At 43.7% G+C, this 55,950-nt stretch overlaps 1 protein-coding gene and 1 long non-coding RNA gene across 3 annotated transcripts; one reads left to right on the forward strand and one right to left on the reverse strand.

The window, feature by feature from the left end:
• Window positions 1–6,920: 6,920 nt before the first annotated feature.
• On the forward strand, window positions 6,921–19,189 carry LOC129345580 (uncharacterized). Its single transcript, XR_008598571.1, has 3 exons — window positions 6,921–7,064; window positions 7,284–7,409; window positions 18,877–19,189. It is a non-coding gene; the product is annotated as an uncharacterized LOC129345580 (long non-coding RNA).
• ICE2 (interactor of little elongation complex ELL subunit 2) lies at window positions 17,934–41,999 on the reverse strand. 2 transcript variants are annotated; one of them, XM_055002789.1, is made up of 15 exons: window positions 41,951–41,999; window positions 40,460–40,564; window positions 37,977–38,232; window positions 36,682–36,795; window positions 35,776–35,910; window positions 34,139–34,255; window positions 33,690–33,849; window positions 32,281–32,456; window positions 29,613–30,510; window positions 29,175–29,338; window positions 25,271–25,400; window positions 23,018–23,102; window positions 22,094–22,144; window positions 19,985–20,240; window positions 17,934–18,419 (listed from the first exon to the last, which is right to left on the reverse strand). In XM_055002789.1, exons 1-15 carry the CDS (start codon window positions 41,977–41,979, stop codon window positions 18,204–18,206), a joined length of 2,892 nt encoding a protein of 963 aa, XP_054858764.1. In that variant the 5' UTR covers window positions 41,980–41,999; the 3' UTR covers window positions 17,934–18,203. The 2 variants fall into 2 exon arrangements, with proteins under 2 accessions (XP_054858764.1, XP_054858765.1); XM_055002790.1 differs by lacking the exon at window positions 19,985–20,240 and having other exon boundaries at window positions 18,315–18,419.
• Window positions 42,000–55,950: the final 13,951 nt, after the last annotated feature.

Below are 55,950 nucleotides of genomic sequence, written 5' to 3' on the forward strand. Positions count from 1 at the left end.
CTCTGCCTTCCCACTCTTTGTTCCTGCCAGGCGGTGGCTGGGGGCTCCCGGAATTACAGCTGATCTCCTGGCTAGGGATCAGTTCCCCGGGAGAAAACGCTTGCTTAGGAGGGGGGTGCTCTGTGCCATTACACCCCCCCGAGGTCCCTTCATTTCCCAAGCCCCGTCCTCCCCAGGCTCCACCCCCCAAATCTCCGGGAATTTCCTAATCTGGAGCCCCCAACCCTAACAACAGCCCTGTAAGGTAGACTGCCTTGATAGCAGAAGGGGTCCCAGGCCCATATAGTCTTCTTCTGGAATGTGTGAGTTTTATTTGGTTTTATTCACATCATTAATCGTTCACCTTTCTTTCTGATACTCAGGGCAGATTACACCGTGTGAGAGAGGGCAGGCAGTTTCAAGAACATTTCAGTAAACAAATAGAATATATAAATGCAAATTTGCGGCGATTTAAAACCATCCAATTGAAGCTTAGTAGCCACTAGGCCAGGTCTATTCAAAATACAGCTGCTATCTACTGCTTACATTTTCTGCCCCCTTTTCCTCCTTTTCCATGCAAACTATCCAGCTGGGATAAAGGGGTCCCCCCCAGCTGCACTGGCTTTCTAGTTGCAGGGAATATAGGGAAGGCTTTCCACATGTGGCCCTGCCCCACACAGTGTAGCCCTCAGCAATTCTGACGCTTCATTTTCCTGCATGCCTGAGTCATTAATCCATTTATTGCTAGGATTATGTATGACTGAAAGGCAGGAACTTCACAGATTCTCAGAGTCCTGCTTCTTGGTTACAGGCTCAGGCCTGCCTTAGGAACAGGTTCTGAGGCTCAAGTTTCCTAACTTGTGTGAGCAACCAGCAGCTGATTTGGAAAAATCACACATTTTAAACACGGGTTCTTCAGAAGCTTCGGGCTGCAGCTGGTGCCCACTGATACGGCGGCAGCCCCACAGAGCTCCCCCAGTCTTAGTTTTGCACAAATGTGCTTAAGATTGCCCTGTGCGTCCCTGTATGCTGAATTATGTATGCTTGGACAGACAGTACAAGACTGTTTACATGTCAAGATTGACACTGTATACATTTACACAAGAGTAAAGCCCAGGTGACTCAGTTGGGACTTTTTTGGAATCAGCACAGAGAGGATCAGCACCCCCCCCGTTTATCATTCAAACATCGCTTGGTTACACTGTGCCAGGTGCGGGTGGGGTTTGCGGCAGCAGCTGGCCACAAACTGCCCCCAGCGTAGAGTGGCTTGTAAACCTGCACAACTCAGCAGCGCCCTTGGCCTCTGCCCCCAGTTCCATCTGTGACACTAACAGAAGAAAAGTTTCTTTCAAATCAGAGACTTTTAAAAAAAATCTGAATTTGCAGAGTGACCAAAAAAAAGAAAGATTGGGAGAACCGTATTTAAAACTGCTTAGCACAGAACAGGCCCGCTTCAAGCCAGGGGATGACTAAGCAGGAACTTGGGCCCGAGTCGCCTTCTGCGGCTCCAAGGGGGATGGTTGGAACTTGGCCTGTTGTGTCCACAGCAATTAGTCAAGCTAACCATTGTTGAAATATCAAGGTGTGGCCTGCGCCACATGGGATGACTCAGCAGCCAGGGAGTGTGGTCTCCAATAACCACTCCCCCCTGCAGCTTTGGGCTGGGGGGGGGGGGTCACATTATGCAGGCAAACATCAGCTGGTGGGTTTGTGGGAGGGATTTTGACCAGGGAAGTGGCGGCGGTGGGGAGGGGGCAGGGGAAGAACACTCTGGCTCTTTGAACACCCTTCCCCATCGTCAGTCCAAACAAACGGGCCATTTCCCTGTACCGCCAGGTTGCATTTCCATTAAAAAATAACGCGGAGAGCAGTCTTGGATCTCCCTTGTAACATACAGGTCTGCTCCTAGTTTGGATTGCTTTGGGTATACCTGCCCTCCAAAAAAAAAATGTGAGTCTTCTTGAGACGTTATCTGGGTTGCTTGCTGCAGCACTTCTAAAGCGGGAGCCACCACTGCAAGCCCATGTTTTCTCGTGCCTGGGGCTGGGAGCACACCAAGTCCCTGGAACTGAAGGAGGCTGCGTTCCCGCCGCTGGGAGGAGGGGTGGGTGGGTGGGGTGTAGAGGCGCCGCTCCCAGCGTAGCAGTTTGAATCTCATGACACACCTTAGAGAGAGCCACAACCTACCTTTGGGTGATGGTGACCCCTGGCTTGAAAGCTGCCTGGTTACAGCAGCTTCTCCCTCCCCTCTCTGGAAAACGATCAGTGGTGGGGGAAGAGGCCTGGAAGGAGTCATGACTCAGATGCCAAAAGTCTTACAACATCAGTACCATGATGAGCTTGTGAACCAGAGGACGGGGGGAAGTAACCCAAGCCAGTTTTTCAGCCTGTGCTTAGAGCAAAACTCCCAATCTTGTTAGATGCTCCGCCTAGCAAACTAATCCCTGGGATCAAAGATTTCTTTGCAGCGAGATTCTCAGGCACACATGTGGATTCCAGCACCCGACATGCACCATTTGAGAGAGCTGACGGTTTTGCGTAATCCTTTTCAAAGGACCACCTATTATCCCCGCAGGAGAAAAGCCCTTTAAAAGGGGTTGTTTTCAAAGTAAAGCATGTTTGCGAGTGGGTGGAAATGCGGACAGAGTTGTACACAGAACTTAAGCGTAAGCACATTTGAACGTAAGACGGGCCCTGCTGGATCAGGCGGATGGTCGATCAAGTCCAGCATCCTGTCTCACAGAGGGACCAAATATTTATTCTGGAGGGCCAACAGCAGGGCACGGGGGCCGAGGCTTCCCCCTGATGCTGCCCTCTGGCAGTGGGATTCAAAGGATGACTGCCTCTGGATGTGGAGGCTCCCTGCTAGCAGCCACTCAGACCTCTCTGCCATGAATCTAGTCCCATTTTAAATCTCTGCCATGAATCTAGTCCCCTAGTCTAGTCCCATTTTAAAGCAGTCTAGGCAGTGAATTCCACATCTCAATCACTCATCATGTAAAGAAGTAGTCCCTTTTGTACATCCCGGATCTATTGGCCACCAGCTTCACCGGATGCCCTCCAATGGAGGGATGCATTGAAGCACACCCTTTAATACTTGACAGACGAACATAAGAATATTTGGAAGTCTCAGAGTCTCTCAACATGAGACGTTTGACATGTGAAGAACACGAGTCGGGAGATGCAATGGTAGCCAAGAAGGGTAGTTTAAAAAGACAGAGCTGGTGGCAGGGCAAAGGCTTTGCTATACACTGGAACTGTGTGAAGGAGCTTGGAAATGCCAGAAGGGAAACTTCATCCCATTAGAACCTCTCCAGGTCCAAGCCCGGCTCTGGAAGGCAGCTCTAGGCCATTTCCATTCCTCGCTGCCCTCTGGTTGCCATCCTACACAGTTTTAGATTGAAGAGGTAAAATTGAGGTGAAAATGAAATAAACAAACCCTCTAAGGAGCGAGCTCTGCCGGCTCTGTCTTTTAAAACTACGCTTCCCAGCTAACATTGCCTGTCCCTACACTTGACGAACACGCACCGAGGTGTGTCGTGTAGAAAGACTCTCAGTCCAACCTGCAGTAGGTAAAGATCGGGAGTTACTTGGAAACAGGGAACAGAAAACTGGGACTGCATGTGTGTCTGATAATAGTGTTTAGAACTGCAGCCTTAAAAAATGTTTCCTATGCATTTGGAGGAGTTAGGGAAGATCTCTGGAAGATTACTGGTATTGCCACGGTGCTGCAGGTGGTTATGCAACTCCTGCACTTTTGTACATTTAAACTTACAAACATCGCTTAAGGGGAGAAATGACAGAAATTCTGTTTTACACACGGACACCCTGACAGAAGGGAGAGGTTAGCAAAAGCAAAGGTTGGGACAAAATTAACTTCTTTTTTCTTAGCTTGGCATAATTGAATGTTTGTACACAAGGAGAAGGGAAATGTTTTGACTTGCATTTTCCAACTGTCTTCTGAAGGAAAAGATGAAATAGCATCTCACAATCTAGATTCATCAGTTTAACTTTTAAAAATTATTAACAATACAGGACAAACACTGTTCGTAACTGCTTACGCAAAACAAGTCCCTGCTTATTTCCAAGTAACGTGCCAATGTCAGACATACAGTAATCCAAGCAAGCATATTTTTTCACACAGGCATAAGAACTTTTTGTTCTTAAAAAACTTTTGCCTTTAATGTGTGAAAAGATCCTGGCTTAGATTATGCAGCCCTCCTGGGCTCTAGCAACGCTCTGTTTCACCACATTTCCTGTGCCTCAGTGGCAAACCAAATGCTCTGGGTGGACCCCGAGCAGGGCTTGAAGGTCAGACACCTTCCCCTCCTGGCAGCTGGTATTCAGAGGTATACTGCTGCTAACCATGGAGGTTCCATTTAGCCAACACAGCCAATAGCCACTGACGGCCTGGCTCTCTGACAATTCCTTCTGTTGTTCCAAACCAAGAAAAGAAATCCATAGTCCATTTACCAATATAAGATAGTAAGAACAGCCACGCTAGACCAGGCCAGAGGCCTATCTGCTCCAGCAACCCTTTTTTACACAGATGTGGTTGGAAGGCCCAAATGAAGGAAACAGCAAGGCTTATTACTCCCCACCCCCCGCCTGCTAATCCACTCTCAGAACTACAGTGTGATTTTATGCAGCATTACTCTAGTGTAACCCCCCTGATTTCAATGAACTTAGACTGGAGTAACGCTGCCTCGGAGAGCGGTGTTAAAAAAAATGCCTTGATGAAAGAGCTCGAGTTTGCTTCTAATTCCTCTTCCCTCCCCTGTGACATTTTCCTCTTGTATTATGTCCTGCAGCCACTATTTTAAATTGTAAAATGCCTCAAGTGCTTGGGCAAAAACAGGAGGTAACTGAAGGAAATCACTGGGGAAGAGGGAAGTGCAGAAGCAGTCACTGGGAAACACAGGAACATGAATCACAGGGCAGACGTGGCGACCTGTGTCTTCCCAGACTGATTAGAGCAATGACAAGACTACGCGAGCACAACGAGCAGAGTTAGCGCCACTCAGTAGACTGTGTTTGTCGGGGCCAACAGATTAGATCATTTTAATTAAGGAGCTGATTCATCCATTCCAGTGTGCATACTGCCAATATATCTCCATTGCTGCATCTCTAAAAAGGATATTGGAAGATATTTCCCCTCTCCAGTCTAAAACTGTGTGGGATGGCAACCAGAGGGCAGCGAGGAATGGAAATGGGCTGGAGCTGCCTTCCGGAGCCGGGCCTGGACCTGGAGAGGTTGTAATGGGCTGAAGTTTCCCTTCTGGCATTTCCCAGCCCCTTCACACAGTGCAAAACCTTCACACAGCTCCAGGGCAAAGCCTTTGCCCTGCTGCCGGCTCTATCTTTTTAAACTACCCTTCCTGGCTACCATTGCATCTCCCAACATGTGTTCTTCCGGTGTCAGATGTCTCATGTAGAGAGACTCTAAACTGTGCCAGTGCAGGCTTCTCTTGCCACTGGTGCTGACTGCTCTTCTGTTGGAAGCGTGAGTTGCAGTTCCATTGTTCCAGGGCCACTCAACCAGCAGGAAACAACCATAAGCAATTTGTAAGCAACTAAAAAAACAATCTTCCACCCAAGCCTTCTCAGAATGTGCTCAAGGGTGTAAATTATTTCCACTGAGGTTGTGGAATGAAGGTACGCCCTTGCAGGTTGTTTCAGCTGCACCCACACTGTTCCCATTACATACAATCAACAGCTTCCAAGCTCCAGAGCTCCCTGCCTCCTATTCTAAGTTCTACGTACCTTTTGACCACACTCTAATAGAGCTGTTTTCTTGCTCCCTCAGGTCAGAATTCCCTGCAAATTAAAAATATATATATTGCACATCAGGGAGAAAGTTTCCAATCTAGCCCTTCATACGCTATGCTAGTTTTTTCCCCCCAAAACTCTTAGCATTTCTTCTCTGTATTGCTAGAATTGCTTATGTTCTGTTTCAGTGTTTCTTCAACTCTGTATTGGATTCTGGCTAATGTTATGTCTTTGTAAACTTGTGTTAATTTGCCCTGTGGCATTGTTTATGAAATTGTCCTTGATACTGACTATAGTAATCTCACCCTGGTAATCCGCCTTGAGTCTTCGTGAGAGAGGCGGACTATAAACGACATAAATAAATAAAATATGAACAGAAATTTACTAATCTAGGGGAAAGATGAATGAGGTAACCCTTCCCCTGACTTCTGAAGTAGTAAAGTCCAGTTTCTTCCCTCTGCTCTGCCATGGTGCAGCCTCATTCCATTGCATGCCTTACGAAGCCCGTATCTGGATCTGCTAGAATTCTCACATTTCACAGTATCCTTTGGGCTGTTTCAGGGTACAGTTCTAGGCTTCTGTTATTTGTTTGTCCCATTAACTTCAGTGTGGCTAAAAGTTTATTTATGTCATTTATAGTCCACCTTTCTCACTGAGACTCAAGGCAGATTACATAGTGTGAGATCAGCACAGTCAGTATCAAAGATATTTCCATAAACAATGCCACGGGGTAAATAAATGCAAGTTTACAAAGACATAACATTAGCAAAAATCTAATACAGAGTTGAAGAAATGCTGAAACAGAACATAAGCAATTCTAGGACTGAACAAACATGCTTTGGCTTTGATACAACTCTGAACTTTAATGGCAGAAGGGTCAGAGTGGTTAATTCCCATCATTATGGTAAAGAATGTACAAAAGCACATTTTTAAAAGAAAGAATATGCATTATCTCTAATAAGGATGCAAAAATATAGGGCTTGAGTGGAAGAGAACTCTCTGCGTGAGGCACAGAGATGCTTGCGAGAGGCCCTGTTCCTCCTATTTTGCCATCCATGTTAGAGGTTGCCTGGAAACGCCCAGGCAAAAGAGAAATAAACACACCTGCTGACTGCTCGGCCTTGATTGCATGAATGAAATATGCACCCAAAACAATGAGGCAGGCACAGGATACAGACATTTGCACTGGAATGCGGACGGTTCCGATCTCCTGATACGTTCCAAAAGCAAGCAAAAACAGTCCAAATCATTTTCTAGTCATCTGGGGCTCGTTCCATCAGTCACCTTCAGTTATTTTTGGATCCAGAACCCTTAAGGTAACTTAACTGCTTTTTTGTAAATTTTAAGGAGATATAAATGGAGGGAGAACCAGTTATGCCACTTTCAGCCGCTTGGACAAAGGGCCAGATAAAGCGAAATTTTGTTGTTGTTAATGTGACTCCCATATTTTAACTCAACCTTTAAAAGGACCTGACGGTTCCATTTGGTGTTGAGCGATATATTCAATGAACAACTGATTTTTATATTTTCTACAGGGGACTGCCCTTCTCCTTTCTTCCAAGAAAACCAAAGACTCAAATCCTGAAGCTCGCACTCATGACCCACCAGTTAAGCACCATGCTTGTATCCAGACGTTACAAACCAACCACAGTTTCTTCATGGTAAGCATGAACCTCGGTTATCCTTGAGGCCTCATTCTTGTTCTTCTTGTGCATGGGGGGAGGGGGGTCAAAGCTTGAAAACGCAGGCAATCTACCCTTGAATTTATTGTGACATTTCAATGACCTGGTCCTTTCATGCGCGTGAAGGTGGATTTGCAAGGCAGGGTTTCATTGCAGTCTGTGGGCAAGTGGCACCAGAATTCAGACGTCAAAGCAAATGGACTGGACAACAACAACAACAACAACAACGTGCTTATATACCTCTCTTCTAGATGGACAGTGCCCCATTCAGATCGATGAACAGAGTCAATGATGTTATTGCCCCCACAATACAGCTGGGGAGCTGGAGCTCAGAGGAGTGTCTCACTCAAGGCCACCTGCTAAGTTCACAGCAGTAGTGGGATGCAAACTAGCAAAGTGCTGGTTCACAACCTGATCACTTAACCACTATGCTACAGCAGCTCTCTTTCACTATGACTCAATTGCCAGTTTGTTTGTGATGCCTGAACAGAACCCAAGGCAATAAAATTCAGGTGGAAAAGGCAAACGGGGTCATGAAAGGGAACATTCCCTAAGAACCCTCCACAGCAGCCCATTAGCCGCGGATTGTACTTTTCAAAGCTGCTAAAATCTCAATGACTTCAGTGGGATTTAAGAGGTCTCACTGTGAGCAGATTTGCTGTCCATTCCTTTATTTTTAGAATATTACACAAAGTAATGATTTTTGAGCTATTCTGGCTGCTGCACACTCCTGAGCCATTAGTGGAGTCTTTGTACTGTCAGTAAGCAATACAAAAGGGCAAAACCCCAATTTTTTTGTTCCAGGAAGCCAGTTTTAGAACTCAGAAGTATACGTAAAGGAGAAAGATGCCTCCGTTTTCCATTCTGCATAATTAATTTGGCTTTCATATTTAAGTTTCCAAGAAATTTGATTCCCCTTCCCTCTGGAGGGGCAGAAAAGAACAAAGAAAGGTCTACCAGAACGGTGTAATAGAGGGAGAATCCACTGTGAAAAAAGGATGGGAGGAGGGAGTTTTTCAGATCACAGAATCTCCATCTATCCCTGACTGCAGAAGACCTGTGGCTCCTCTGCTTTCTGAGACTCCTTCACCATACACTACAGGTAAAGCCCCACTTGTGACCAAAGTACGTGTTATGTGGCTGGGGGGGGGGGGCGGAGAGACACTGGAGTAGGCAGGGGGTGGTACTTCTTCCTCACACTATTCCCCCAATCAAAATTGCCTCCCCTCCAGCATAGTTTTGCAAACTGAAACTGGATTCCACATGCTGTTGCAGCCATTTTTTTTTAAAAAAGCTGAAATTAAATGGCTATTAATACGGGGGATGGGATGGTTTTGACCAACAGACCTGTGTGGAATTTCTTGCATGGCCACAATCCAATTCAGCGCCCCCCACCCCCCACCCCGTTATAATGTCCCTTGCAAAGGCTCAGAGAGACTCGTGATTTCTGCCATGTCAAGCTTGACCCAAAGATACCCATCTACCACCAATACCGCCCAAGCAACAAACCAGCTGGAGATTAAATGATCACTCCAGACAGTAAGTGCTACTATAAATCCTGCTCAAGTACATATTTATTTTAACCTTAAAACTGGCTCAGCTCCTTTTCAAACGCACTTGGAATGTCGTTGTTTACCAGAACGTAAGAGGATTTTGCTCTGCAAGGCACGGCAGATATATCTCTAAACTACAGACTTACGATGGTTTAATAGCCAGTTCCTTCTCCCTAGGAACTGTAAGGGTCTCTACCGAAGAGTCAGCATCTTCATCAAACTACAATTCCCAGGATTTCAGGACAATTAAAGCGGCATAAAAGTGATATAAGCTTACAATGTAGTCAAAATGTCCTGTGGAATTTCTCCCACCTAAAATCTGGCACAAAGCCATCGCTTTACTAGAGAGGTTCACAAAGTCTGCCATGATGCATGCCGATGCTTACGTTCTAAACTTTGGACCACCAGATCTGTTATAAATTGCCAGTATATTGCTGCTGCCATAATTTCATCATCTTGGGGTTGGCATTTTGATGACTCAGTGGGCTGCATCATGTGACCCAAGATCTGCACCCCTGTGCAGACTTCTCTGTGATGCTCTAAAAGCTCTTAGCTCTGAAGCTTCATTAGCACCCCTAGAGAGGCTGCTGCCTCCAGTGCCGTCGGTCCAAGCCTTATTGCATGGAAGTTTTCCCTCTCACCCACCCACACGGGCGATTGTGTAAGTCTGCGCAATGAACTGTTGCATTATTTATTTATAGTCTGCCTTTTTCACAGAGACTCAAGGCACAAGTCAATGCGATCAATAGGATGGGGCATCTAACAAGCAACGTAATCAGACTACAGAAATTGGAAAGAAAGCAAAAAGTGTTAGACGTGGTTTTGTTAAACAATGCAGAAATGGTAGTAGACAAACATGAGAGGCGCAGGATAATACATATAGCAAACAGTTAATGCAAACGACGCACAGTAATCTAGTTCACTGTTTCATTCTTTGTAATGTGACCTTGCAGCCTGTTCACATAGTGATTTGGTAAAAAGTAGGTCCGCATATCAACATACAGCAATTGATTTCTCTGTAATTGATTCCTGGATGCTGAACAGGATGAACAAAACCCATCAGAAAGTACTGTGTTTGAGAGTCTCTCTGTATGAGACACCTCAGTGCGCATTCGTCAAGTGTAGGGATACGCAATCTTAGCCAGGAAGTGAAGTTTAAAAAGACAGAGTTGGCGGACATCGCTCCTTGGAGGATTTGTTAATTTTATCTTTGCCTCAATTTCGCCTCTCCAATCTAAAACTGTGTGGGATCACAGACAGAGTGCAGTGAGGAACAGAAACAGGCTGGAGCTGCCTTCCAGAGCCGGGCTTGGACCTGGAGAGGTTGTAATGGGCTGAAGTTTCCCTTTTGGCATTTCATAGCCCCTTCACACAGCTATGAAGGGGCTATGAAAGCCTTTGCCCTGCCTCCGGTTCTGTCTTTTTAAACTACCCTTCCTGGCTACCATTGCATCTCGCGACACATGTTGTTCACATGTCAGATGTCTCATGAAGACAAGACTCTGAGAGGCAGGATGAAATCAAAGCTTTTGAGTTGCACCTTTTCCATTTTTCAGCGTTCTGCAGTGATTCTGCCACTAGGTGATCTTGGGCCAGTCAGTCCGTCAGCCTAATCTGCCTCACAGGGTTGTTGTGATGTTGGGAAGGGAGTGCCATGTATGCCACTCTGGGCTTTTTAGAAGAAGGGTAGGGAAAAAAACTGATTAGACAGACCAGGTCTTAGCACGCAGTCTTTGCTGACCCCTTTACTGGTTCAGTAAAAAGAGCCCCGTGGCGCAGAATGGTAAGCGGCAGTACTGCAGCCCAAGCTCTGCTCACACGACCTGAGTTCGATCCCGGTGGAAGCTGGGTTCAGGCAGCCAGCTCAAGGTTGACTCAGAGCCAAGCTACAAGTGACGCCTGACACTGGTTGGACACTTGCCAGCTTCCCTCAAGTTTTGATGGGAAATGTAGGCATACTGGTCTTGCAGCTGTAATGGAGAGCCAAGCTGTAAAACCAGGACGCCTACATTTCCCATCAAAACTTGAGGGAAGCTGACAAGTGTCCAACCTGTGTCAGGCGTCACTTGTAGCTTGGCTCTCAGCCTTCCATCCTTCCGAGGTCGGTAAAATGAGCACCCAGTTTCCTGGGGGTAAAGGGTAGATGACTGGGGAAGGCAATGGCAAACCACCCCGTAAAGTCTGCCAAGAAAACGTCCTGAAGAGACATCCCCCCATCGGTCAGTAATGACTTGGTGCTTGCACAGGGGACTACCTTTACCTTTTTACCTTACTGGTTTAGCACTGGCACATAGTTTTGGATATGGTCAGACAAGGGAAAGGCTCTTCTGACATGCCACGAGAATGAGGAAATGGCTTGTTGTGATACCTCAACTACACAACTTGTGGAAGTAGCTCTGTAGGCAGCTCGCTTTGTTTTTACAGAGGAGGAGTGGCTCAGTCACTGCCAAAGCAAGTTTTCCCACCCCGCCTGCCAGGAGAAATATCGGAGTTGGCCAAGGGGGAAGGCCAGAGGGAACCATCTGCTTTGGCCAGCTTGACCCCCCCCCGCCCCATCCGTGGGGTCTTGTGTCAACAAAAGGAAAGTGCTCAGCTCCCGTCCCCCCTCCTCTCAAGGCTTGGTGGTAACGGTGGTTTCAGAAAGGGGGTTAAAGCCCCTTCCCTGCTCTGTCTTTGTCCACGCCCTCTTGAAATTTAGCTTTTCGGGATACTGGGAAGATCTGGTCCCAGATTTCTCAGTATCTCACTGAATGCAAGTGGAAAGTGAAGCACTTTGACATGTGGGATCTTCCCCTCTCTCTGATACAGGCAAGCAGGCTCGCTGCTCTCTACGTGCTTCTGCATCTCCATCTTTGCTCTACTTGTCTATTTGTCCTTAAAGCAAAATATTACAATAACCACCTAAGAGTCCAGTGCTGTCTTCTCAGCGGGAAACCAAGCCTGGAAAAGGAGTCCCTGGACCATCCTATCGCTTGGGAAAGTCCTCTCCCTGCCCCCCCCTGCCCCCTCCATCTCCTGCAAACAAAGGGTTCCGTTGTTGCATTTCAAACATTATCCAACACTGGCATTGTGCAGGCAAGACTCTGCACGTGCTGGCAAGGAAGGCGGTCCCAGCATTTGCCCAAAGTAGGAGAGCAAACAGACCTTCTGTGAAGAGCTGGATGCATGTCTAGGCAGGGCCCCGTCTAACTGGACGCGTCTTCAGCAGCTGGTTCTCAGCCCATCAACTTGCTGCTGGAGTGTGAATCTTTAACCGCACCTTATCCCGTGGGTGGTTTTAAAGAAAACCCACTAGCGGTATGGATTCACAACAAGCAGTGCTTTTGCGTCCACAGCACCACCACCACCACTTGCGCAGTCAGGGGGAGAACAGTGCGATGCGTTCTGTCCTTCCAGAAAAGAATGGGACCCACAGGAAAACCTGATGCATGAAATACCCGGGTAAGAGTCTAGTTGCCAATAGTAACAGTAATAATTCATAGAACGTTATAGAGTATCCAAAGCCCTTCACATAATTAACTTCATAATAATAATAATAATTAGTGTAGGCCATTATTTGTTTACTGAAACAAATATAATTTGGAATAGAGCTGAAAGTTGGCAGGCATATAAAAAGGCACCCTAAACTAACAAAGAGCAAACACTGTAAACTGGAAAATGTATAACCCGACACCATTAGAAGAACACAGCAGTGCAACAAGCCAGCATCGAGGACGCACTCTACAACGAAGCTGCGTTCCTTGAGGGCCAGTGGCAAAGGGTGCCAAAGGGCACTCTTCTGTTGGGAAGGAGTTCCAAGATGGGCCCTGAAGTTCTCCCAGTATTACAGCTGATCTCCAGCCGACAGAGATCAGTTCCTTCGGAGAAAACAGATCAAGATGGGTAGCCATGTTTGTCTGTAGCAGTAGAAAAGAGCAAGAGTCCAGTAGCACCTTAAGGCTGACACACTTAGTGGTGGGGTATGACATTTCGTGAGCCACAGCTCACTTCTTCAGATATCTGAAGAAGATATCTGTGGGGCATTGCCCCACAGTGAAGCTGGCAACCCCAACTCTTAGATAACAGCACGGGACCATCGAAACTGCAAGCTCATTGCATCATAATCACACGATGGGTAGGAGTTACAGCCTCTCCAGTTGAGGTCAAGAAGACCACGCCAGAAAACACCATCAGAGCACGAAGCACTGGGCGGTAGTGAACAGATCTTCACCGCTGCATCTTGGCTGGCTGAGCTCAGTTTGATGGTGGTGGAGAGTGCCGTCAAGGCACAGCTGATTTATGGCAACCCCGCCCCCTACACACACACACTGGGGTTTTCACAGCAAGAGACTAACAGAGGCGACTTGCTATTGCCTGCCTAGTCTTCACTGGAGGCCTCCCATCAGGGTGAGCTGTTTAAATCGCAGCAATAATACTTAGCATTTCTACAAGCTTTTAGAGGGTTCAAAGCCCGTCTTTACAAGCCTTATCTCAATAAACTTTGTAAGGCAGATCAGGGTTATTATCCCTATATTGTTTTCTTTGGGGGGGGGGAGGGATAATGAAAAGTCATTGAAGGACACGTGGCTTACCGACAGCCACCTCTTGGGTTCATGGGAGGTGTTGGCTTATTTGGGTTACTTGCCCCCTCTCTGTAAAAATAGTGGCTTACTGCAAAAACGAAACCCTAAAATTAATTCTAAAAGCCACTGAAAACAATAATATTAGGGCGGGAGCAATAAAATGGTAGTAGACTTGAAGCAACACAGCAAAATGCCACAGGAACGAAAGACACAGGGAGCAGAAATGGTTCAAACCACAAGACAGCGGGTCGAACACATGAACCAGGCAGCTTCCTGGTCCATCCACAGGGCAGCACGTTCGCTATCATGTTGCTTCTTGCAACTAAAACAGGGTGAAATCTGTCCGGGGCCTTTTAATATCCAAAGTCCACATGAGCTCTGCTGCCCCTGAAACCAGCGGAACCACGTTTCCATGCCCGCCTCTGGGCACCAGAATTCCAGCCTCACTGAAGCTTAGTCCCAGTTGATGTAGTCTGGCACGTCTGATTTCTTAGCACCAATTCCCGTTCGCAGAATGATTTCCCCAACTCTATTTGCCTGCCACGGAGACATGTTGTTTTCTATGTCAGGTTAAATCTTAACCTCCTCCCCAACGTTTTATTACCGACACCAGATATACTTTATTCTACTGGTTGTATATTTGAGGTTGCTAGACTGCTGGTTTTCATATAAATGTTTATTTATTTTATTTATTTTTAATTAATTTTATTGTAAAGTGACTCAAGAATCAGGTTTGGCTGAGAGGGCAGGATACCAACACTTTAAAAGCAATCAACACTTTAAAAGCAATTATTTACTTGGGAGAATGTCCCCAAAGCAAGTGCTAAGGGATGGATGGTTCTTGCTGCTACCAAGCATATAATATGCTCCACAAACACAGCCATAAAGACTTCTGTTGCTGCCGTGATGCTATTTCCCAATCAATTACAAGATGTGATTGGCCCTGAGAAGCCAATCTGAGTGAGAAAGGCTCCAGCCAGACCCTTTCCAAGCCAACCAAGCATGAGGAGGCGGCGAAGAGGAGGCTGCCCAGAGACAGAACAACACCCTGTCTTTCTACAGGCAGTTGGAACCCTGTATTGATTCCCAGCGTAACCCTTAAAGAAAAAAAAAACCTGGATTCGAGCCACCAGCCTACAAAGTAGGAAAGAACCTTTTGCATAGGCCAGGGTCAGATAAAGATCGCTCTGTTTCTAGACAGCAAGAAATTTATTGGCCCTGGGAGTTTTCTTCCTTATGGGATGAAGCAAAGAAGGCGGAACCACATGAACACAAAAGCACCACCCAGAATGGAAACCCCAGCCACCCTCTTCCTCCTCTTCTAAGATGGAAACTTGTGTCATCGCATCAGAAGAAACACAGTAGGACAACATAAATATCAATTATTAGGTTTATAGAGGGGGGGGAGGAAGGAGGGGGATTCAGAGAGTTGTCATTTTCTCTACTGATCAAAAGTGGAGAGAAAATTTTCTCCACGATGACACCAGAACTTGAGGGCAATGAAGCTGGTGGACAGTAGATTCAGGACAGAGAGAAGACAGTCTTCTTTCCTTTCACTATTCACGATTACCTTGTGGAACTCCTTGCCAAAGGATGCAAGGGATGGCTGCTGGCTGAGATGATTTTAAAAAAGACAACTTTGTGGAGCATATCTCTGAATGACAAGAGATTGGGGGAGGGGGGGGCAAAAGGGGCAGGTTTGGGGCACTAGTCTTCTGTTTGTGGGTTGTCTGGAGGCTACTGTGGCCCCTCTTCTGAGCTCTGCAATGGCAGCGTGGTCAAGCCTCAAGAAACGATCGTCCGTGCTGTTGCTGCTCAAACCTTGAACCAGCGTAGTCCCATACTATTGCCTTCCAACATCAACAGACAAAGCAGCTCTGCTGGAGACAACAAAGTCACAACTGGACGGGAAAAGCTGCCCAAGAAGCATGCTTGAGCAAAAAACACGGCTTCTCCACGGATCCGGGCAAGATTTCTGTTGATTCTTGGCCTTGCAGTTAAAAGGCCACATGTCTGAAGGCTACAAAGTTTGTGGATACGTTCCCACAGCGATTATGCAAGCAGTTTTCTCAATACAGAGGCACCAAATCTGTGCCTGATAACAAGATCCGTGGTGCCAGTGTGTCAAGGTGATTTGTATTTATGAAGTCAGCCCCGGCTGGAGCGCTGGGTACTTTACTACACTGTGAGCTACTCCAACAACTTCTGGACTGACACACACATGTTTAAATAAAAATAAATGCAGGGAGAGAGAATACTGATCTCATATGCAAGCTTATCAGGAATGGCCATGGCACAGTCAGAAGGCGAAAATCTATTTTCATTTAAATTTGTATCCCCCTACTACACTGCCATTCACTTACCCCTTAGTGGTTTGACAATATTTACGAGGTGTTAAAAACAAAACTCCAAGCTGCTCCCCCACCCCCGAAAACACCACTACAAAATATGGCGCTATCTGAAAGTCCCTAAATAGATGGTCTGGTAGAAGAGCTACATCTAGTCAGCAGACAATTTCTATGGAGCAAATCAGCTAACCTCAGCCTCGCAAGACAGCTCAAGAAAATGGGTGCCACCACTGAACGTGTCCTGTTCCTTACAGCAACCAAAGCTCTCCTATCAGTAAGCAGAACCAAAAACTTACACCTGACCTTGAAAGGTGGGGGGAGTCAGCAATGCACAGCAAATCTTTAGGTTTCTTTCTGTCTACGCAGTCTCTAATTTCGGTTAAATTATGAAGTCAGAAACTGAAAGGTAAAATTTACAGACAACACAGAGAAAACTGCTTAATTGTGAGGGTTAGGGTTTTTTTCTTTCCTCCAAGTGAGCTAAAAAGTATGCTTCATTATCCCCACCCTCTGTTATCTAGCCCATGACTCACGGCTAAACAATCTCTCTTGGGGGAGGTCAAGTAGTGGATGTGTGGTTTTGAAAGGGGGATCTACTATTTAGCCACAGCGTTAAACAAACTTTGCTCCAGTCATTATGCTACGCAGGCAGCTCCAAGAAACAGAGGAAAGGCTGTCTGCTATGGTAACAGGATGCAAACAAAGACTGTTAATGAATGAAGTGGTGTCGGCATGTTGCATACGTTTCCCGTTTCACAAAGTGGTACCTCCAAGTACCGACTCCCGCTGGTACCAGCACTGCAAACGCAGCATTGCTTTGAAACTGCCCCCTTTTTAACTGTAGGATTTGCTGAGCCAAGTACAAATATTAAATAATGATTTCTAGTTAAAATTGTGGTATTGAAGCGACAAGTAGGCAGGGCTAGTCCATGACATGTGGGTACTTGAAAGGGAAAGTTTGAATGACACCCTAATACATAAGCAAACACAACATACCAACTCGTTCTTCTGCAGCCGATTCAGTGAGACCCTCGAGAGAATTTCTGTGGCAGAGTCAGATATGTCGCCTACCTTGCAGCCTTGAACAATGCACAGATGTCACCACTGTGGCCTTACAAAAAGGCCTTTGGCTGAACAGGAAAAGCCAGTCAGGCACCGCAAGACCCAAATGATGATATGGTGCTTCTTATTAAAACAGGGTTATTTGTACCATGTGCACAATAGAAAACAAAAGCAAAATCTCATTCAAACAGAAATGGCACGTTCAGTATCTCTTGGAAAGTGCGGTCTGGAATATTTTGTCATTAAATCTAACAGTGCCCTGACCTGGATAGCTTGGGTGAGCCTGATCTCACCAGATCTCAGAAGATAAGCAGGGTCAGCCTTGGTTAGTAATTGGATGGGAGAGCACAAGGTTGCAGAGGCAGGCAATAGCAAACCACCTGTTAAGTCTCTTGCCATGAAAACCCCTCCAGGGGTCGCCATAAGCCAGCTATGACTTAATGGCAATCTCCACCATATCTAACAATAGACTCTCTGACTGTTTTCGTTACCAATGCAGTCTGTGTCTTCATGGAGGCAAGGGGAGGCTCCCTGATATGCAAAAATATGACTGTGCAAACTAATTCAAAAAGAAAAAAACCTAAGCAACCTTCCCCTGAAAATGGTGGACTGGAAATGTTCTGGAGGGGCAAAATATTGACAGCAGCCAAGTATCAGGTAAAGGAGGAAAAATGGGAAGGGAGCTGAGGGAATACTGGAAGGGGAGATTTGGGGTGGGTGATTTCCAGTATGCCTCTTCCTCTCCTCTCTACAGGTCCCCAAGTTGCACACGACGGGGCTCATTCTGTAAAGCTTCATGCCAAATTCTGCTTCCCGACGCCGTCTTGTGCAGTCTGCAAATGAACTGGGCTGTGCTGCTCAACCAAAGCACAGCACCACTCAACTGCAAGCACGGCTGCTTTACAGGCCGGCCATTCTGAATTTTGACTGCTGCCTGGAAAAGCAAGCAAGACTGAGGCAAAAACTTAGGCACTTAGAAAGCGTGCCCACATTTTATTTGTTACATCTTGGCTTAGAAAACAACAACAGTTTTCTTCAAGCGTGAGCTTGTCACGAGCGAGCAGAACCTCTAACCTGATTCCTCTCTTAATTACAGAAGGCTTGCAGCATGTAGAGACGTTGCCCACATGCAGTCCTGTCCTGCGGCTCTGTCTCCCCACCAAGGACTTCTCCTCCAATGTATCAGTATCTCCATTCGTTAATAAGTTACGCCCCACCCCAACCTTCATTTGTGTTCTCATTGCACAACTAAGCAGTGTCCTCTTTGCTCCTGTTTGTTTGTTTCCAGAATTTCCAGTGTGGCCCTCTGTTTGCCTGTCTGTAGACATTTCTCATCATGGTCTTGTTTTGTGCAGCACCGGGTCTCTTTCTAAAAGGATTAGTTGGCAGGCAGTTGCTGTTTGTTTCCATGGAAACTTGTTTTCTGTGGTTAGGTGTGTCTGGGTGTGCATTCGTCCCACTCATCTAGAAGTGAAGAGAACAGGAAAGAGAAGAAAAAAAAAGAGGAAACTATTTCATATCTGAACAAAAGCTCTCAAGTTTTTGGCTGACTGCCCTAACATAGGCAACATCTGCACAAAAATTCCTCCTTCCTGTCCAGAAACGGCAGAAGCCTGAGCAAATTTTGTTGCATGAAACGCTGCTTGAAGCTTCCTTTAAAGAATCTCCATTCATGGTTGAACTCACGGTTGAAGCAGAGTAGATGCCAGATCCGTGCTCATCTCTTATAAGTGATTTTTAAACCTCAACCAGAGAGGGAAGGAGCATTTGTCGCTCCAGCTCAAGGGCAGGCAGGCTGGGCCACGGGCAAGGGCGACAAAGGCGAGGGTGGGACAGTGGTCACAGTTGCCCCACTGCCCCCAGATCTGCAACCTGAGGTCACCACCTATTTATTTATACCTACTCTTGCCTCATTACACAGGTGGCCCAGCATCTTGCAAACCACTGGTGGAAACAGAATTCTAGGCTAAACCGACCTTGGTCTGACCAAGCAAAGCCATTTTTATACTCTTATGTTTGCGAAGCTCAAGTTGTGTGTGCTACAACGCTGCAAGAATTCATTAATTACATTCGTGCAAAATGTTCTTTTCTCATATCCCACGTTAAGAGGGATATGTATGTATGTATAGCACACATAGCATACATTTAGATTTATAGCTATAGGTTTACGCTTTGCTTTGTTAACTTTCCTTTCTCATTGAGTATATAAAAATATTATAGCTTAGCAAGCTTCATATATTTGTTTGATTGCTTTTTCCTGTATTAACTGTTTTGTCCTCTACATACGGCTTGTACCGCTGTCATTGGTCCTTGTGCTGTGGAGAACCTCTTGCAATTTGTCCTGGAATTCTAGAAAGCCAGCAGAGAAAGCAATGAACTAAGGGGGGGCGGCGGGGGGGGGGGGGGTTCGCACACACACGCACGCACGCACTCTCTCTGGATGCGGTGGAACGGTTTGGCTCTGTTTACCAAAAAAGAAAGAAGGAACAAAACCACCCACATAAAATTATATGTTTGTATCTGGGACATCAAAATAATGTTTTCCTAAATTACGAGTAATCAAACAGCTCCAGCCAAGGAAGAACATATGGATCGTGTTTTTCAAATGGAGTCAGTTCTTTTTTTTGTGTCAGCTTCCGACAACACTTAAACCGCTTGGCTTTATTTCATATCTGAGAGACAGCGTTGCATAGAGTGTTGGACCAGGATTTGAGAGGCCCAGGTTTGAATCCGCGCTCTGTCAAGGAACCTTGCTGGGTGACCTTGGGCCAGTCATACCACCTCAGCCTGACCTACTTCACAGGGTTGTCGTGAGGATAAAATAGAGAAGAGAACGATGTGAGCCAGTTTGGGTCCCCATGGGGAGAGAGGCAGGTATAGATAAGAGTAAACAGAAGTATCTAATCTGCTGCTGCTTACGCCAGATGAAAAACAAAAGAAGGCCATCCCCACCCCCCGAAGCTGTAGCCCTCAGGCCTGAAGACATGCAGGCTGTGTGTCTGTTTTACCCTGCTTTTGATATTTCTCACCTTCTGGTCCTTTTTGGTGTCCGACGGTGGTGGGAAAGTGCAAGGGACGCGTCCTTGAGCATAGTGATAAGGTAAAGGGATATTGGGATCCAGAGGGACCCACGGAACCGAGAGGGTGGAAGGTATGGCGGGCAGGTCGCTGTGAGCTGCGTGCAGGTTGTACGTCCCTCTGGCCCCTTTCCCGAGACAGCTCTTGTGGACTGTAACGGACGAGTCACCTGCTGCATGAGCCAAGAGGTAGGAGCCCTCCTGCAAGCTAAAGCAGAAAGGGTGCGACAAAGATGGAAATGCTCCGGTGAGCTGGGCTCTGAAGCACACAAGCAACGCAGAGTAAAGTGACAGAGACACTGGGAGAAGACCCCGTGCCCCCAGGAGCCAAAATTCACCTCCTGTCTGATGGGAAGGGATGCAGTTTGCCCCCATCAACCCCTTTTCGTCAACAGGAGGAGCTAAAAGCCTTGGCCTGGTTGGCAAGCAGCTCTGGAGAAGGAATGGAGAAGTCGTGACACCCACAGAACTGGTAATGTAGCAACAGCAAAGCACCCTCAGGCGCTTGTGTCACACCCACTGGGGTCCAGGCACTTCCCCAGTCACCCTCTCATTCTATGCTACTTTACCTGATCTGACTAGCGCGAGACTAGCTGACTCCCAGGGCCACTTCACACATGATGTTTTCTCTGTACAGGTGTGTGTGTGTGTGGGGGGGGGGGATTACGTACTAGTCGGAGGACCAAATTGCAGATTTCGCATAAGATCTTTAGGCTGTTCCTGGATGCTTTAGGCTGTTTCTGCATTGGGCAGGGGGCTGGACTAGATGGTTTGTAAGGCCCCTTCCAACTCTAGGATTCTATGATCTGGGGCTGGATCAACCACCATGCAGAAGGCATTTCTTTTTTCTGTGCCGTTTCCCCTCATCTAAACGTCTAAACAGGTTCTTTTTCCTCCATCCAGCCAGGGTAGCATCAGCTTTGGAGGGTGGGGGTGGAAAAAGTCAAAAGTCCCTTGCCTGTGTGCCACTGCTTAATTCGGAACTGGAGCCTTTCCTAGATGAAGTAACAATAAAAACACCCAGAGATGCAGGCTGGGGTGTCTAACATGTTGTTCGATCCTTGTGTGTCTATTTTGACATGTGCGTGAAAGATGCTGTCCCACAGCAGCTGTGAAGGATGGCAAGAAGAAGAAAAGCACGAAAGCTCCCTCCCCACGGGGCCACTCAACCAGCCTGTGAACTTACTGTGCTGAATGCAAACACAAGCCACTTTTTCCTACTTCCTTACGGTATTTATACCCCCACTCTTTTACTGAAGTTCCCGGGGCAACTTGCAAAAATGTCAATGTCAAAGTAAGCAAACACCAACACATCACAAAACATCTGGCGGCAGCTCAGTCGATAGGAGCCACAAGCCCAGACACAAATCAGCAATAAAAGTCAGCCTGTAAAGCCATCAGAGCAGCTATAAAACCATACAAAGGACAACAAAAGTAGCAGGACCCCCACACCCCGCCCCCAAAACCATAGCCCAGCGCCACAATCCACAAAAGCTGGCTTCTGTTGTCTCCCTCTCCCTCAAAGGTGCTCCAGAAAAAAAACAGCTTCAATACTCCCCTAAAGACCAACAATAAGTGGCTGACCTTGCTTCCTCAAGCTGGGAGTTTCAAAGCCTGGGGGGCCAGCGCTGAGAAAGCTCTCTCTCTCTCTCGGTAGTGCCTACCAACCTTGCTTTGCACAAGGCAGGCTTGTGGTGGGCAACTCTAAAATATCAGGAATTACAGGCAGTCCCTCAGAGGCTCTGGTCCAAGGCATTAAGAACTTTAAATCAGATGCGGGAACAAAATGGAATACTGCGGAAGTCACAGACGACGACTTCTCCCGAACTCAGCTCCTGGCCCCCTCGATGGACCTAGCTCCTGCTAGCCATGCGTTTGTCTGTTGTCGCTGGCTCCTATCCTACAGCTCTCCTCTTCCTCTCGAGGCCTAAATTACGCACCCAGAGCTCTAAATCTGCAAGCACTTTAGTGGCATTCGCGAATCATACGGAAATGGGAACATTCAGAATATTACGTTAGAATCTATATTACGGGATAAAGATATAGACCAAAAGTACATACCCTGCCACTTTCTTCAAGATATGTTGAAGAATATTCAAAGAATTTGCTGGCCTGCAGATTGACAGAAGATTAGTATTTACTATGTGGGAAGAATGGTTGACACAGAAGCATTTAAATCATTTTTCCCCCCACCGAGAATCAAGGCATGCTACACCCTGAAACTTAGGGTAATGTAATCACTTGACACAAAGCAGTTTACGGTACTGTCGTTTTATGTAAAGCAGTGCTGACATGCCAAAGAGCTTAGAACTGTTTTACCGGAGGGCGTACCTGGCCAGATCCCTGCCCTCCATTCCCCCCCACCCTTATTTGAAGGCCACATGTAAACCGCACTGCTCCATGCATGCACCACATATCACCAGGCAAGCAAGGAATGTGGCATCTAGCAGAGAGAGTGGCAGCTGTCACTTATAATAAGAGGCAGGTTCCTAGCCTTCATGGTTGTTGACAGACTCTTGGAACTGTGCGTGCAAAGACATTTCAAAAACTAAAAAGCGTTAACTTTGCTAAGGATTCCAGTGATCGATGACATGTGAATTGAACGCGTACCTGTGATGTAAATGTGTGGGGCCCGATGTCAACTGGAGGCCCCTGCCCCCAACAACAAGAAAAAAAACAGGGCCTCAGGATACCAAATGCATCGTCCAAACTGTCCCCATTATTATTCTGTTTACCAATCACCCTCGTGCCAGTCAACCAGCACTAAAGCAACAACTCTGTATGGTCCGGTAGTGTGAACAGAGGGACAATGAGACTGTCCCACAAACCGCATTTAGAATAAAAGCCATAGTGTGTGTTCACTGTGGCTGGGTTGTTTAAACCTCTGTGAATGACAGGCACCGGCTCGTTGAGACATGCCGTTTCCGACACTGCTATGAACTTGTATCTAACAAAGCTGGGTTACAAAACTGAAAGCTCACTCACTTAAATGTGCCAAATCTTCTTTTCAAATGTTCTGCGGACAACTCTTCAACCAAAAAGAGTTTGGAAGTAAGGGCGTCAATATGACCTGCAGGTGGGGTAAATGGGTGGTGGTAAAGAAACACACAGGTGTGCACACACTGGAAGAATTTCACTGCCTAATAAAAACAAGGAAGCCCACAACAAAGATGGAGCAAATTTTCAGGCAACAATAGATCCCGCTATTTAGATTAAGGGAAAAATGATGAGATAACTCAAACTACAGAATAACAACAAACGAGAAGCAGAGAAAGCATAGTCAACTGTAAAGCCCTTGGAACAGAGACCACTGGGTGCGATGCTGCCGACATGATGCACTTTTACATTTCTATGTTTTCAGCAAGACGGATTAAGAGCATGCTCGGATCTCCTGCACTGAAATCTATGAGATGCAAAAAAAAGGTTTCATCTAGGGCTGAATCATGATATTTCTATGTTCTGTAATTTCATAAGCACACCAGTGATTTCAAACAAACCTGTAGTTGTAATAAGCATGTTCAACATGGAGAGTCCGAGCAGTTTTAATCAACCGTTTCAGGAAGAAAGCTCTTTGTTTCCTTAATTTCGGTGTTGTGGCGAAGGCTAGGCTGACTCTAGCGGTGAGTACCCTTAACCTGCTAAACCATTTAGTATTTAAAACCCAAATCTAATAGCGCGGGGGGCGGGGTGGGGGGGTATGACATAGTCATTCTGAGCAACGGATTCCATGACAGATACAGGCAAGCCTGAAAAAACCAGAGTGTGCCCCAGCTGAAAGCCTCTGAACTCTAGGTTCACAGAGAAAGGGCCTTGTGGAGCTTCCAAATGCTGCTTTTGCTCAAACTTTGGTTGCCCTCCGAAAGCTGGCAGGTTGATGGGATTGAAAAGGACACTTCCTGCTGGATCAGACCGAGGGTCTGTTCAGGCCACCGTCCTGCTTCTGAGACTTCAGGAGTCACCACCACATAGTCACGTCCGGAAGCCAGATTTTGTTTCCATTTCTTATCTCCCCCTAACCACAGCAATCTTGCAAGTCTCAATGCTTGTTTTTGTCACTGACCTTTGGGCCGCCTTGGATCTCTTTCACTCGCTTGGTATGTACGCAGAGATGGAGCGATTCAGAGAAATTCAAAGACAAGGGTACTGGACCCAATGAGATGTCTAACGCTCAGCGATGGATTAATCCAGCCTTAGAGTTGCGCTGGGCTTTGTTTGTAATTCCACTCGGCCTTCCGATGGGGCACACCTTCCAAACAATGCTGCAATGGGCTGCGCTAGTAACAAGCTCCAAAGTTAGGTAATCTTTCGATAAACACTCAAGAAAGTGCTTATGGAAATCCAAACAAAGGCCAGAGAACAGCCACACTCCTTGGGTGGACGTAAGCCTCATCAAAAGGCAGCCAGGCAGGAAATGGAAGGGAGTCGGTTGGATGCTGTTCCACTAGTGGTGGCACTACAGATACGCTGCAGGTAAGTCCTTGCCAAGCCTGCACTGCTGGAGTGGGTCTGGGGAACTAATGTCTTCTTCTTTTTTTAAACTGGAACCATTTGAATGGACCCATTCTTACTAATAATAATATTCCACGTTTGCATAATGTTTCCAAGTGCTCAAAGCACTTCACATTCATTACCTTCTTGTAAACCTCACAACAGCCCTGTGAGGTAGATATTATTACTCCCCCCCCCATCTGCAGATTGGGGGGGGGGGTATAAGGGGATGTGTCTTGCGTTAGGCTGCATAATGAGAGCACAGCAGAAGTGCCATTTCAGTCGAAGACTTGATCTTTTGCTCTGCCTCTTAATTGTCACGCTCCACTGGCTGCGAGTCACACGGTGGGGGCAGGGCATGTCCTGCCTTTTCCACTTTCGTGGAAAGGCTGCCACTGCCCCTTCTTTTTCTCCAAAGGCCAAAGGTGCAGCCACTGAAAAGGCCCTACTGCACAGTGGGTGAGGGGACACCAAGAAGGGCCTGAGAGGAAGATCTTGCCACCGTGAGTGCCACACATTTCAGTGGCAATTCCGTTCCACTGTTAGTTTTCTTTGAGAACCTTCCCTTACAACGGAAAGACAACGTCATACCTTGGAGCAACTCTCCTGGATGTACTCAGGGCCTCACTGCAAAACTATTCCAAGGAACGGTAGGCCACAGTAGTCCGCTACATGAAGAAGTCTACACTTGTAAAAATATTTACTATCAATCAAGTTAACAGTTACAAACTGTAAGTAAATGGAACTTACCGACCACAAACGAACAGTTGGAATGCAGTAAGTTCTCGGTCCACAGCCGGCATATTTCACTTTCTGTTAACACTTCTGCTCCGTAGAAGGCTTGATATTCCAGCTTTGGCAATACGTATACTGGGAAATGCTACAAAGCAAGCCAGTGGAATTAAATGAGGACTTTTTCACCTGGTTAAAATACTACTGGGCTGTGTATTTGTGAGGAACCCCAAACCTAAGCCCAACTCTCTGCCAGTTCCTGGCTTCGGCTGGCCCTGGTTCCTGGCTTGAGCTTTGATACACGGAGCGCACAGGGTGCCAGCTGGTATTCTATGTAGAGAGTCAGTTTGGAAAATGGGAAGCTAAAATTCTGATTTCATGGGGAAAGGGGGAGGCTGAGATTGGCCACCCCCAGCAGCCAAATCTGGGGAACTGAGCAGAGTGTGGAATATCCATTGTGAGTGCCTGAATCTCCTTTCATCGACAAACACACGCTGGTTCCATGCAGAGCCTAAGCCTGCTTCCATGGTGGCCCTGATTGGGCAGAATAGCGGGATACAGATGTTGTAAATAAGTAAACATTATAAAGAAACAGTCCTAGCCAGACTGGGTGCCAACTATTCAAACTTTAATGACGAACGCTCTACTGCTCACTCTTAAAACATGCTAAATGTTTGGATCAAGTGGAACCAACCACAAATGTTTGCATTTTCAATTGCTTAGACCTCTAAGGAGAAGAACAGCTACTTTTAGTTCTGCTGGATGAAATGTTCTGTGGAACCTTGAAGGCTTGCACACTTGTGCTTCAGTAAAATGTAGGTCCTACAGTGAGAAATTTACACTGACTTCAGGTTGCAATTGAATCTCAAATATTTTTGTTTGTGCTAAATTATATATGATTAGTACAGATCCAGAGCACTGAATTCACAGTGATAAAACTAGTAATGGATCACTGCTGCAGATAGCAATCGCTAAGGCTTATGAATCACAACATCAGACTTTTATATTTGCACCTCTGTCTGAGAATGTATGAGGCGTTCTGACTCTCTAGCTCGGCAATGCTGCCACCTGTAGGAATTCAGGAAAAGAGGAGAGGGATATATCCTGATTCCAAAACAAATGTTCAGTGATTAAACCAAGAGTCTTCAAACATTGTGCTAATGTTAACAATGAATTGCCTCAATTTCCCAGAGAGTTATCAGAGCATTTTCCAAACAGACTTGGCCACAAATCTTGGACTTCAAGACCTGACTCTTAAACGGAATCCGAGAGCCAGTTTGGTGTGGTGGTTAGGAGTGGCAGGACTCTAATTCGGAGAGCCGGGTTTGATTCCCCACTCCTCCACTTGAAGCCAGCTGGGTGACCTTGTGCTAGTCACAGCTCTCTGGAGCTCTCTCAGCCCCACCCACCTCACAGGGTGTTTTGTTGTAGGGATAATAATGACATACTTTGTAAACTGCTCTGAGAGGGTGTTAAGTCATCCTGAAGGGTGGTATATAAATCAAATGTTATTATTATTATTATTGTAGGGCTCATCTCTCGTGACTGCAGATAAATTACTAAAAATGGCAAATAACGTTGTCAAGTTGCAAAACCTTGTTTCTTTTAACCCTGACTCAGTCTCCTGTGGAAGTTCTCTGAATGGTTCAGATGGTGTGCTTTTTAAATTAAAAAAAAGTGTCTTTGGAAATGAGAAATCATGCACAAAGGAGGGGAGACAGAACAGCTCCACAGCAGAAGGTTGGAGATTCACTCCCTGGATCACAGGGAGGTGCAGAAGATCAGAGCAAACTTCATCAGGTGAGAGAGACCAGCAGTCCGACTCAGTTCAGAAACAGAAAGACCTACGAAGAGGGTATCGTTTTATGGCGGATGCTCATGTTTCGGTAGAACTAAACCTGTCCCCTGTATGAAGACACAATAACAAGGACAAGTTTTCCTATTGGCACCCCTCCTTGGCCAACCGTCTGTTTAAGCACACATCTCGTTCCCAGAGGCCAGACACTGGTAATAAAGCTGCAGCGTTCTCCTCACCTGCCACCATTTAAATTATATAGTGGCTAGTAACCAGGAAAGCAAAGTGAAGATATGTTCTAAAGCACACGTAAACTGAGCCTGCACTCTCAAGCGCACTGCACCGAGCGGGGCTTACTTTTCTGAGTGAACTTCCTATGACGGAGCTATGCATCTTTCCCAACCTATTTTGTAGGCTGCATTTTAACTGTTTTATACTGAAAACTAGTTTACCTGTATCTATTTGTTTATTAAAGGCCAGACACTGGCCTTTAATAAACACATATTAACAACATTCAGGGAGGAGGGCCAAATAAGAGTTAGTGGGGGAACACTAAACAAAATGAAAAAGTCTTCACCCACTGGCAGAAGACAATGATAGAGGCAGAAAAAGCAATCTCCCTGGGAAGGGAGTTCCAAAGTTTTCGTGCCATGAATGAGAAGGCTCTTATCCTGGGCTTTTTTTCTGGGAAAAGAGGTGGTGGAACTCAGTGGGTTCCCCTTGGAGAAAATGGTCACATGGCTGGTGGCCCCGCCCCCTGATCTCCAGACAGAGGGGAGCTTAGATTGCCCTCCGCGCTGCGGAGGGCAATCTAAACTCCCCTCTGTCTGGAGATCGGGGTGGGGCCATCAGCCATGTGACCATTTTCAAGAGGTTCCGGAACTCCGTAACACCGCGTTCCAGCTGAAAAAAAGCCCCGCTCTTACCTGTTTGCTTTTATAATAATCTATATTTGCAGGAGTCTCTCTCTCCGGTCAGCTTGAAGCTATTGCACAATTCTTGAGATAATGACTGTTTTTGTTCTGAGCTCAGGATTTAAAAGAGAGGAATCAACAGGCCTTAATTATCCAGGGAGTTCCCTCATCAGTTTATTTAACTGGCACGGCAATGACAGAAACCGCAATCGCCAGGCTTGCGTCACGAAAGGCCACTCTGGGCATTCCATTATGATGGCATTGTTTGGATGGGTACATGGGGCTGGGCTGCACAAGCAAAGCAGGCCAGGGGCTCAGACAGAGCTGTATTAAACTGCAGCTGAAAAGATACGAAACCACACCACATTAATTGAACAATAAATGGCTTCCGCAGTTACGCAAGTGTTTCTTCATTTCCTTCCTCTGTCAAACGACAGGACTATTTTAAATGTATGGAACCTGGGAACCCATTCCCGGCTTCCGCAGAATAGATGGAAGAAGAAAGTGCAGATAACCGTAGCTACTGATTTAACCGTTCCTACTGCAAAGTGTGAAGTGGCCTCTTGCCAGCACGCATGTCAGCAACTGGTAGCACTGGGCCAAACCCGGCCGTATCAGTCGCCAAAGCACAGCTAAGAAAATTCGGGCTCGAGCTATGCTTAATGGCCGAGATTCCTTCACCTGTGTATAGCGAAGATGCTAAATGTGTTTTAACGTATCTTTATGTGCTTCTGACATCATCATTTTGTCATTTGTTGTTCTTTGTTCATGTTGTTCTTGTGTGTTTTATCTACTCAATTGTGATGGCCTAAACATTTTTTTTTAACTTCTTAAGTTGCCAAGGCAGAGGCAAGAGACCGTCACTGTGGGATCATCCGCTACATTTGGGGAAGGATTTGGGGCTTTAGCCCTCTGCTTAGTACAGCCTTCTCAAAGTGGCTTTCTGGCTGAATCAGCTTAGGATGATAGGCACAGCTCATGACTCTACCTAGCACGATCTGTACCGTCAGCTCAGAATGGCAGTGACTCTTAGGGGGCTCAGGCAGAGTCGCCTGCTACCTGAATATTTTTAAAGCCGGAGATGCCAGAGATTGAACCTGGCCCTTTCTGCAGCCAAAAGCAGATGCTCTATCACCCAGCCATGGCCCTTCCATTCAAAGAGAAAACAATGTGCTCCTTGGGAAAGACAGCCACGCTAAACACAAACACTTACCCTCCTGGTTTTAATTTTCTTCTTGCGTGGCCTTATCTCCACCTTCTGTATAGAGCTGCGCACTAGAAGCAACAGGTTATCCAAGCTGAACAGTTTGTAGACAAGGTTTCCCTGCTCCGGAGCATCATATTCTAAAGGGTTTTCGACAGCGTCCCAAAGTGACCCTGTCCGAGAGAATGAGAGAGAGAGAAGGGAAAAGGCAGGTGAGTTTTCTGTCACTGCACCATTTCAACGGATTTATTCTGTCCCCACCCCCGCCAACATTTGACAATGTTGTTTGAATAACTGATAGGTTGGATTCAACCCCAGGGAAGAAACTATTGATCAGGTTTGTCTAGGATGGGCTACAGGGAGCTAAGACAGAGACAGCATCTTGCTCTGTTATGTTCCAATGAGCTATTCGCCCTGTAAAAACAATAGCAACAACAAGAAGCTCACCTTTTTGAGATCCCTGAAAGTGTGATAACCAGCTTGATTTAGGTAAGGTACCCGTGTCTGCAGTGGTGCTCTGTCCAGATGTCAGAGCAGAAGCTATCGATTCTTTCAACAACAGAGGAGTCTGGCTTGGGGCAGGATTCGAGCAGTTTGCAGTGCTCACATCTGCCTGTCCCGGACAGTTGGAAGAGAGTGGTTTGAGGAGTTTAGTTTGCATTTTCAAGATCTGCTGGACAGGATCGAATCCTTCAGACAACTTTTGACACGATTTTTGGGAAGTGTTTGTTTCTGGGTCTGGAACCTCTGGAGGATCAGCCACTGCTCCTGACAGGTCTTGCGTAGGGCAGGGAAGTTCAGGACTGTCTGCTACAGAGCTTCTGGGTTTAGTGTTATTAGTATTTTTGCATTCTGTGTCGATTACCAACGGTTCTTCATCAGTGTCACTTTGATAGGATGAAAGGCTTGGCTTATTGTCATTTTTATCTTCTTTGACAGCAGCTGCGCCTCCCTTACCACTCAGTCCAACTTCCATGGATTCAAAACTTTGACACGAAGAATCTCCTTTATAATCCAGCCCCAGGACACGACCAGTGGATGGAGTTCTATCTGAATTCTGCCCACCGCTGTGTGTTGAAGCCAGATGGTCACTGACTTGGTTTCTTCTTTCGCCTGTGCTGCTACTCACTTCTGCCAACAGTCGCTCCTCCATTTTCAAGAGCTCCTCCAACTGGATTTTAGATGGATTAGCTGGTTTTGCAGGAGCGCTCTGTTTTTCGGAAACTTTCAAAGACTTCGATGTTGAGCCAAATGTTTCAAATTCCGTGACGTCAGTGTCGAAATCTAGATCCATGGAGTCAAATACTTGCATCGGTCTACCTTGGCAAGTTTCAAGAGTGTCCAGCTAAGGGTTGGGGGGGGGGGGGAGGAAGAATCTGTGATGTGGCGAACCACTCATAAAATTGGAACAAAATGTTCTTAACATCCATCTACCAAGATTTTCTAACACAAGGGAAAAGTTCAAAAGGTGTGACTATTCTCAGAGTCAGTCAACGGTAGCGATGAACAGAATGGTTCAAGGGCAAAACGTGCATTTGCTCTAATGTTTCCACATATGTTGTTTTTACAGCATGGAAATGTGTTGATATGCAAGAGCTAGTGTGGTGCACTGGGCCGCGTGTTGTACTTGGACTAGGAAGATTTGGGTGCAAATCCTGGCTCAGTCACCTAGCAACCTTGGCCAGGCACACAGTCTCAGCTAAATCTACCTCACAGGGTTAGTGGCAGATAAAACTGGATTACCCATGCGTGCTGCTCCAAACACTTTGGAATGGGTGTGAAATACAGCAAATCCATTTTTTCCCAGTACTCCACAAAATTTCCATTTTGTGCTACTGGGAAAGTTGAAAAACAAAATCTGAGGTGGGTGGGTAGGGATGTCTTCCAGCGTTTCCCCCCCCCCCCTGGGCCTTCACATCTGTCATCTTGCATATACCACTTTAGGACCCTTCTGGATGGGGTAAAAATCAAATAATAGATGGGATTTTCCACCAAAGCAGCAGAAGCTGTTGTGCAACAGGGAGGTGTAGCCCAGGGAATGCAACTAGAAATTCTGAGAGGCTCAAGGGAACTGCCCAGGAATCAGATGCTATAGCACAGTGGTTAAGCAGCTGGGCTGTGATCACTCTGTTGGTTCTACTCCCACTCCTGCCATGAGTTCAGTAGGTAGCCTTGGGTCAGCCACTCCTCTCAGCCCCAGCTCCCCAGTTATATTGAGGGCATAATAACAACACTGACTACTCACTGCTCTGAGTAGATATTAATCTGTCTAGAAGAATGGCATATAAGTGCAGTTACTATTATAAGGGAGCTGCTATAGTACAGTGGTTAAGTGGTTGGGATGCGAATCAGCACTCTGCTGGTTCAAATGCCATGACTGCCATGAGCTCTGCAGGTGGCCTTAGGCAAGCCACACCTCTCAGCCCAGCTCCCCAGCTAGACTGCAGGCATAATAATAACACTGACTTTGCCCACTGCTCTGAGTGGGCAGTCATCTGTCTAGAAGAGTGGTATATAAGTGCAGTTATTATTATAAGGGAGCTGCTGTAGCATAGCAGTTAGTGTTTGGGCTGCGAATCAGCACTCTGCTAGTTTGACTTCTACTCCTGCCATGAACTCTGCAGGTGGCCTTGGGTCAGCTCCTCCTCTCAGCCCAGCTCCCCAGCTGGATTGTGGGGATAATAACAGCACTGACTTTGTTCACAGCTCTAAGTGGGCACTAATCTGTTGTCATTGATTCCCCTGCCTTTGTCAGTAGTGGCTGTTTTCCAACACTTTGCAGAAATACTTAGCTGTCCAAAGCGGAGATGAAAGCTGCCCCACATTAGGGAACCTTCGACAAAAGCACTCATCTAAACCTTGCTACACCAGGCCTTTCAATCTGAAACAGAGATGGCTATTTCCTGATGACAATAGTGCCCGCCCACCAACCCCGCCTTTTTGTAATAAGGAAGCATTCTGCATCAGATATCAAATTATCTGCAAAATGATGGATGACGAACTGCCCCCTAATGTTCTGTAACTGGCAGGAAAACCAAGTTCACCTTACTTTCCAAGGAAAGCCACATGGGCCTAAAACTGTCCTATCTCTGAAGCGAGGCCCGGGATTACGTACGTTCTCAGGGTCTTGATGGGGCTTGTCCAATACAGCAGCGGAGGCCAAAACACTGGATTGCTTTGTGGTATGAAAATCTGTCAGCAGTGCGTGAAAAAACTGGTTCTTTTCTCTCACAGTCATCTCTTTCTTTGGGAGAGGGGGATCAATGTAAGCCACTGTGGCTGGTTTGCAACCTTTAAACAGAAAGGCATTTTCAACGTCCAGTATTTTTAGATGCAGGTTTGCTAAGTTAAATTACATTTAATCACACACACCCAAATCTCCCATTTCAGCGATTTCTCTCCCCTCTCTTTGGTCTTTCCCTTCAACTGGCACTCAGCTCCATCCCTTTCGGAACACATTCCGTTGTCATGAGGCTGGTTTTTGAGATGTTAGGGGGAGAAAATAAACAGCAGCAAAGGTAGTTATGACCCATGACTAGGTAAAGGTGTGAAGGCACTGAGTCATTACCGACCCATGGGGGGACGTCACATCACGACATTTTCTTGGCAGACTTTTTATGGGGTGGTTTGTCATTGCCTTCCCCAGTCATCTACACTTTACCCCCAGGAAACTCAGTACTCATTTTAACGACCTCGGAAGGATGGAAGGCTGAGTCACCCTTGATCCAGCTATCTGAACCCAGCTTCCGCCAGGATCGAACTCAGGTCGTGAGCAGAGCTTGGGCTGCAGTACTGCCGCTTACCACTCTGCCTACTGACTGAAAATTTGTATCTCAAAATTTCAATCTTTGTTTCAGAATAGCTCATTGGTTCACCCAAGTGACCTGGTTCCTTATTTTCTTACACGATTGTGCATGAAAGGCCTCCCAGTGAATTGTGGGGAAGTCCAAACATCATAGCAAACGTGTTCCAATTCTCAAAGTCCAGGTACAAGTATTATCCAGCGGATTCAGATAAATAACATAAACAAAATAATCACTTTCACGAGTATCAATCATTTGGAAGTTCAATGCAGCCGCTCTCCTTAATCAAGTATCTGCTATACATATGAATAAAAATACAATAATAATAACATTCAATTTATATGCTGCCCTTCAGGACAACTTACCGCCCACTTAGAGCGGTTTACAGAGTATGTCATTATTATCCCCACAACAAACACCCTGTGAGGTGGGTGGGGCTGAGAGAGCTCCAAGTTGTGGCTGACCCAGGGTCACCCAGCTGGCTTCAAGTGGAGGAGCAGGGAATCAAACCTGGCTCTCCCGATTACAGTCCTGCTGCTCTTAACCACTACACCAAAACGAGAACAAGGTTCACATTTTTAAATGTACACAACTGAACCATCAAATAAGTGTCAGCTTACAATGTTCTGGGGCAGCCTGTACTTGGGTGCTGAATAAAGTGTGCAGCTTGGCATTAAAACAATTTGGGAAACAAGAGAAAAAAAGAAATGAGCGAATCTACCTGCAGCAGAGATGTTTTTCACAGAAACCGGCAGTTCCCACGGCTCCTTATAGTTCAGACCGTGGTTGTTCAACAAGGTAAATAACGACTCACTTGTTAGCACGACCTGAGGGCAATATTTCGCTACAAGTTTCTCTGCATTTGGGTCTGTGCTTATATCCTTTTAAAAGAAGAGAACAAAAAATCAGCAAGAATTTAAAACATTTACGTTCCACACTTAGGTGTAAACTTCATGACTAAGTATGTGATTGGGGGGGCGGCATGTTTCTATAGAAGGAATCTAGGCCCTCAGAAACGTTCTCTGATGGACACGTACATAGTAGCAAGTGCTTTAGGGTTTGAATCTGAAGCAACATCCTTACATGTTTGAGTCAATGCCCAGTTTTCTACGGCAACCATTCTTAAACTGCCGTCTGTGGGTGCTTTTTAAGTGCCAACTGTCTACTTACGTGGTGCAGCAGGGAAGCTCTCTGTTCTGGAGTTGCCATGGCAGATTTAAGGTTAGCAGGTAACTGTATCTCTGCAGGCATGTTTGGAAAGTGTAACTTAATGAGGTTTACCTTTCCCTTGAAGAAAAATAAAAAGAATTAAGACTTTTAGCTGGGCTTCCAAACAAACAGGGGAGCTTAAGGACAGACAGTGAACTCTTCATCAGTGAACCTCCCCATCCGCTGTTACCCTCTGGAGAAGGCATTTTTCTGGGTGCCTTTGCCTTCTTAAGTTAGCTGAGCAATGTCTGAGATGAGGGCTTTCTTTGTGGTGGTGCCACATTTGTGGATTCCCCCCACCCACCCCAACAGACCTGAAATTCACATTTTGCTTTCTCAGTCTGCATTCAGGCAGACCTGAAGATCTTAGTGCTTTGTTCTGTCTTTAATTAAGATACGGTTATGTTTTGAACACAACCTCATTTCCTTTACGGCTGCTCAATTCTCTTTTATCTATTTGCGAACTTGGCTTGGTTTTTAACATTTAAATACCACTATATATTTTAACTGCTGTGGCTTTAATCTGTCTGCTGATCTTAATTTTAATGTATTTTGTGTTGTCATTTTTATACGCTTGGAAGTCATAAAGAATGCTAGAACAAGAGGAATGTAAACATTTTAAATAAGTAAGTATAAGCAATCAGTGCTGGCGTCTGAGATCAATGCCAGCACCACTGTGGGCTGCATTCTCTGTTGACATTGTGCATGCAAATAATCCCCCCCCCCAAATCTGTTTAAGTTTCACAGGGTGGAGCTGAAGAAATTTCTTCTCTGCCTGGCTCCATGTAGCCATTAGGCAAGCAAAGCCAGTGTGGTATAGAGGTTAGAGTGTCAGACTATGATCTAAGAGACCCAGGTTCGAATCCTCACTCTGCCAAGGAAGCTTGCTGATTTACCTTGGACCAGTCACACACTCTTAGCCTGACCTACCTCATAAAGCTGTTGTGAGGATAAAATAGAGGAGAGGAGATTGATGTAAATTGATGCAAATGTTCCACTGCACGTACCTTCAGTACAACCAGCTTCAACTGGTTATCTGTTCCATTGCACTGGAAGAGTCAAAAGCAGATAGGAGTGCTGCCAAACACTGTTCATGAGAACGGCTACGATGGGCCAGACCGAGGGGCCATATGGCTCAGTCTACCAACAAGGCCAGCCAAATTATTTATAATTAATTTGTCTGCCGCGCTCCAAAGAGCAATGCAGATTTTTGAAACAGCAAGATCCACAAGTGAGCATGTACTTTAAGTATCTGATGGGCTGTCACATGGAAGAGGGCAAAGATTTGCACTCTGCTGCTCCCGAGGACGGGACTGGTTCTAACGGGCTTCAGTTACAGGAAGGGAGAGTTCAGCTGAAAAGTGAGAGAAAATTCCTGATGGTGAGAGGGAGGCGGCGGCTTCCCTTCATCAGAGGCCTTCCACCGGAGAGGAGTTTACTTCTGGTACCAAGACGTGATTCCTTGAAGTGACTGAAGACAGCATGTCTCTTTGTAACCGGACCAGATATTTTGGTCACAGGGTACAGTGCCCGCCCCCCCCAAATCCCACATATAATGCGGCATTCTTGACCCCGTTAACCTACCAGGTATACCTTACCAAAGCCAGAAGTCTTGCTTCCAGTCTTAAGGTGAGTTCTGTGCTGAACTTTCCTCCCATGATGCTGGTAACTTCATGGAGGGTGTAACATTCAGGATATTTTTTCACACAGCCAATACAAGAGCTTAAAAATCGCTGGGGAGAAAAGAAAAAAAAAGTTACAAAGCAGTATAATTTACAACAGTGGAAACAGTTACAAATTGGCGTAAAGCACGTCAGAGTTGATACTACTGTGGAAATTTAGTTCTGAAACAGAAACTACAAGCAGGGGAGAAGAAATCTCATTCCCCGCCTTCCTTCCTTCCACTCCTCAGACCTGCTTCCAACTAAATTTCCTCTTCATTCCAGCCACTGCTCCAAGTCCATGAAGCAAACTGCACTACCATTGCTAAAGCAACCCAAAACGGCACCGAAATTCAGGCCAGTGCGCATATGTATGCACACGTTTTAATATATGCATATCCAGAGATGCTCGTAAGGTTTGTTGTTTTTGTCGCAGAGGCAGGAAGTTCTCCAACACAGACAGATTTATTAACGCAGATTTTCCGCAAACCTGGCAGTTTTCCCAGATTTGCAGTACCCTCAATAGTTGCTATGGCTAACCATGTTATGCTCATTTCACTAACTACCCAGGGGCCAGAATGTCAGCAATACATATAGTGATTTCATTTAATTTTCAAAATAGATTCATAAAACCCAAATGCTGCCTTTTATGTGGAAAGTACTCCCCTTCTTTCTTTTTCCACATTAGCCACACACAGAGCATATAATGGCAACCCACACAGGCTTGCCCCAGCTGTATTTTGTTTTTTGTGCACTTAAGAATTAAATCTGTAAGCCACATAGTTTTAAGGCCATGTTTACTAAACGTAAAAAGGGACCAAATCAATCTTTTACACGTGTTACCTTGGAGTAAAGTAATGCCTTCTCAGAGATGGAGTCATAATCTTTAGCACATGCCCTGGCAGCATTCTGAGCAAACTTTAGAAACTCAGCAACTTCAGTTCTTACTTTCATTTGCTAAACAAAAAACAAAGCCACAATAAATGAAATGAAATAGTTTTTTATTATGACGTCTCACATACTCGTACGTTGAATGTGCTCACATATACATATATGCTTTTATTTTAATGGAAAAGAAAGTTTTCACCAGGTTGGCTGCAGACAAAGATTCTAGGTAGCCGCACTGGTCCACAGGAAAATTCCAAAAAATGAAGAGCATAATACCTTTTTATAGGACCAATGTGTACAAAGTATACAGCACAGCTTCTCACAATCCTGTATCAGGATGGATTCAACCCCCCCCCCCCCACACAAAAAAACAAATACAGAGGGGAGGGGGAGAGGAGGGAAACAAATACTTCAGGGCAGGATGACAACGTTGTAAATCAGACACAGATATGCAAACCTCATGCATTAACTTAATTTTTTTTTTTTTGTGAGCAGTTCACTTTTGTGAGCATTTAGCTGTTTTAGTTGACCAAGCATTAGGAAACAACTTGGTTCACAAAGCCTCATTTCAGAATACTGTTAAGCCTGTTCATTTTTGTTCACGTTTGAACTTTCATTTGCCTGGCTCACCTTCCGCCAAGCAAGATTAATAGTTCTAAGTAATGGCAAAAAAATGTTTCCATCTTCTCTCTCTTTTCCTCTCCATTCCCCGGAAAACGGGCAGGCAGACGGCTAGCACTTAAACCCCAAATGCAGACTTATGTTCCAAACAGCTACATCAAAGTGGTTTGAATATTCAAAAGAAAGAAAGTGTCACACAAAGGAGTTAAACCAAGGACTAGCTACACAATACAGCAAATCAAGCACATGGGTCTGCTTACTCGCACCATGTTACTGTAACCTTTTTCTTTGCAGCTTGCAGGTTAAAATGGGCAAATCTCTTTAGCCACAGCAAAGCCAGAGTGCACATTCAGAAGGTTCCGGATTCAGTCCCTGCCTCCATTTCACACAGCAAGGCCAAGGAAAATCCCTGCAAGCAACCTAAGCTGCGACCAGTCATAAGAGACGACGCTAGGCTCAATGAACCAGAAGGCGGCAGATTTTTAAATTCATTATTGCACGGAGAGGACTCCGTACAGCTGAACCTGAATCAGCCACGGCACTACTATATGCCTGTGAGGATCTTACTTGTTCATCTTATCTGCAAATGGTGCAGCTATTCTGAGGACAAGGAAAAACTCTGCACTTACAAGGTACTGTGAATAATCACATTGTTCTGACGTATCTGTCAGGCTGGGCTTCGCTTTTAAGTAGGTAGGCAAGAGAAGTAAGTATTTCCTCTGCTCTCTCTCCGTCAAACTAGAAAGATGAGGGTAAGGCACTCTGGGCTCTTGGAAAGGCGTGGAATTGGCTGAAGACTGAGCTCCCACTTGAACTGATTCTTGTCCGCCAGAAGTCCTGTTTTCTTGTCCAGGGTTCGATTTGTCTGTATTGCCTTCTGCATTTCTAAAGCAAATGACAAAGACTCTGTTTTTTTTCCCCTTCAAGAGCAGCAGAATTCAGAAAAGTACAGTGCGATTTTATCATGCGCTCTTTATTACTCGGGGAGGAGGGGATCATAAGGAGACTGGCCAAGCTTTGTGTTAGAAGACCTTTGGCAAAGAACATTAGAATTAATCGCTCTGGGCCTCATACTCTGAACGAACATTACCAACCCAACAAGTTAGTACATTTGAACCTAGAGGCCAGCTAATCACAAATCAACCAGCCTGGCTTTTGAAATCATCTTCTCCTGTGCACATTCTCATCTTTGAGTTGCATGACAATGGCCAGGAGTCGTCCTAGGAGTTTGAGCCAGAACCAGTGGAAATTTTCACCATTTTCCTTTGAGCAGCCAATGTCTGCCTCCCCCCCTCCCACAAATGCTGCATCTCAAACTGCTTTCAAAACTCCTCTCCATTTCAAAAGCAGTTTGCCACGTGGCATGTGGGGCTGTTCTACACCCCCTGCCCCCCCCCCAGTCTTATACTGCTTTGGCTCCCGGCCAGAGTATTTTCTTGGAACACTACTTTACATGCAGAAGTTCTTCAGCGCTGTTAGCAATTTCATGGTTGGTACTTAAAACACTACACCAACATGATATAGCTTACTTAGCTCTTAATGATTTTAAGCATAAGCATGCTTAGTAATAAGCACATTTTAGATTAACTAAATCGAGTGTTAACTGCTGATCTGGTGAAAAAAAAAGGGGGAGCCTTGATTTACACACTAGGAAACCGTCTCAACAGTATCATGTCTGCAGCTCTTAATAATACCACACAGCTGTCTCTCAGAATATGAGAACACGTCCATCCTTGTGGCACGAACTGGCAAATTTAATTAAGCTGCTACACCAACAAGATGCTGACTCAGATGTGCATGATGTGGGCATGTCAAGCAATTCTAGCAGCTTAAATTAGCTCCGTTTGACGTGGACAAGGATGGCAGTCCATCAGGATGGCTTCGCTGCATGCTGCTGTCAAAGCCTTCAGCAGGGAGCAACCAAAATAATCTCGCAGTCCCCGGTTTCACTTGTATTGGCTGCCCAGCTCTTTATTTAAAGTGATCCTGTTGGCAACCTGCCCTCTTTGCCAGATCGCAGCTTTTATTGGGAGAGAGTAGACAGAGCATCTCAGGCACAAGTCTCCAAATTCTTACGAATTTTGTTTTGCAAGTTGCACCTGCCACCTCTCTCCATCTCTAGCTCTGCCCTCCCGCCATATGAATGGACTTCCATTTCCCCATTCATGGGCTATAGCGCTGGCAATTAGATGCTTCTTTATTCCCTAGTCCTGAAAAGAGGTATTTCTAACAATTTCAGCAATGGCCTTGCAGAGAAGATTAAGAATAAAGATTTAAAAACTCTAGAAATTTTGAAGATGAAGAAAGAAATGGAAATTTTGGAAAAATTGAAATATATACAATACCCACTTTCTTATTAAACCTAAACTTATTTTACTGCTTTAATATGGAAGGACTGCTTTAGCAATATGAAGTTAGTTAGGATATAAGCTTATTATTTAGTATAATTATGGAATTTAAATGCCACCCTAAGTAGTGTTATATCCTTCTAAGCTCATTGAAAGATAGCTCTGTTATGTGTTCCACAAGCAAAATACCCAGTCCCCGAGAGAGAGCTGCAAACTGCTACAACAAACTCAGCAAATGAAACTTTTAAAAGCAGCAATGCTAAAAAGAGTCAACCAGTTCCAAAATCAACAGTCAGCAAGAGAACAAAAGAGCTTCAGGGAAATACCCTCTGGAATAAAATTGGCTGTACAGATTTCCAGCAGGCCAAGAGGAAAAGAACTTGACAGAATTCTACAGGTGAGTCAGGTTATGGCTGAAAAGGACCTATCTCCAGCATAACTGCCAACATCGACACACCAGGGGACCACTGGTGACCTAAACAGCAAGATAATGTATATGATTAATACTTGTCTCATGTGTCCGGCCACCACAGATGATCTGGTCATGAAAGAGAATTCACAAAAGCTCTCACAAGACAAACAATTGTGGGAGGCATGTCTAAGAATGCAGCCTTGATACTTACTTGGCAGCACACCCTAAGGAATTCAAGCTGAAACTGAGTAACAGTAACCTGCCCGTGTCCTTCCCCAGAAACGATATAAATTAGAGATCACGTTCTTGCTTTGCAAAGCAAAATTAGAGGGCAAATAGAGCACAATAGTACCTTTTGGATAGCAACAGTAGCTCAGAGAGTGTTGGAGCCAGTGAATATTTTTCATAAATATCACGCGAGAAATATACTTCTTGTCCATTCTTGGGTGGAATATCCCTGTTTTATTGTGTAACAAAAGATAACAACATATATGTACGTATTAGTAAGCACAATAAAAGAAATCAGGGACTGAGTAGGTGTGTTTCATCCTGAATGTAAACTTTAGCACCAAAATGATGATTTATAAATACACAACAGCAATAATAAATTAAAATAAAATTTTAAAAACAAACAAAAACCACAATCCAGTTAACAGTTTGGCATAATCAGGTCTCATTTTACTAATGTGTGTATTTACCACTATTTCCCACAAAGCTCCCTCCACAAACCTGAGACAGTCATTATCTTCCACTGAGCCACCTGCTTAACGTTATGTCTACATCTTAAAAGGGTAGGATATTATCATTCTCCAAGGAATTTTTAAGGCACTGTTGCTCTACACCCAGCTGACTTCTGAATCTCATAACCTTCCCGGTGAGACATTGTGATTTTTAAAATGAAGGCTGCATTGACTTAAGCGTAGACGAATTCTGCCCATCATAATCTTTTCCCCTCTTTGTTAAGAAAGAGCCCCGTGGCACAGAGCAGTAAGCTACAGTACTGCAGCCCAAGCTCTGCTCACGATCTGTGTTTTAGTAGTTCTTCAACTGTGTATTAGATTTCTGCTGGTTTTAAATCTTTGCAGATTTGCATCTATATATCCTATTGCATGTTTACTGACATGCCCTTGAAACTGACTGTACTAACTCAATGGTACAATCCACCGTGCATCTCAGTGAGAAAGGTGGACTATAAATAACGCAAATAAATAAACAGTAATAATTAAATATTATATATTATTTCTAATTTGTATATTATTAAATATTGTTATTCTCAGAGACCCATCACACAGTGCAAGTAAAATGCAATATAATCAACATAAATAAATAAAAAATTAACCAGTCTAGCACAAATAATCTTGGGTGGTTTTTTTCTTAATTCGATTTCAGTGTTACTTTATTCCACCCCATCCTATATTTTCTACATCTCATGGCCTTTGACCAAGTTCTTTTGTTCCCATACCCCTGTATTGTTGTTGATTTATAGGAGGTACTTAGAGCGGGCAACAGTGGGATTAACATTTTTGCTCGTCTTAAAAATGCCCCAAGATTCCTGTTTATTTATTCTGTAGCCATCTTTCAGAATAAGAAACATTCCTGCCTTAGCAATTCCACTTAGCCCCCATCTTTAGAGACCCCAGAACGCCTCGCTCTTTCTACATAGCCTACCTCACAGGGTTGTTGTAAGGGGGAAAACAAGGAAAGGGGGGTCGTGTACACTATCCCGGGCAACTTTGGGGGGAGGAGACGCTAGAAAAAGCGACAGCAGAAAGGAGCTGCGGCCCAGAGACTCAAAAGCAAACCCGGGGGCGAGAACAGGCGGCCGCTGCCCTCAGTCACTCACCAGGCCAGAATTTTCCCGCCCGCCGCCATCTTGAGGCCTTCCTCGCTCCACCGCCCTCCTTCGCGTGAACGGAAAACACTCCCTTCCCGTTCTTCGCTCGCGCTGTTTTCGGCATCAAGTTCCGCCTTCATCTGCGGACACTGCCCAATCAGTACCCAGAACTACGCGAAAGGCACCGCCCTTATTATAAGATGACCAATCGAATGGCGGAACGTAGAGAAACCGAGTGAAGCGAAGAAAGGCAGCATCTTGCGTGTGGGCAAAGCGTCGTCGTTTCGTTTGCTGTTCCGCCCACCTCCATTTTGAGGCGGGGAAATTAATCGCCTCAGGGTGTTGCTTTTTCCTTTTTGTTTCCCCGTTTATGGTAAAACAAATAACGTAACTACCTTATAACAAACTGTAATTGCCTTAGTGTACTTATTTTAACCTATTGAATGTTTGAAATAACATTTCCATGGACTTTATGCCCAGATTTGTGGAGAACGGGGCTCTGGAAAGGTGGCAAATAGATGAATTACGTTCCAAATGCTGCAGTGTTGCTGTAAATGAAAGACTTGGGAGATAAAACTATAATTTATAATTATTGTGAAAAATAGAATGAAGAATGTACTATAATTATAATAGAATTCTTATCGTATTATGTTTACATTTTTGTATTTTATTATCATTAAATAGAACTCTAGGAGATGTTTCAGGGGAAATGTGCTTGCCTCAGTTTCCAGAGGAGAGTTGCCAACTCCAGTTTGGGAATTCCTGGAAATTTGGAGGTGAAGCCTGGAGAAGGCAGGGTAGTGTTGTTATTATTTTCTGTTGGTTTTAAAATTTTTGCAAATTTGCAAACTACTTAGAATCTGCAGAACCTAGTTAAAATCTGCAAAACCTATGACTCCCCATCCAAATGTGCGTTTATAGACCCTATTACATTGTTTATTGAAATGTCCTTGAAATTGACTGTAATATCTCGCATTATGTAATTGCCCTGGATCTCAGTGAGAAAGGCGGACTATAAATAATGTAGACAAATTATTGTTATTACTATCCACCTTTCTCACTGAGACCCAAGATGAATCACACAGCGCAAGAAAAATACAATATAGTCAGTAACTAATACATTTGCTGAGCTAAATACAATAATGAACAACAGTGAGCAGATACAATAGGGTATGTTAGTGGGAAATTTGAAAACAAGCCCAAGGCATAACTGATTAACACAGCATGTTTAGCAATGTGGAAACTCCTTAGTTCCTGATTGGGTATAACGTTATACAGTCCAATCTCCAAAGCAGCCATTTTCTCCAGGGGATCTGAGCATAGCCTGGAGATCCATTGTAATTCCAGAAGATCAGCAGCTACCACCTGGAGGTTGGCAATCCTACGGGCTCTGCATTCACATGGAAGCGGGCTTTCCTCCACTGGTTTCTAGCTGGGAGGTGAATGACATGTGCCTCTAAAGACTGTAAAAGCTGTCCCCTATCCCAACAGTCCAGTAGAAACGAGAGAGATATGGTTAAGCCTTATAGATGCCTAAAATCTTGGTCATCAGAGGACACACAGATCTATTTTTTTTCTCTTTACAGTGACAAGCAGAGTTTGAAAATGTCTATGCACCCAACTACAGCTGCTCCTGGTGAGTACCACTGGATTAGGACTCTTCCATTCAGTGAGAAATGGCTTTTAAGAAATGTTGATATGGTTAAGCAGAAGGAAAGGGGGACATTGCATAATTTCCATTCCTTAGTCTTCCGATTACTGTGTGAGCCAGTTGGCTCAGTGACTGAGCATCTCCTCTTTCTCAGGTAGTACAGCGGCACTGTGCCACTCTAGGTTGATCGACAGAGTACAAGGCTTCGTTCAGTCTGGAGAAAAAAATCTCTGTACACCTTGTGGTGTTGTTCATGTTGTTATCTGGCATGTCTGGGAGAGACTGGACTCAGCGCAATTCTTTGTGTTTTGTAGGGTTCTAATAAGATGGGGCTTTCAGAGACTGTTATGTGACAGAGGTCTGACGAAGGGAGCATTGCCTCTCAAAAGCTCATACCCTGGAAATCTAGTTGGTCTTTAAGGTGCTGCTGGACCCAAAGCTTGTTCTTCTTCTACAGACCAACACAGCTACCCCCCTTAGACTATTATGTGACAGTATTTCAATGGTGAAGAAAGCTGAGAGGAAGAAAAAAATATACTTTGTAAACCGCTCTGAGTGGTCGTTAAGTTGTCCTGAAGTGCGGTATATAAATTGTTAAAAAAAATTGAGTCATTTGAAATTTGGTGCTGGAGGAGAGTTTTGAGGATACCATGGATGGCCAAAAAGACAAAAGCTATCGTACTTGGGTCACATCATGAGAAGACGAGATTCTTCTCATGCTAGGAAACGCTAGGAAAAGTGGAAGGTAGTAGAAAAAGAGGAAGACCCAAAATAAGATGGCTTGACTCAATAGAAGAGCCACATCCTGCAGTTTGCATGATCTCAGCAAGTCTGTTAATGAAAGGACATTTTGGAGGTCTCTCATTCATAGGATCACCGTAGGTCAGAGGTGACTTGACCGCACGTAACACACACATTTCATTGGTCAACTGACCACAGACTGGACAGTCAAATCCCACCTCTAAAGAAGTGCAGATTGGGAGTAGAATGTGCTCTAGCTGCTGACATTCTTAGATACAGTCTTTGCTCCCAGACATTTTACTGAATTAAAACTTGCAGGCGCAGTTTACTGTTATCTAGAAAATGTGTGCTTAAAGAGTGCATAAAAACATTCACTCTCAGAGAGCTCCCTGTATTTTTATGCAAGACACTAATAGAGGCTTATCTCTGGATTGGAGGAAGACAAGGCGAACAGTTGGGGAAATCAGTCTAGACTTTTAGCTTGAGAGCAGGGCCTATGCTTTACACAAAAGTCTAGTGAAACACAAACAATATCAGTATTAAAAAAGGAATGCAACAGAGGTTTCCATTAGAAGCTGAAGTTTTATTACAGGGGAGTAGTACATAAAGCACATCTAAAATTGATGTGTTCAATGCACTTAATAAAGGTAATGTAATATTAAAGGTACAGTTTTCTAAGTACAATATAACAACATTCATATTAGAATGAAAATCAGAGTATTTAAAAGACAACATTAAATCTCTTATTTTTACAGTTTTATTTACAAAACAAGTCAAAATACTTTATCCAGGATCAAAATAAAATAACAAACTGTTGAGTCTAAGCTGACAAGTGTAACAGTGAGTTCTAGAGAAGATCTGATAGAAGTGGGAAAAGGTGATCATGGGGCAAAGACGGTTCGCGAAATTTTATTACAGTATTACTTTGAATATTCCTCTCAATGGCTTATGCTTTTATCATAGCTAGAAAATGAATTTGTACATACTGTACACATAAGACAACACATTTTTGCTTGTACAGTACAGATTCATGTCAATTTGTCGTTATTTACAGAAGACTGAGTGTGTTACTCAGTGAGGTTGGTGATGTTTATGTGCTTAATCCTCAAACCAATACATATTTATAATCAGCATTTATTCTTATTCTTCAGACATTTAATTACACAAGAAACATTACTCTCACAAACTTGCATAATTTATAAAACAATGAAGCCCAAACAATTAGGGAAAACATTACTGGTATAAAGAATGTGATACATATATTAGTAGATAAATTAAGAGATTCTTGCAGTGTAATCCTATGCAGAGTTACTCCAGTCTAAGCCCATTTATTTCAATGGGCTTAGACTGGAGTAACTCTGCTTAGGATTACACTGTTGGTTTTAAAGTTTACTTGAATTGGTAAGGGAATGAAAAATAATCACAAATTTGCATTTAAAGAAAGCTGTAGTTTTTACAGAAAAATTTCAAACTAATTATTCTGAAAGTGATTGTACTCAAACTTTCTACTTGTTAAAAAGTAGCCAGGGTGCAGATACATTTTTAATTTATTTCCCAAATAATGGTATGTTTGCTAAATCAAGGTACGGAAGCAGCGCATGGAGCCAGGACTCGTGGCTTTAATAGTCACTATTTTCAAAAAAAGTGCGGTAAACAAACAGCTTCTTAAATTCCTCAAATCTTTGCTAAAGATCTTATAACTTCAATAACAGTACAGAAAAGAGTTTTAATAAATACTTTAAAGATTACACTCCATTTTAGATATTTGATATCCATTAAGAGATTATATTGAAGAATGACAGAAAACAGTCTAGCTAAATTAATTTGACTACTGTGTATAAAATATTGGAAAAACTCACTAATGCATTGTTGCAATAAATTTAGATGCTAAATTTGGCTAAGAATTAGGTTGTGCAATTTGTGGTGCTATTAGGAACCACGCATGCATATTTTAGTTTACATTTTGGTGGTACCTTTCTGAATGTGTAGCAGTTTCTCAAGCAAGACAGAAACAGCAGCATATTCTTGAATATAAGAGGAACAGACTGGTAAGTGCCCCTGAACAAGAGAGTTGATTAGCACCTTTAGAATAGTGGCTCATTGTTTTCTTAATACACTCACAATGCGATTTCTGCAAAAAGTAACAGCCCAGTCCTGTGCAGAGTTGCTCCAGCCTAAGCCTGTTGAAATCAAAGATCTTAGGCTGGAATAACTGTCCATAGGATTGCAATCTGAGAAGCTTTCTAAAGATCTCACGCATTCCCAGTGCATGCCTGGAACTCTGTCCTCAAAAGGGCTACCCGAAGTCCTGAAAACCCAGTCCAAATTCCTGTGCTGCAGCTGCCATACGTGTGGACACCCACACATTCCTTGCAGGCCCACCGTACCAGTCTGTGGCAGAATCAGGTACATTTGTTCTGGCCAAACTTCCCAAAAGCAGGTGATGGTGTCATGGTGTCGAGGCTCCTACAGCAGCTGCAGCAATCGACAGGATATGCCACAATGTGCCAAATGTAATTGCTTTAGGAGCATAATTCAGGGCAACGCATCCTCACGGGAAGGATGACTTGGCTGGGAGGAAGATGCTGATTGCTGACCCTCAGCAGTCATCCCCCGTGCAGTCACCTGTGAGGGTGTCGTTTTGGCCTGATGAAGGGAGCTCTAGTTCTCAAAAGCTCACACTCTGAAAATCTTGTTGGTCTCTAAGGTACCACTGGATCCAAACCTTGTGGGAGAGTTTGGGGCTGCTGATGCACTTACGCTGAGGCAGTAATTACAGGAATCAAATCGGTATGTCCATGTGGGGGCTTATGTGCATCTCTGCTACGATCTGCATGACTGAAGTGGCTACATATATTTGCTACTTTATACAAAAAGTGTTTCCCTGCGATTCCTTCCAGTAATCCCAAAGGTCGGCAGCCTGGCACGTATTTGAACAAGGTTACAGTCACAGGACATGTGAGAGAGTAGTTTGCTGGAGTGTTGTGAATAGTACCATTGTAGCTCCAGTTTCTGTGTCTCCCCTCCTGTGTTCTTGAATCAGGAGAATCCATTTTTTTTTTCACACAGACCCTCCTGGTGGCATGTTTTTCCCTCCACCTCACCACTGGAATACTGCTGTATCTCTCGCCCCACTGTAACTTTCCACTACCGAATTGTACCATTAGAGTGATGTGGGAAATTGGCAGCACCTTACGCAGCACGAAAGCAGGGCAGACGGGCAACCACAACCACACATAATGGAAATCACTAGATTCCTCAGAAGCATTTAACTTTGATTTATTGTGATATAAGCCTTCATGGGCTTCAGCGTACATCCAACAATGATAAAACGGACTCTAGTTACATTACAATAAATCTGTTGGTCTTAAAAGCTGCCATGCAACTTTTTTGTTTCTGTTGCAACAGACTATCAGGGCTACCCCTCTTGAAAAAGTAGCACTTGTGACTGAAGGGTGGGTGGGGTGGAGTGGAGAAAAGTGATGTTGGGGTGGGTGGAGAGAAGTTGGATATCAAATATCAGTACTGAGGAGTTAATTTTTTTTTCCGATTAAATATTCTAGAAACAACTTTATAGAATGATACTATATATTCAAAGAGAAAAAACATTTTCCCAACTTAGTACTCTGATACAGGTACTTGGTTGGGCAAGTGTGTAAATGTGTATAAGATATACACAAGCACACGTAGGTATTCAGTGAAATAGTACAAGACCCAAATGTGGTATTGTCTAGGAGTAAAAAGGGAAAGGGGGAGTCATAAAATTAACTTATCTAGCACCACACGTCAGAAAAACACAAAAATAGCACACTCTAATTCTAAACAGCTATTTCTAAAATAGAGTATATAGTAAAACAGATATTATACAGCATAATGTGGTATTTGATAAACAGATAAATATTTGCACCGCATAGGCTTTTTTAAATAGTATATTTTTTATCTATAGAGAATGAAAGCAAAATAGTTGTAACCATACAGAAGGTGAGCAGAACAACGTTGAAGAGTATGACTCAGAAGCTGAGACAAAGATAATGACATAAGAATTAGAGCAAGAGAAAATGTTTACAGGCCATTACAAGTCCTTAAATTTGTAGTAAAATAAGGAGTTGGTTGATCAAGTTTAAGAAAGCAGTAAACAAGAGATTTGCATTTACATGCAGGTGTCTAAAATTTGTATTTCTTTTAAATCTATGCACAAAAAGTCATTGATTTTTATTGCTTGACATTCAGTTATGGCTAGAGTAATTTTTAACCTTTATTTTTGTACTTTGGAAACAAGAATATTGTTAAAGGTGCCATAAAATGGACAGCACTGATAAAAGTTTGCAAATAAACCACCTAACACTGCAGTTCTTCTTACTTTTTTAAAAGCCTTGTCTGGGGTTTGTCATATGTTAAATATACTGAAAGTGGGAAAATACATCATTAGCTTGAAGCCTCCCATTGGCTCAAACATCCATACAAAAACACATCTCCAAAAAAAGGAGCAGGCAGACAATACAGTTACACAAAAAGAAGCAGCCAGTTAATGTCCTACTAGTCGAAAGAGATACCACTGTGTTTACAAATTTGTTCGAGTCAAAATACAAAATTTTGGAGTTAGGAAAATATATATACAGTACCTCTGTGGTTTGTGAAATAAAATTCACTGTATTGCTTATGAATTTTCTGCATTGAGATATGAGGATACCTAACAGATTGCAAAGTCCTGCGCATTTATGCATCTTCAGTAAAACCTCTTGGGGAATGGGAGAAAGCATCAAGTATGCAAAGAAAACGCACACACGCACTAAAATAAAGACATGGCTGTGTAAAAGATGCCGTGCATGAGCTTAATTTGTTTTGGTGATTTATATTCCTAAAAGGAAATGGGGTAACAGCAAAGACAACAAAGTAAATGCCACAGGAGTAGACACTAAAATGTTCAACTACAAATGATGATTCACATGTTTCTCAATGCACAGGAGCTAAATATTTCATATTTGGATTAACTTGATTTATTGCTCTAAAGAGTTAATACTATGCCCTGCTCTGATAAATGTGAAGATCTGATCGATGTGTTTATATACATAAAGCAATAGCAAATTACATCTTATATTGTTAAGAGCTCTTTGTATCCAAATTTAAAAAAGCATCATTACAGGCTACCTACAAAATGATTCATTTTAAGACATCCCCATTTTATTCGAAGGGTTGGCATCATTGTAGTGAATTATCACAATACAATCTCACCAGAGTAAGAGGATATTCTCAAACCTTTATAACAGCTTTAAACAACTGATAATTAACTGAATAGGGCTTTGGTCCCCAAATATTTTACTAGCAATATTCTTTCGAAGCAGTGTAAAACTAATCACTTTGCTATTAGTTTTAAGAACTTATTTCAATTAAAGGATAACTTTATTTAATTGAGCGGGGGGGAATCATGCCCCTACATTCAGTCAAATAGTTTTTTTTTCCCCTAGCAGCTTGAAATTAAAAGTTCTGAATTGTCTGACATTCGTGAACATACAGGCAGAGACTGATACGTAATTGTTTGGTATGTTAAAAATGCTTTGTGGGGGAACTCAGCTGTTTGCACAACAAATATTCACACAGATTAACAGGTCAACTGAAAGCTTATAGAAAGGTCAAAGACACTCCTCTGTGAACTCACAACGATCTATAAGCTGATGCCTGGGACACCCATCAGATTTAGAACGCATCGTTGGGGAGGGGGGACCATAACTCTGCAGTGTCATTGCTTTCCATACACGCATTCATTTGTATGTCCTTTATTAGAGCTCATGATGAAAACATTGAACTGAATCCCCTCTTTATCCTTACCCTCAGAATTCCCCCAGCAACCTTTTCCCTTTTAGGTGTGACTATTATTACACCAAAGGTCAGCCAGCATCATTCTAATACAAAATGATTGCACAGAGAACATGAGAGTGAGTCTCTGGGTCACAATTAATGATTCAGTATGCGTGAAGGAAGGGCATTCATAAGAACTGCCTGCATATCTGGATGAGCAAAGAAAGAAGTGTAGAATTTTACTGGCCCATAAGTGGCACACTATAGAACTTCATGTATACAGAGGAGAAATTTATGGATATATATAAAAATAAAATATGCTTTTTATAATAATTAGGTTAGGGCTATAATATCTTCTAGATTTACAGGTTGTGATTGCTCTTTTCAATATGAAACAACCCCCACATCTTCAAATATATGGGTATCTCTTACAAAAAGCTCTCTCATCTTTTAGGTGTATTACTAATGAACAAATACAACAAGGGGAAAAAACTTATTTTTGAGAAAATACCTTTTAAGGCATTTTTAGTCTCAGTAGAGAACCACAACATGCACATGTAATGGATGCTTTAGTACTGATTTCTGTAAATAAATGTACTTCAGTGTTACAGCAGTCAGGAGAAAAACTCAAAAAAGAAGTAGCACACATGATAATTTTAAAAGGAATGGAGGGAAAACCATCCAACCATATAGGTGGGATTATGAAATCAATTTCTCTTTGGCCTAACTGTTAAATAGAATGGATCTGAAATACTTGCCTTTTCCATTTACTTTACTGCATCTTCTGCTTTTAATAAACACGGAAGCAGGCACAAATACCTATATCCAAGAAAGCATTACTTTCCACACATTTGTTTGGGCCTCTTAAAAACTCTTAGATACTCCTCTTAAGGTTTTGGCACAAAGATGGCACTTTACTAGTTGCTACATAATTTTGGAATTATGCAGGGGTGTGCTCCTTTCAGAAATCAGTTTTTGGTTTTATCTTGTCAAAATGAAGCACACACATCAACAGCGGGTGATGTCTGATGACCCATTCTGGACAGCACATTAGTAAAACTGCATTTTGAGTGAGGTTGCTCTCACTGTAGTTGACAGGATAATTATAGTTTAGATGGCTGTGTAGTAAAAATGAACTTATTTCAACAAGAATTAAGCTCTGGGGGATTGTGTTTTACAAAATACTGATGCTGACTTTCATATACACTTTTGGAGATCACAAAACTCAATTTGTACTGGCCATAAATTAAAACTTCCAGAACTGTTTTTTAAAAAAATTATTATAATACATTTTAAAAACATGGGGCAACTCGGCTTTGCAGATTTCACTTTACCAGCTTGCACCACGCTATCTTCAGTGCTGTCCCGGAAGCTTTTTTTGTTGGGCAAAACCCAAAATGTTATGTGGAAATACTAAGGATTATGTTATTAGAAATGATTATTTTATTTTATTAAATTTATAACCCACACAGATTATCTGGAATTATTGAAGCAGCCCCCCCCCCCCCCCGCCAAATTATCTCAGTTCCCTAGTATATTTAAACAAAGACTATGCCGCTTTGGAAGAATTTTTGTGCCAATCCTTAACAGGGCTAGGCAGTATATGATCTGGAAACCCAAGCAGTGAGTCGTTGGATAATGTCTCTGCCCAGTTCAGTTGTGCAATGGAGGGATAGTACTAAACTTTTAAAAGCAATTTGTCCCAGAAGTACTGGCCACCCTGTTGAAGAGTTTTAGAAGATCCCTGAGCACATTCATTTCAGACTTTTCAACCCCAACTTCTAAACGATAGGGTATCTATTACTGATAACAAGATGGATTGTCTTTCACAGTTAAGTCAATCATAAGGTGCTTATATACCCTTTTTCTTCCCCAATTCGCACAAAGAACTGTCAGAAAGTAATTTATTTTTGTTGTGAATGGCAGGGCATGAATGATTATATGATCAATGTTTTTTGGCAGTGGTGTTAGGATTATTATCTGGCTGCCCCTTGACAACAACAAGTGAATCAATCGACATTCCTTAGCAAAAGAAAAAGAAGGCAAAAAAAATCCTGTACAACAAATATGTATTTTTCCCTGAGGGGTCAAGGTTAAAACCCGCAAGTGCTCTATGTACATATTGCACTATAGAGGAATGAAGTACATGTGCAAAAAAGCAACAATGACCGAAGCTTACTAAGAAATCTCTTAAATTATTATGCTATGTCCTCACGTGTTATGGAATGTCGGTAACACAAATAGCTTTTCTGTCATCTAAAACTTTAAAAAACAACAATACAACTCACATCTCTACTATGGCACATTCAATGAAATAAGAAGATTTTCAAAGACAAGTAGACAAATTCCATCAACAAAAATAATACAAAGTTGGTTCATTTGTTTTTTTTTTGTTTTTTAGAAAAATTACATTGCTTTCTTTCATTGTTTCACATTACAAAATCTTTTGTTTGTTTGTTAATCTTTACACAAATCACATTTTATTGCAGGAATATTTCAAGTGCCATCAAATATTTATAGAAGGGTTAAAAAAATAGAACTCTCTCTAAGTGGTCCAGACAAGGCTTTATATAGAATATTTTTTCCACCTTCTATTTTTTGACTTAAATATCTTCAACACGTTATCTTTAATCCATGGACACTTAACGGCCTAGAAGCAACCACTGAGGCACTCATACCATACATACAAGGGTACACACAATCAGACCTTGGTATCCATATGATGATATAACAGCTGTATAAAGAACAACCAAACTTAAAACAGTATCTCACCTCAATGTGATTTCATATTTTTTAAAAAGAGGAAAATGCTAGAGACACTAAAATGGTCCGAGAATACAAACATCTGTTAGATGCTTGAAAGACTCCATCTTTGCTGTATGTCCAGCAAAACAGGCGGGATGATGAAAACCCAAGGCAACTTTCACTAACCATTTTCTAGAATTACTCCTACATCTGTAGTTATTGTACACAGCTTCAGTACAAGGTGTAAGTAGACTTGAACCCAGATAGACATTACAGTACCATTACATTTTATACCTTTTAATTCAGCCTGGAGTTTGCAACTTTTACAGCTGAATATATGACACGAGCCATCTTTGGGTTTTATTCTTTGTCAATCATTGTCCCTCTTCAGATGCCAAAAACTGCACAGAACTAGTATGTCTTGAGTTCTCACGCATGCTCCCTCTTTAAGAAGTCAGCAGCACCAGTTTTCACCATGCATTTCCCACCACTCTACCTTTGCTCCCCCCCAGTATGCTAGCTCTGTTAAATGAGACAAAAACATCCGCGTGCTAGCTTATGCACCAATGTCTAAATTGTGTAAAACTTATAAGCAGCTAGCGGTCTTCATTATTTTCACATATTTAATATGTGCCTTTTAGACATAAAGTGCTTGGCTTCCTGACTTCTGCTTTTAGATACATAATTGAGAATGATGTGGCATTTCCAGAAACTGAAAAAGTTAATAAGAGAGTATTGTTTTATGTGAACACGTGACCACAAAATGTTTACCAAGAGGCCATAACTGAGAATCCCAAAATATACAACGTGACTATTCCATTTGTGGCCACAAATACTGTTTGTTTTAAACTTTTTGTTTTCTAATAAATGGCAGACTTTTACATAAGCATTGACCGGTAGACACTGGAATTAAGTTTAGTTGACCTTTAACTGCATTAGCACTTGAGGCTGGTCACATTCAGAAAACTCTTTGTTCAGCAGCCTGGTTTTATACACAAGCTGACAACCAAAGAAAAAGAGTGGAACCCACACTTAGTACCTTGGTACTCCAATTAAGGAAACACAACGTATGGAGACATGTGGTTGGCTAGCGCTTTTAAAAAACAGCCTGACTCCTCAAAACAGCTCTGGATGCACTATAGCCCATATTGTGGGGGGCAGGGAATGACCGGATTTTGTAGAGTCTCTTTATTGCAAGATCCTTCCAGAATCACATTCATTAGGTGCAATTCAAATCTGACTTGACCAGCTGTTTCTCATCCTTTTCTGTGAAAAAATACTCCTGTTTTATAGGGGATTCAGGAAAAATGTATGGGTAAGCCCCTGTTCACACACAGAACTCAAGGCACGCATGAGAGCCCCCTGACTACAATGCCTGTCTTTTGTGGAATGGTAGGGTGTTGATTTTATGTCTTGTATCTCCTTTCCTGTTCCCAGATATTAGATTCGTTTCTAGCAGTTTGTGGTTCCCTACTAGGGCTTCCAAGGCATAAGTGGAGTCAATTGGAAGTAAAACTTCTGAAGCATCAGAGGGTCTTGACATGCCAGTCAACACTAAATGGTTGAACAACAGCAAAGTCATTATTTGTAACTTTGAGGGTCACTCACAATGCTAACCGAAGGCCAAGAGTCTGTTCTAAATTTAGTGTCTTGTTCAAGATAATAATTAAGTATACATCCTCAGGTATTGCTGATAGTCCAAAACAATACCTAAGGCAAAAATTACCACTGGTCTTCTGGTTCTGACGTGTTTCCATTCAAAGGGAATTGTTATTATTTGTTTTTTTAGAGGAGCCACAGGGAAGAGTGAAACATTAGTCTAGGGAAACAGCTGCGTTTCCAGTGTTACATTAAATCCTATAGACATTTAAAAATGGAAAAAGGATAGCCCTGAACAGGCCCGATACATGTCTTTGATTCTGCTTTCTCTCTTGTTCATTGAACAATTTCTTAAAAGAGTGCATTAGAAATATCATGCCAGAAACAATACTAATATATGTCCGGTTCACCCTTTACCATCTGGAAAGTTCTGTACCATTTCTGTGATTGTTGGATAATTCAAGACCCCTGTTCAAATCTGGCCTCTGCCAAAAATTCACTGAGTGGCCTTTGCATTTTTTCTCTGCCTCTATTCCCCATCTGCAACATGGGGATAATAATGCTGATCTACCTTACAGGGTTGCTGTAAAATCAACTACATGTATAGAAATTTGAGCATTTCATAGGCTAAGTAATATAGTGATGGTGTGGCCACCAGCATGAGTAGCTTTAAAGGGATATTAGACAGATTCACGGTCATGGAAAACAATGGCGAAAGGGTGCCTGCACACCTAGGAGGCAGCAACACCCAAGGGAAGCCACGACCCCTATGACTTGTTTGTCAGTCCTCCAGGGCAACTCACTGGCCACTTTGTAAATGACACGGACCGCTGCTCTGATCCATCAGGGTTTCTCTTGTGTGTAGAAAGCCATTTGTGTGAGATGATGTTCTCCTTTTTCAACGTACCAGCAAAATTTGGGGTTTGTTGAGACGATGAAAATGGGCCCAAATAAAATAGTGTGCCTTTGCAGTAGTCCTGATATTGCCAGTACAAAGTAGGTCTTTGTTATTCTTTGTATGGTATGAACAGAACGGAACGCTGAATGGAAAAACTGGCCACATCATTGGACCACTTTGAGCTCTGTTTTTCAGAGTCCTTTTCCTCATCTGAACAGGATGCGGTACTTTGATTTCATCATTCACATAATCAGCCCCTGTACACCTCTGTGTATGTGGCCAAAGTGCAGCGTTCAGAGCTGTAGTTTTTTTGCAGGTTTCTTTGATTTCAAATGGCATTGTTTGCTATATGGAGTCAGTAGCCATGTGTAGGCCCACTCTTTACTATTTAAAAATATACCTGTGACATAGTTCTGCAAAGTAACCCAGGCTTAAATACTAAAGAGATTTACAGTGCCATACAGTACAGAGTCAGTCTAGTCTAAACCCATTCATTTCAAAGGGTTTAGACTGCAGTAATTCTGCACAGGATTGCACTGTTCAGTGCTCATAACCGTCCACTGGTCTGAAGCCCGTGGA

Source organism: Eublepharis macularius, chromosome 18, assembly GCF_028583425.1.
Source record: "Eublepharis macularius isolate TG4126 chromosome 18, MPM_Emac_v1.0, whole genome shotgun sequence".
In the NCBI taxonomy this organism is placed as follows: Eukaryota; Metazoa; Chordata; class Lepidosauria; order Squamata; family Eublepharidae; genus Eublepharis; species Eublepharis macularius.

What these genes read in the sequence shown, in the direction of transcription:
- ICE2 (XM_055002789.1), bottom strand. Translation starts at nt 41,979, where the DNA reads ATGGCGGCGGGCGGGAAAATTCTGGCCTG. An exon ending in GTGATTATTCACAGTACCTT is followed by an intron (nt 36,796 to 37,976) that starts GTAAGTGCAGAG and finishes TTTTTTGTTTAG; the next exon opens with CAAATGAAAGTAAGAACTGA. An exon ending in AGAAGATTTGGCACATTTAA is followed by an intron (nt 22,145 to 23,017) that starts GTGAGTGAGCTT and finishes GTCAATCTGCAG; the next exon opens with GCCAGCAAATTCTTTGAATA.